The sequence below is a fragment of the Theobroma cacao genome, chromosome 1 (assembly GCF_053813885.1).
Source record: "Theobroma cacao isolate CCN51 chromosome 1, ASM5381388v1, whole genome shotgun sequence".
NCBI lineage: Eukaryota > Viridiplantae > Streptophyta > Magnoliopsida > Malvales > Malvaceae > Theobroma > Theobroma cacao.
Window position 1 is genome coordinate 1,403,521 of NC_142639.1, and position 66,260 is coordinate 1,469,780.

At 36.0% G+C, this 66,260-nt stretch overlaps 14 protein-coding genes and 1 pseudogene across 20 annotated transcripts in view; 3 read left to right on the plus strand and 12 right to left on the minus strand.

Moving 5' to 3' along the window:
- Positions 1-284: 284 nt before the first annotated feature.
- On the minus strand, positions 285-1,346 carry LOC18610889 (tRNA-methyltransferase non-catalytic subunit trm6MTase subunit). The gene has a single exon (XM_007046805.3). It carries the CDS (start codon positions 1,137-1,139, stop codon positions 429-431), a length of 711 nt encoding a protein of 236 aa, XP_007046867.3. The 5' UTR covers positions 1,140-1,346; the 3' UTR covers positions 285-428.
- Positions 1,347-6,122: 4,776 nt separating this feature from the next.
- On the plus strand, positions 6,123-7,577 carry LOC18610890 (lipid phosphate phosphatase epsilon 2, chloroplastic-like). Its single transcript, XM_007046806.3, has 4 exons — positions 6,123-6,534; positions 6,647-6,872; positions 6,980-7,053; positions 7,165-7,577. The coding sequence occupies exons 1-4, from the start codon at positions 6,232-6,234 to the stop codon at positions 7,390-7,392; spliced, it is 831 nt and encodes a 276-aa protein (XP_007046868.3). The 5' UTR covers positions 6,123-6,231; the 3' UTR covers positions 7,393-7,577.
- Positions 7,578-7,625: 48 nt separating this feature from the next.
- LOC18610891 (putative pentatricopeptide repeat-containing protein At3g47840) lies at positions 7,626-10,886 on the minus strand. The gene has a single exon (XM_007046807.3). The coding sequence runs from the start codon at positions 10,878-10,880 to the stop codon at positions 8,748-8,750; it is 2,133 nt and encodes a 710-aa protein (XP_007046869.3). The 5' UTR covers positions 10,881-10,886; the 3' UTR covers positions 7,626-8,747.
- Positions 10,887-11,489: 603 nt separating this feature from the next.
- Positions 11,490-14,236, minus strand: MAN7 (Glycosyl hydrolase superfamily protein). The gene is made up of 6 exons (XM_007046809.3): positions 14,218-14,236; positions 13,739-14,131; positions 13,432-13,626; positions 13,051-13,173; positions 12,407-12,609; positions 11,490-12,284 (listed from the first exon to the last, which is right to left on the minus strand). Exons 2-6 carry the CDS (start codon positions 14,060-14,062, stop codon positions 11,828-11,830), a joined length of 1,302 nt encoding a protein of 433 aa, XP_007046871.3. The 5' UTR covers positions 14,063-14,131; positions 14,218-14,236; the 3' UTR covers positions 11,490-11,827.
- Positions 14,237-15,780: 1,544 nt separating this feature from the next.
- On the minus strand, positions 15,781-19,938 carry LOC18610893 (GTP-binding protein Era-like protein). Of its 2 annotated transcripts, XM_007046812.3 has the most exons (9): positions 19,487-19,937; positions 18,980-19,125; positions 18,667-18,807; positions 18,480-18,593; positions 17,634-17,759; positions 16,767-16,865; positions 16,563-16,664; positions 16,300-16,380; positions 15,781-16,082 (listed from the first exon to the last, which is right to left on the minus strand). In XM_007046812.3, the coding sequence occupies exons 1-9, from the start codon at positions 19,851-19,853 to the stop codon at positions 15,996-15,998; spliced, it is 1,263 nt and encodes a 420-aa protein (XP_007046874.3). In that variant the 5' UTR covers positions 19,854-19,937; the 3' UTR covers positions 15,781-15,995. The 2 variants fall into 2 exon arrangements, with proteins under 2 accessions (XP_007046874.3, XP_088663026.1); XM_088806900.1 differs by lacking the exon at positions 16,300-16,380 and having other exon boundaries at positions 19,487-19,938.
- Positions 19,939-20,351: 413 nt separating this feature from the next.
- LOC18610894 (uncharacterized) lies at positions 20,352-24,198 on the minus strand. Its single transcript, XM_007046814.3, has 4 exons — positions 23,892-24,198; positions 21,944-22,767; positions 21,064-21,492; positions 20,352-20,889 (listed from the first exon to the last, which is right to left on the minus strand). The coding sequence occupies exons 2-4, from the start codon at positions 22,761-22,763 to the stop codon at positions 20,711-20,713; spliced, it is 1,428 nt and encodes a 475-aa protein (XP_007046876.3). The 5' UTR covers positions 22,764-22,767; positions 23,892-24,198; the 3' UTR covers positions 20,352-20,710.
- Positions 24,199-26,587: 2,389 nt separating this feature from the next.
- On the minus strand, positions 26,588-27,358 carry LOC18610895 (uncharacterized). The gene has a single exon (XM_007046815.3). The coding sequence runs from the start codon at positions 27,150-27,152 to the stop codon at positions 26,757-26,759; it is 396 nt and encodes a 131-aa protein (XP_007046877.3). The 5' UTR covers positions 27,153-27,358; the 3' UTR covers positions 26,588-26,756.
- A 4,662-nt stretch (positions 27,359-32,020) lies between these two features.
- On the plus strand, positions 32,021-33,657 carry LOC18610896 (dihydroflavonol 4-reductase-like). Its single transcript, XM_088808808.1, has 4 exons — positions 32,021-32,317; positions 32,884-33,043; positions 33,122-33,281; positions 33,396-33,657. The coding sequence occupies exons 1-4, from the start codon at positions 32,021-32,023 to the stop codon at positions 33,655-33,657; spliced, it is 879 nt and encodes a 292-aa protein (XP_088664934.1).
- Positions 33,658-33,674: 17 nt separating this feature from the next.
- LOC18610897 (Chaperone DnaJ-domain superfamily protein) lies at positions 33,675-39,906 on the minus strand. The gene is made up of 8 exons (XM_007046817.3): positions 39,327-39,906; positions 35,253-38,730; positions 35,101-35,176; positions 34,894-34,964; positions 34,742-34,807; positions 34,558-34,647; positions 34,173-34,349; positions 33,675-34,049 (listed from the first exon to the last, which is right to left on the minus strand). Exons 1-8 carry the CDS (start codon positions 39,749-39,751, stop codon positions 34,014-34,016), a joined length of 4,419 nt encoding a protein of 1,472 aa, XP_007046879.3. The 5' UTR covers positions 39,752-39,906; the 3' UTR covers positions 33,675-34,013.
- A 4,739-nt stretch (positions 39,907-44,645) lies between these two features.
- Positions 44,646-47,676, minus strand: LOC18610898 (gamma carbonic anhydrase 3). The gene is made up of 5 exons (XM_007046820.3): positions 47,393-47,676; positions 47,056-47,199; positions 46,002-46,127; positions 45,769-45,920; positions 44,646-45,235 (listed from the first exon to the last, which is right to left on the minus strand). The coding sequence occupies exons 1-5, from the start codon at positions 47,505-47,507 to the stop codon at positions 44,957-44,959; spliced, it is 816 nt and encodes a 271-aa protein (XP_007046882.2). The 5' UTR covers positions 47,508-47,676; the 3' UTR covers positions 44,646-44,956.
- A 600-nt stretch (positions 47,677-48,276) lies between these two features.
- Positions 48,277-50,849, minus strand: PPA2 (pyrophosphorylase 2). Of its 5 annotated transcripts, none has more exons than XM_007046821.3 (9): positions 50,712-50,849; positions 50,445-50,601; positions 50,319-50,347; positions 50,146-50,211; positions 49,563-49,670; positions 49,393-49,458; positions 48,906-49,026; positions 48,683-48,764; positions 48,277-48,537 (listed from the first exon to the last, which is right to left on the minus strand). In XM_007046821.3, the coding sequence occupies exons 2-9, from the start codon at positions 50,575-50,577 to the stop codon at positions 48,495-48,497; spliced, it is 648 nt and encodes a 215-aa protein (XP_007046883.3). In that variant the 5' UTR covers positions 50,578-50,601; positions 50,712-50,849; the 3' UTR covers positions 48,277-48,494. The 5 variants fall into 5 exon arrangements, with proteins under 5 accessions (XP_007046883.3, XP_088666508.1, XP_007046884.3 ...); XM_088810382.1 differs by having other exon boundaries at positions 48,906-49,059; XM_007046822.3 differs by having other exon boundaries at positions 50,445-50,598; positions 50,712-50,843.
- A 3,188-nt stretch (positions 50,850-54,037) lies between these two features.
- On the plus strand, positions 54,038-55,981 carry LOC18610900 (Rer1 family protein). The gene is made up of 3 exons (XM_007046825.3): positions 54,038-54,608; positions 55,272-55,452; positions 55,574-55,981. Exons 1-3 carry the CDS (start codon positions 54,265-54,267, stop codon positions 55,619-55,621), a joined length of 573 nt encoding a protein of 190 aa, XP_007046887.1. The 5' UTR covers positions 54,038-54,264; the 3' UTR covers positions 55,622-55,981.
- A 203-nt stretch (positions 55,982-56,184) lies between these two features.
- On the minus strand, positions 56,185-60,215 carry LOC18610901 (uncharacterized). The gene is made up of 11 exons (XM_018124005.2): positions 58,875-60,215; positions 58,602-58,712; positions 58,462-58,494; positions 58,139-58,316; positions 57,863-58,044; positions 57,262-57,398; positions 57,082-57,177; positions 56,908-56,977; positions 56,741-56,815; positions 56,625-56,670; positions 56,185-56,527 (listed from the first exon to the last, which is right to left on the minus strand). The coding sequence occupies exons 1-11, from the start codon at positions 60,213-60,215 to the stop codon at positions 56,466-56,468; spliced, it is 2,331 nt and encodes a 776-aa protein (XP_017979494.2). The 3' UTR covers positions 56,185-56,465.
- Positions 60,216-61,139: 924 nt separating this feature from the next.
- Positions 61,140-63,536, minus strand: LOC18610902 (eugenol synthase 1-like; annotated as a pseudogene). Its single transcript, XR_016027941.1, has 5 exons — positions 63,076-63,536; positions 62,829-62,963; positions 62,475-62,712; positions 62,105-62,308; positions 61,140-61,507 (listed from the first exon to the last, which is right to left on the minus strand). The product of XR_016027941.1 is annotated as a eugenol synthase 1-like (transcript).
- An 825-nt stretch (positions 63,537-64,361) lies between these two features.
- The window catches only part of LOC18610903 (alpha/beta-Hydrolases superfamily protein), a 3,382-nt gene continuing 1,483 nt past the window's right edge, over positions 64,362-66,260 (minus strand). The window contains exons 4-7 of the mRNA XM_007046829.3: positions 66,173-66,260; positions 65,536-65,776; positions 65,109-65,200; positions 64,362-64,775 (exon numbers count right to left, since the gene is read on the minus strand). The exon at positions 66,173-66,260 is cut by the window's right edge and continues 83 nt beyond it. Coding sequence (XP_007046891.1) covers positions 64,511-64,775; positions 65,109-65,200; positions 65,536-65,776; positions 66,173-66,260 — 686 coding nt within the window. The 3' untranslated portion in view covers positions 64,362-64,510. The remainder of the gene's footprint in view (positions 64,776-65,108; positions 65,201-65,535; positions 65,777-66,172) is intronic.

The window sequence follows — 66,260 nt, forward strand, 5'->3', positions numbered from 1 at the left end:
TTCAATTCAAATTAATTATTTTATTTATAATTTATCCTCAAAATATTATTTTATCTGATTTTTTATATCTCGTATTCAATACAAGTAAAAAGTAACATATTAAATGACTTAGGCAACAATGTTTTTTATTCGAATTTCGAATAAATTCAATTCATTTTTTTTTCACTTTTCACCATTGTATTTCTAAAAATATTAGGGAAAAAATTGAGGACTAAGCAAAAAAAAAAAAAAAGATTGAATGGAAAACATAATTATACTATTTGTTAACAAAAATCACGTGGTAATTACGAAAAGGGCATTATCTTTTTACCACTGTACAATAATACCATAAACAGGTAAAAAAAGAAAACAGTAACTAACACTTTTCATCTTCAATTTCTTTTTTTGATTATTATTTTTGGTGGTTAATTTTTTTCTTTTTTATTTTTTCAAGCTTGGTTTTGAGGAACAATGGACAGAGACTCTTCTCGGCGAAACCTCAACTGTTTGGCGATGAAATCTTCGATCGTTCGTTGGAACTCTTCATTGCTCAACTCGTCTTCGGGAAACAATTTCTCATCGATATTTTCAAATTTTCGGCACTTCTCCGTCTCCGATCGTCGTAGTTCCTTTTTCACTTTCTCCTCACTCTGCTTTATCGCCACCTTCTCCGACTTACTCCTCCGATAAACTCTCGGAGTATCTAACTCAGCATCCGAGTCTGATTCCGGCTCCATTTGTTCGAACGTGTGAGTACATGTGCTCACTCCAGAGATGATCTCCTTGTCTTCATACACGATCTCTTCTCGAGATTCCATTTTGGAGCGATTCTCGGCGTTTTTGACGATTTCCTCGTAGAGTTTAGAATCCGCATTGTGAACGGCAGAGAAGACGCCAGACTTAGCAACGAGAGTGACGATGATGGCGTTGCAGACGAGGAAAACGAAGAGCGGACTCGCGACGACTCCTCCGAGTCTCAAAACGAACTCGCCGGAGATTTTGACGGCGAAAGGCACGCGCTCGAAGGTCCACGCCAAGAACAGCAAAGCCACAAGCAATTCCACGAAACGAAACGCCTTCGTCAAGCTCCGAAGCCGATTGTACCTCCTCATCGCCTTAACTTTCTCCGCTTTCACGTTATCGAAATCAAAGGAATCCATATCCACAACGAGTTTCAAGGCATTCCGCAAAAGGTGACAAAGCGTAAGGTATTTGAAAAGTTAAAAAAAAAAAAAAGACTTCCGTTTGTTTCTCTGGAAACTGATTTTGATTTTCCGGAAAAGTAAATGAAGGAACCGGAAAAAAAAAAAAAAAAGAAGGTGAAAGGGTATGGTTATGGAGTCGTACAGTAAAGAGCATCAAGGTTTGTCTTCAGAGAACTGACCCTTTGTAGGGAAATGCTTATATAGACTCATAGTCATGGAACTTTTCTTTTTATTTAGTAAATTTCATTTTTAATAGTCATAAATAAAGATTAAAAGGGGTCTAATCAATATATAGTAATATCCATTTAGATTGGGTGGATTAGAGGGCCACAACGTACATGACATGCGCAAATATTTCTCTTCATCCTTTTGCTTCTCAAGTTTTTGTCTTAATATAAAATTATTATTATTATTAAAATGTTAATGAATATCTATAGACACGACTTAAATCCGTAATTATAAATAAATAGATTAATTTAAATTGAGATTATGCTAATAATCTATTAAAAAAATTTAACAATTTAATCTCTCATAATGAGGATAGAAATTTTTTATGTGAAAAAAAATTAAAACAATAAAAAATTGAATGGAAATTCATAAATATTAGTTAAGGAAGAGAAATGGGATCATGAGTTTTCACGTGAAGGGAAGGGGCTTAGGTAATCCTGGTCCATTGGTGCCAACATCGTTATCCTCACGAGTTGTTGTACAAATTCAAACGACAATTATATGGACTGGTCCGAACATTCCTTTTTTAATGCTTTTTTCTTCTTTTTTTTTTTTGTCCCTGCTTTGTTATCTTAATTTGCATTTAAGTTAAGAGAATGACTTTGCCCCTTTTCACCTTTTCTTATCTTTCTCTGTTTTGCCTTAAATATTTACATCTAAATGCTTGCCTCCTGATGTATAGACAATAAGTCTAAATTTGTTCACTTACAATTAATGGGATTAACATAAAATTTGAAGTGTATTGATAAAAATTCAGTATTGACTCAGAGTACAATGACAAATTTGACTTTAATTCTATAATTAATCGGTTTTCTATTCCTTCTTAATCGGAGCTTAAGCTTCGGCACTCTGTGAACTGCTTTTGCTTCATCTTAGACAAAAAATTGTTAGCATTAACACTGACTAATCGTGTGTGTGTTTTTTTTTAATTTAAAGATAAGGATTCGAACTATATTCTTTAAGTAAGAAGTTATACACAATTAATAAATTAAATGTTCCATTAGGACTAACCTTTCATGTTGATTGATTTCAATTTACATGTTCATCTCCCAAAGACAAGCATAGGAGGAAGACATGAAGGCAAAAGGCATGAAGAAACACTCTTCACAGTGACACTAAGTCCGTATTACCATCACAAGGCCACAGGCTGCAGCCTCTGCAGTATGCCATCACGTGGCCCCTGAAATTGATCGCTGCCAAAAAGGGCGAAAAAAAAACTGTAAAATTTTCTCATCCTTAACTTGCTGGTTAGATAATCGTAATTAATAGTTACAGCTCTTTTTCATTTTTTATTTTTAATTTTTGTCTTTGACAAATGTTCTGTCTTACAAACTGCAATAGAGAAGACGTGATTTGTCAGACACGCGATTGTGTGTGCGCCTTTATTTATTGAATTTTTTTATTCACCTTAATTTCCTATATTTTTCTAAAATTTATTGTATCTCAGTTGCCGATGATGATTTCTGTACATTTTGATGTAAGCAGCTTTCAGGAATCCTGTTGTTGTCATCGATTTTGACATGGGATAATAGCCTCTGCCACTGGCTCTCCATATGTTCATATTGTAGTACAATGCCACAAAAATTTAATAAAATTCCTGGGTTTTTTATGGAGATTTGAATCATATCTTTACTGTCATTTTAAACCCTAAATTTCAATCATAAGTGTAATTCATTTCATGCATGCATGGAATTAAAGTTACCATTAATGCTAATACTACTTGATATAAATTCGGAAACAGTTTCTGGGGGCAAAAAGGAGGCTGTTGCAGTGCATGGCCTGTGGAAAGAACTCTGCCTTCATAATTTGAAATGAAATGAAAGAGCCAAAGTTTTTTATATCTGACATTGATGGAATCCTGCTTGGTGTTTTCAAAACTATGGACTTTTAACTGTGCTGTAGGTGCTACCATGGCTTCTGCCTGTCACCTACCTTCTAATAAAGAAAAGGGAAAGAAGACTAAAATTTGCCAGGGACCTTTCTTTTCAAGCATTATTGTTTTGGTCTTTCCATTTAATTTGATTTAGATCTTTCGGATACAGAAAATACCGCATTAGCTTTATCAAGGGGGTAAAAAAGGAAAAGTCTAGTTTTCATTATCCATTGCCACTTTACCAGGTTCCTCATGCAAAGTTGACTGTCCGTGTGTGTTCCAGGCTACTGCTTACTGCGGTTGTGGAAACTTGTGGGCCAAACTTCTTTCACACAGGACCAAACTCGGTGGCCCTCTCTCCTTTCTCTGAAGTCTGACCACCGGCCCTCGCTTTCTCTTCTCTGAGTTTGAGATTGATAAAAGTCTGTAGTGTCTCTTCCTCCCAAGACACCAGGACATCCGCTCCCTACACGTTGCACGAGTCCCTCTCTGATTTGGACCCTACGCTCTCTCCCGCCCCATCCACATCCCCTGCCTGCTTTTCCAGCCGACCCAAAATCCGTTGACAATTACATCGCAGAAGGGACCTTGGGGTTCAACTGTTCATTTGTGAGTTAAGAGTAGAGTAATCAAGCAATTGTGTTGGGGAATTAGAATTCTGTAACCTGGTTTTGGATGAGTTCCGTGTTTTATCAGACAAAAATTGAATTGCAATCTTTTCCAAGACATATACCCTGATTCATCTGAATGCCATTGATATTGTGCATAAGATATCTGCCATTCAACTTAAAAGAGAGCTGTGGGAAAAGAAAAAAAAAATCATGGAGGCATTCAGGCAACTCAAAGCTGTACGTAGGCCCCTCCCTGGTTTACTTTTCTAGGCCTTCTCATCCTAGAGATCTAACTGCAAATTTGTCAAAGAAGCTAAGGGAAAAAGCTCCTAGCATGAAAAAGACTATTTAATTATGTGAGACATGGTAGATACTGCCTGACCACAGCAGATCGTAAAGAATGACCCACTAGAATAAGTTCCTCCATCACCATCGAAGAAAACATTGTATTGATCCCTAAAATCATTTACAAAAGAAAAAAAAAATCTCTGAATTATTCTAAATTTTAATAATAAATGCTCTTGAAGGGGCGGATTCTTGGAAAATTGGAGTGTCCTAGGATGCATCAGACAAGTTGAGGTAGCTGAATTCAAACAAAAATTATGGAAGTTTCTTAAGAATAATAAATCAAGTAAGATAATCTAACTAGAATCACATAATCCACAATAGATTTTTCATGCACTTGGCAGACAAAGTCATATAGTTCATAGTAATATATTCCCCAGCAGCAGGCCCTTGATTTCAAACAAGAAAATAATTTTTTTTATTCTTTTATGGACTCCATATATTCCACTTGCTCTGCAGCCTGAATTTGTTCCTTATTTCCTTCCAGGTATATTACCAGTTCCGGTTCTAAACAGGTGTGCTCCATAAAAATCTATGTTATCCCAAAAGCCTGAGGAGATAAGGGAAAGATAAACACATTAATAAGGGTAAAAGAAAGATGATTCAATGGTGGAAAATTGCCCTCCATGGAATCAGCTGTCAGTTTAAAAGTTCAGTGATTCTAGCATCATTTGATGGGAAATTGGTGATTTTCAACATGATGATCTCCAAAAAGTGATTTTGATTCAAAAGATGAAACCATTTTTATTTGAAACAACATAATGGAGACTATCTTGCCCGTAAAGACCTAAGGAATATTTGTGAAGGTTGATGGAGGCAGCCTAAACTCTTTAGCTTCTTTAATTATTGGGATGGATTATGTGGACTGAAATGCTTTCTACACAACGATGAAAATAACCCTCTTTCTTTATATCAGCAATCCTCGAAATTCCACACTGTTCCATGTAATCCAACATCTGTAATGCTCTCTTTTCAATTACCTAGGTGCACACGGTTTCAACACTCTTCTTTTCATTGATTCCTTCTCTTTATTCGTCTCCTCAATTCTTTGTTTTCTCGATTGTCATAACCCATGAGCATAACTTCTTTGGATTTGCATCTCGGATGAGCCGACAAGTCTTGCAATTGAAGCATCCCACAGTTTTGTTTTATCTAGGCCAAGGGCCCAAGTATGGACACACCAAAGGCAAGTTATGCCCCTTGATCTCCCATGAAAATGGGGTCCGTTCAATGAGCTCATCACCTTCTTGCAGGCCATCCTTGGTCTGGTCCAGAAATTTGCTCCAACATGTCACATGTGGCCCATTAATTTGGGAAAAAAATTTTATTTCAATAGTTAAAGAAAAAAAATTTTGCATTCAAACTAACGTGACTTGAGGTATATGTATACAAAACAAATTATATTACTGATAATATCGTAATCTAATAATTGTATTATTAATAAAATCGTAATTTAATAAAAAAATCATCTCGATTTAGTTTATAATTTTTACAATTATTATAATTAGTTAACATTAATAAGGAAAGAATATTCAATAGAATAGAAGGGGGTTTATAAAAATTCCTTTTCTCTAATCAAAGACGGCTCATTCCATGAATTATCTTATTTTGTAAGATTTTTAAATGAAAATAAATAACTTACGCAATATTTATGAATGTGAGGAAGGCAGGGAAAAACGTTGTACGCGTAACACGTGGCAAGATCTTGTCGGAGACATGCCTAAAATCGAGGAGAACAGACGCACATCTTACAAGAACCAACGTAAAAATGTCCAGATTCGGAGATTCAATCTTAGGGCTCTAAACTAGATCCTTACCTTCGAATTTTCGCATCTAGTAATTACACATTTAAGAAAAAAACTAGTCAAACCCTGCCCTCTGTCCACACATTTTCCACGTTAAAACTACAAGACTTGAAGCAAAGGAGAGGCAATGATTCTTTCAGCACTTTCCATTGATTTTCTTCCTTCCCCAAAGGGGTCGCCAAAAGATGTCGTCAATTTCAACTCTTTTCCATCCTTCACTCTTTAGATTCAAGCTTGGTACTTCTCCTAAGCTTTGTAAATCTTCGAACCCAGATTTTTTCTGTCAGTTCCGGACCCGGAAACCAAGCTCTCTCGGAGGATTTTTGGCCGAGAAAACCGGGGTGTGGGACCTTCCGAGAGCCATGATTAAAACTTCCACGGTCAGGGACTCTAGGAATGGAGATGACTGTCTTCAAGTGCTTGAGCAAGAAGCTTTCATCGAGGGGTCAGCGCGGCTTCGAGGGCTGGAGACAACCTTGAATCGTATGGTGAGTGTATTTGTATACGGGATACTGGGATACGTATTTGAGTAAAGTAAACGTATGTAATTTTTTTTTCTATGTTTGCTGAAATGGGGTTTTGGTTTGTTGGGGGTGATAGAGCAAGTGGTTGGTGGCGGCGACGTTTGGTGGGGTGCTTCTGTGGAGGCATGACGCGGAGGCTATATGGGTGGCGATGGGGTCGATTGTGAACGCGCTGCTGTCAGTTGGGCTGAAAAGGGTGCTGAATCAGGAGCGGCCTGTTGCTGGGCTTAAGTCTGACCCTGGGATGCCATCTTCTCATGCCCAATCCATCTTCTTCACTGTCGTTTTTACCATAGCTTCCAGTAAGCCCTTACATTCACTCCATGGAGAATATTTTGATCTGTTCTATTTACTTTGCATTTTTCAATAGGCAATTGAGTTTAAATTCTGGATTTTTTGGTGTTTACAGTTTTGGAATGGCTGGGAGTTAATGAACTTTCAGTGAGCATCAGTGCTCTGGCTCTGGCATTTGGTTCATATTTTGTGAGAATACATTTCGAAAATTACCTTTAAACTTAGTTCTTGGTTTCTCATCGGTGGAAATCTATGATTCTATCTCATTGACTGGTTTTTGTGTTGATTTGTGGTCTGCAGTCATGGCTTCGAGTGTCACAGCAGCTTCACACGATGAGTCAAATCCTTGTGGGTGCTATCATAGGGTCCATTTTCTCAGTTTTGTGGTACATGTCATGGAAAGCTGTTGTTTTGGAAGCATTTCATTCCTCATTGTTGGTACGGGTAATTGTTCTTCTGGGTTCTGCGGGATTTTGCCTTGGCTTTCTTCTGTATGTGATTCAGTATTGGCTTAGGGATGAAAGATGAACGATGTAAATAGATTTAGTTTTAGACGGATGAAGATTCCACAGATGATTTCATGAACAGACAAGGATAATTGTCTCACGTCTGAAGCTTAACAGAGCTAGTTATGTAAAAGTCCTTTGACTCGATCCTCTCAAGAGTTACGGAATATATTTGAGAGAGATTCTCTGCGTTTTAGGCTTTAACAAGGCGATTCAGTGCGCATTGGTAACTAAATCAAATTAAGTCAAATGATGGAAAAGAACACAAATTACAGTACATTAACTTCTATACACCAGAAAGAATCTTATTGACACTTCAGTGACCACGTTCAAGTGTCACACATCATTATTTTCTCTGCAAAAAACCAACTTGATGGGATACACAACAGCATCCCACGCTTATTAATCTCTCAAAATCAACCTGGACTTGAAATACTTTATCTACTTTTTCTAAAATATTTGACTTGAAATACTCTTATCTATTTTTTCTGAAACATTTGATGTGATTCAAGTACTTGATCTCATAGTGAATCTAACTGATCCACTCCTAGTCAAAAACTGAAAACTGTCAGAACAAACTTTCTTGCGCAATACTTTGGCAATAGGATGGCAGAGAGCTGCTCTTCACCTTGTTGATCAACTCCTTGAATCTGCAAAACCCCCTCCCCTCTCTTATCTTTCAAAAAAGGATGATCCAAGTAATGCATTCCAACCAAAAAATCAGTCATCAGAGACTCTGCCGTAAGAAACCAATGTACTTGAACTGTGATGTGATTGTAACTTTCAAAAACCTCGCTCAAAAGAATGTTAAATAATTTGCTAGATCCCGGGTAAATTCTGAAGGCCTCGAATGTCGAAGAGATGAATATTGTCACTGCTTGTCTTGGACTATAAAGTGCAAATCTTGCTCAAATGAGAGCCAAATTCTTCACTAGATGCCGGGCAAAATTCTGATGTTCTGAGGAATTGAAGAAATGCAGACTGCCACTGCTTGCCTTGAGGCAGCACATGAGTGCACACGAAAGCAACATACCAGTTATATCCACCTACCCCAATATCAGCGACCATCCAGTGCAACATGTTTGCTGCTTACTTCATAATTTAAGCTGCTTATAAAGATGCCATCTCATTTTAACTTTAAATTTCTTTTAAGCACCAGTAGCACCATCTTGCATGATCTCTCTGATCAGCTCCATGGAGACCTTGTCTTCATAACTTTGTTTGCACAAATACCAAGTACTAATTGCTGTATGTCGTTATTGTTAACTACTAATTAGCTCCTGGCTGCTGCTGAATGCAGCTTTCAACAAGTAACAACATCAAGGGAAAGGGGCCAAAACCTATAATGAAACAATGGAATTGAATCTTCACTTCATGCTAATCCTCTAGATCTAGAAGAGAACCTAACTCCTGGACAGACATATCCACCCTTGAAGCTAGTAAATCCAACATGCCATATATTAATTCACCCTCTGGATAAGATCTTTCACCAGCAACAAATGCAGAAACCCGATCCTTAACCTTAATCCAGGACCATCCTGGCTCCTTGATAACCCCCTTTGACCTCATCATCTTCCTAACATCTGCTGCTTCTCTCCACTTCCCTTTGGCAGCATATATGTTAGCCAGGGTGATATGAGTCCCTGCACAATTGGGATCCATTTCAAGAAGCTTTTCTGCAGCGCGTCTTCCACAGTCAACATCACCATGGACTCTACATGCTCTAAGAAGAGTTGACCAAACGACATCATCTCTATGAAATGGCATGCTTCGAATCATGCGCTCTGCTTCAGTTAATCGTCCAGCTCGGCAGAGCAGATCAATCATGCAGCCATAGTGTTCTTTTGAAGGACTTATTTGGTGCTCATTACTCATTAAATTGAAATAGTAGAAACCAAGATCTGCCAGTCCTGCGTGACTACAAGCAGTAAGTAGACCAATGAAGGTCACAGAGTCTGGTTTCAAACCAACCTTGGTAAGCATCTCAAACAAATTAATAGTTTCATGGCTATATCCATGTTCAGCATATCCATTAATCATGGCTGTCCATGATACAATGTCATAATTCTTAGCCTCATTAAAGACTCTTTCAGCTTCTTTAATACACCCACATTTTGAATACATATTGATTAAAGCACTCTGTATTGACGCATCTTGTTGTAAACCAACAGAAAGAACATGAGCATGAACCTGCCTCCCTTGCTCAAGAATAGACATATTTCCACACACACTCAGCACACTAGCAAAAGCAAATTCAGTTGGCTTTGGCCCTTCCCTTCTCATCCAGGACAGATACTCAAGAGCTTCTTCCCCACAGCCTCCTTGAGAATACACTGCAATTATAGTGCTCCAAGAAATGATATCCTTTCTTGTCATTTCATGAAATACCATTGAAGCGGAAGATATCTGCCCACATTTTGAATACATGGTCATGAGGGAATTAGCCACTGATAAAGAATCCGCAAGACCAGTATGTACAACATGGGCATGTAATTGCTCACCCCAACTAATTCTCACAAGACCAGAACAACCAGAGATGACAGCAGCAAAAGTAAACTCATTAGGACTCACGCCTGATTCTCGCATCCTTATAAATGCCTCAATGCCATTCTTCTCTTCTCCTGTCTGAACATAAGTAGTTATAATAGATGTCCAAGAAACCACATCCCGTGAGTGCATTTTTTCAAACAAATGCAAACCATAGTCTAATTTCCCACATTTGTTATACATAGTAGAAAGAGAATTGGCCACAAATGAAGTATCATGAAAACCTCTCTTTATAGTATGAGTATGAATCTCCCTCCCCATATTCAAAGCACCTAAACAAGCACAAGCCTTCAAAGCAATAGCTAAAGTATAAGAATCATATCCCACACCTGATTTCCTCATTTCAGACAAGTAAACCAAACCCTTCTTGAAATACCCACCATGAACAAGCCCTGTAATAATAGCAGTCCATGAAACCACATTTTTGAAAGGCATCTCATCAAACACTTTGATCCCTTGCTCAATTTTGCCAAACTTTGTGTACATATCTAAAAGGGCACTCCCCACGAAAACTGAGTTAATAAAACCAGATTTAACTAAATACCCATGAAGTGATTCTCCATAACTCAAATTAAAATCAAGTGCACAAACTTTGAGCGCAATGCTAAGACTGAAGGGGTCCATAGAAAGCCCAGGTGAGACCCACATTTTGGAGAACAAAAGCAATGCTTCATTTGATTTCATGGCATTGACGTAACCAGAAATCATGGTTGTCCATGAAATTTCGTCTCGGTGAGGCATTTCGTCGAACATTTGACGAGCTTCGTTAAGATGGCCCTTTTTGACCAATTGTTTGAGATGAGAGTTGAGTTGGGGCATGTTTATATAATTGGGAACATGAGCTTTGAGGGATGAGATGCTTGGCGTTGTTTGTGAAACGAGGATGTCTCTGTTTTCGACGAAAGCGATGCTTGAAACTGTACATAGTTTTCTGAGGTTGCAGCTTCTGATCGATAGTACCATGTTTCTGTCAGTAAGAAGTTGGCAAGCGCAGGAACGACGAGTCAGAAGTATTGTCCAAAGTCCATTGGACCAGAGACGGATCTGAGCCCAAAATTTGGTCCCTAAATGGGCTCATAGATGGAGGAGTCCGTGCTCAACCATTGCAGTTTAGCCCAAAGGTCATGTGGGCTTCATGACAGATGGAGTAGCATTTTATATGTATGAAATATGCATGTATGTATGTATGTATGTTAAAAAAATTTAAAATTTTAATATTTATTTTGGAAATAAAATTAATGTTTTTAGTAATTTTAGATTACTAAAATCACCACCTACAAGATTATTGAAAAATATATTTAAAACTATAATGAAAAATTATGTCAATTTTAATCAATAAAAAATTTTTATCAATATTTGTTATCATGTACAAAGTACATAAATGTTTATTTTTTTAAATTATGTGTAAATAATAAATATATATAAAACAAATATTTTTACTATATAACAAATGAAGTATAAATAATTAGAATTCTGGTAAATCATTCTCTTATGAAATGAAGCAATTCGACACAATTATAATTCTTTTACATTTAAAAGATAAATATTATTATCAATTGAGAAATCACTCAATTTCATAAACAAGAACTAACTTATACCTTTGAGATTGCTGATGAACAATTTCTTAGAGTCTACCCATTGAAATGAAAAAGAAAGAATGGCAATGAACATCTCTTTACTAGATTTTGATGCCATTCTCTTATAGCAAAACTTAAGTATATGGTGGAACAAAGTCTGAGGCTCTTCTGTATTCCTTTTCCTTTCAAGCTTTTAACAGGGGAATTACACTACCTAATGCCTAGCTATACTCTCCTGGACGAACAACATTCATCACTAAGAGAGAAACCCACTTCCAAAACCTCACAAACTTCACACTAACGATTTCACACAAGCAAACAGATGGTCTTTCTTCAGTTTCCAATGTGCCTGCCCCCGTTTCCACCATGCCACTGACCCCTCCTCATGGCTCTTGCCCTCTTCCACCGCTCCACATTTCTCATCCTGGTAAAGATCCTACGGATTTGGTCGAGCTTGTGTGATTGTTGGGAAATGGCATTAGCTGTTGAGGGGCTCTCACTCAACACTATGTCATATCCATCCCTGAAAGAGTCCATGCCTTCGGATAGGAGTTGCCAAAACAGGCCACCAGCAGCTGGACCTCCTCTTTTGGCTGACGAGTATATCTTGTAGTAGACAGTGTTGAACAGTTGATCCCTCTTATAGGTGCTGAAACCAGGATCTTTCCATGATTTTCCGAATTCTGTGAGGAGTACCGGCTTTCGGAGGATGAATTGTGCGTCTTGGATGTGAGCATCGAGCCACTTGTTCAAGAAAGAGAGTTGGTACCGATCATTTGAGCTGGATAACCTGCTCACGCAACAATGTTTATGTTAGAACTTCTAATGAGATCTGTCTCAACTGACAAAGTAATTGGATTTCAATTCACTAAGCTCAATGCTCAGATTCCTTCCAAGTTATATGATAGTTACCATTGGTCAGGATATGAGTGGACTGTTGCAAAATCAATGCCAGGAATCTGATTATTTGCAATGAAATCTGTTCCAATATTCAAGTTGGGGTTTAGTCTCATCTTCTGAGCAGTTGATTGTCCATAAAATCCTTCTAAACCAGCTTCCAGCAAGTGATTTCTGTCTATGGACTTGACATGAGAAGCCATTTCCATTATCCAAGCCTGTCAACAAAGCATCAATAGCTTAATGTCACAGCGAATTGCTGCTTACCTAAAAGTGAACATTGAATACAATGCAAGTGAAGAACATTTAAGAGCTAGTTGTTGAAACAAATTACTGCAGGCATCAAACTTTTTGGAAACACTGACATTCACGAACGTGGGGCTAAAAATGTTGGCAAGTGAGAAATCTAACGCTGTAAAGCAACTTAATTACCTAACTAGTGCTAATTAATGTAGAAATGGGGATAATTCCAAACATAAAAGGCATCTTTATGGTAGAGGTGGACTGCATCTGCTGGATGAAAATGATTGCAACCTTACATGCAAATTATTGACTTCAATGTTCAAGTTATAGAATCAATCAATCCCAGAAGATGATTTTTAGCTTAAGATACAACTTTTCACAGACAGTCAGATCTAGATAGGGAAGATTGTCCAAACCTGAATAGTCCTTCCGGAGGAATCTGATGTGCATCTAGGCTCATTCATAAGCTCCCAGGCCATTATTGTTGGGTCATCTTTGTAATGCATTCCAGTAAAGCTGTTGTATCTGTTGAGAACAGTCTGCAGAAAGTCATAGGTAAAATATATATTCATAATAATTCATAGAAAAAAAGACTTGAGAAAGTATCTAAACAAAAAATGAAATTACATAAGATTAGATTTTCTTTTTGCTTTAAATGACATATAACATTTAGCTATATGATTATATGCTAATAATCAGTACCAAAACACAGCTCTGTACAGCTTTGTCAGAGATGGCAATCCAATATCAAGTACCAGCAAGAGAAAATGCACAAATTTTTCTGTTTCTGAGCTTACCTTTACATGATTCTTGTAGTAGCCCTTAACAACAGGATTTCTGAAGAAATCATCATCAGATGTCAGGTACTGCCCCTGGCTTCTTGCCCAGTTTACATATTGTTTCTTTCCTCCAAAGCTCTCATAGTTATTAGCTAAGCTCAGGATAAGCTTGATTCGATACCTTCTAGCCTCAGCTATTACAAAATCCAACCCCTTTTAACAGATTCCAAAACAGGAAAAAAGATCCAAAATCATCTACATATTGAACTTTAAAGATTGTAAAGATAGATACTAAATTAATAGAAGGAATCAGCATAAAAGATACCTTAAACATTTGTTCATTGTAGGAACCTGGCGCATACTGTAAGGGTCTATAACCACCATCACTGAAAGCCCAAGTTCTAGCCACTGTGAGGCCATGAGCCGCAGCTTCACGAAATGCAGCTGAGACTTTAGGCCTCTGAGATGGATCAGAAGCCACATACATCAACCAGTAAGCATTGAAACCATTTGCATAGTAAGGGTTACCATTCAACAGGAAATGGACCCCTCTGGTCCTGATAAAATCATCCCTTGCTTCAACTTGGACAGAAAGAAGGTGCTGGTTGAACAAAACAGCAAGAAAAAGAGCCAGAACGAGATGCTTCATTTTCTCTATCTCAGTTTCTGCGGAGAAGGAATTTCTTAGCTGAATGGAGTGAAGGGTGTTGTTTAAAAGCTGCAGAAAAGAAGATGAGGCTGTTTAAACAGTTTGTCCTCATATAACTGCAACACTCGTTTAAATAATTAAAAAAAGACACCAACAGTAACCGTCAACAGAGAGAAACTGACAAGGTTCCCCCCTCTGAGGTTAATTTGTTTACTGCCTTCGAAAGGAAAAACATTGCATCCTTTTACTTTATTGTAGCTCTCAAGCTTATTTCAGTTGGCCCTTCATCACATGGATAATCAACCTTATGTCTTATGCCAAAACTATGCTCTAATATGTCGACCATTGTCATCATGCAACGCATGGGAGACAAGTGGGGTTGAAAGAAAAGGGAAAAAGAAAGAAAAAAGGTTCAATTCTGTTTAAGTTTGGCATATAAATAAGATTGGTTAAGGAGAAAGAAACAAAAAGCATGGACCCCAATGAGATTGTGAGATGCTCCTTTTTGCATTTTTTCACCTGCCTATCCCAACCAACCATAGCCGTACACATGGGGTACGAGCCAATTTCAGGACCTGTTTCAAACTTTGAAGGGTGGGTTCCAAGGGTAGGGTTCAATCTCTTCTATTCCTTCTGTACCGGGGGAACAGATAGTGAGATACGGTCAGAATTCAGTGGCTGTTATTTCCCTTCCATGGAAAACTTATCAATTCTCCCTCGTTCTTCTTTGCAGAGAGAACAGAAAACTTATCATCATCACGTACTCGTCAATCTTCCTTGAATTCTATGTCTTTACTTAACCACAACGCGGCATTGTGGCTGTGGCTTTCCACGGTTGAGCCCACGTGAGAGTCGGCATCTAGAGCGCCCTTTTTGCATGACCCACCACTCCAGTTTAGGCCAATGTCCCCCCACATTTTCTCATTTAATAGTTCGAGGACTGCATGTGCCATTGTTCCATCAATGCTCCACCCCTCGATGCTTAAGAACAATAAGTGCGAAGATGTCCACCATATCACTCTCTTCTGCACTTTTTAACTCTGCCTTGAGTACTTATCTTTTAAAAAGACAAACCGACAATCTTATATTACCCAACTCGACCATACTTGCATTGAAGAAAATACTACCCAACTCCACCGATTTACTTACATATAGAGGTAACAAATTGACAGCTCTAGATAGAATCATTTCGGATTTGAATCATATTTTATCATTTCAAATTTGAATTGAACTCGAATTAAGATTAAAACGAAATTAACTTTTTATTAATTCGAGTTTGAGCGAATTAACTGATTTTGATTTATTTTGTTACATCTAATTATGTATTTATAATGTCTCATGCTCGCATTTAAACTATGATGAAAAAATTCGCACGTATGTTTCACTTCGGAATCGTCAAAACATTATCCACTTTTCCCTGGTCATAAATTGCGTGAACCGACAGATTAAACGCCTCATCCTACGCCAATCAATGTAGTTTCAATACTTCGACCAAAAAACATGGCGCAACCTAGGGACCCATCACTTTTTTCCGACACGTGGCAGCAGATCTTCCGCTAAATAAACACTCCCCAGATCAACAATGACAGCTTTCACCATTCCTGCTCGTGTACAGGTTAGTGATATAATAATTCTTGTCTATAGCAAAACCCGGGGAACACTACCATCAGCCAGAAAACCGACCATTACCAGTTCATGGGGACAAAAGACAATGCGGATGACCAAATATTAATGATATATTTGTATTTTATGGATGGATTTTGAACATATTGCCTACGGGAAACAAATTTCTGGATGATGAAATCTGACACCATTGCCATACTTCTTGAACCTACTCAGTCCAAAACTGATTGAAAACATTTTTCATCATACAACCATACAGCTACTCTTTACTATTACAAGAAGATAACTTGTATCAAATGTGGGACAAATGTTATAGTGCTTGAATCTGCCCCCCGTAGCCATAGTACCTCAACAGCCCTTCATCTTGCCGCCAATTCTCTTTTACTTTCACTTGAACCTGTTTATAGAATTCGTTGCCTTAAGATCAATGTCTAGTATGTGGTGACCATGCTTGACCAAAACCACAGGGATAGATGAATTTCCTTAATGCAGAGCATTAGCGATAGTGATAATGAAAATGGTTTTAATGACATGCGCAAACATGAGGTCCAAAAGTAAACCAGGCACAGTGTACCATTGATAATTAAGAGAAGCATTAGAATTTAAGTTCGTACCTCAAGGAAGACCTTCTTCTGTAAGAAATCTTCTATGTCAAGTCGAGCAGCTGTTGCAAGTATTTTCAGAGCCTTCCCTCCCTTCGGTAGTGGAGGTCACAAGGAATCAAAGGAAGGTTAGGAGGTGTGCATGCACATGCAGACGTGCATTATTTAGATTCAAAATTAAATTAATTAATTTAGAACTATTCATCAAGCTCAAAGGACCACCTCTACTAATCAAGCACATTGCAAAAATTCAATAAACACAGGATAATACTTACTTTTCCAATTAGGATGATTTTCTGGGAGTCTTTCTCAACAACAATTTCTACTTCTATAAAGTCTTTTGCAGTTGGCCTGGTTTTATAGCTCACGACATTTACCTGGAAATTTTGGAAGAAACGGATATGTACCCATAAGAAATTTGGGGAGGTTGGGTTGATAATTACATCTTGCTGGCAATCTTGATAATTGTAGTCCCATACCTGACATGCATAAGGAACCTCATTGCGGTACTGCATAAATATCTTTTCTCTGATAAGTTCAGCTACAAAGAACCTCTCTGGGTGCTCACTGACAATGTCCTGATAATGCATAAAAAAGAAGTGTTCATATGCAGGAAGCAATTGATTTTTCAAGCCCCTTAAAAACTGGACAACATTCTTTTGGAGGGAAAGTTAGGCAACAATTATTGTGAAGCCTAATGTGACTGTTGATTTACAAGGTTGTTCATAGAATAAACTGTTCCCGGCAAGTTATCAAAAGAAGACCATATCTCAGCTACAGAATGAAATCCTCAGTTATCTGCATACTTGCAAGTTGCAAGTTCAAAAAATTATCATATCATGTCCCCAATACTGTATAATTTACAAGATCAGGAAACAAAGGTCCCTCTCAACTACGCTCAAGATATGTTTACGTACCAACCAACCCAGAATATAAAAAAAAAATTTATTGATTAATAGGGTATCAAGGATAAAATAAGAAAAGAACATTTTGTATTAAAAGTTTTTCAGAGATTTAAGAGTTTAAAAGGTAAAAACATCCCTCAAGGCTCTTTTGTTTCCATTAGAAAACTGTACTCTAGTAGCACCTAAGTCTGGGTACATCTGTAGTTTTCTGCTCATAGACTAAGCTCAAAATAAGCTAAACAAAGGAGATCTACGTCAACAGCTGCTTCTTGCTTTGAATTAGGTAAAGCTTCTTCTTGTTATAACATTGATTTTCATTTTAAAAGCAATTCATGTAACTGGCCCCAAATATTGGACAAGGTTGAGGTAATATTACCAACAACACAAGAACTAGCACCATTTTTCATGATTAAAGAAGAAATATGTTGACTTACTACATACCTTTGGATAGTAAGGTGGCCCAGTCGGAAGTTTTGACAATATCCAATCCTTAACATCATCTACCCCATGACCAAACTTTGCACTCACAGGTATGACCTCATCAACATCAGTAAATTTCTCATACCACTGCAAGGCATAGGATCTATATTTAGGAACCAACATAAAAAGTACCATCCTTGAAGGCTGAACACAATTACATGTGCTACTAATTTAAAAGTACAGGACATGGGGAATGAACCTAAAATTTGATGAGTGAAAGTTGAACTTCATGCAAACTACACAGTTGCAAATAGGTGAGAAAAACAATATGGAGCAGATACTACTCTTAAAAAACTTCTTAAGAGAGATGAGAACACTATTTGCAAACTTCGGTTAAGGGTCTAAGCAACAGTTAAGACTAATGTTGGTCTAATCATATCAGCTTTGCTTCTTTCTTTCATTTAATGTACAAAAAATTCTTATAATCTAGACTACAGAAACAGAAAAAAGAATTTGATAGATGTTCACTATTGTATGAATCAGAACCTCATATCAAACTGTAGTTCAATTGCAAGGGCCATAGGGAGACAAGGTAAAGCACACACCCTAAACATTGCAAGGAAAATTGGTCACCAAAGCCATAACCTTTAGTCTTATTGTAGGTCTGACAACAGGCAGTCATTCAAAAAGCTTGTTCAGCACCAAAGGTGAGGTGAGAAACATTTGCAATGCAATAAATCCATTGGTAACAGAGAGTATTTCTATATCTATTTCTCAACAATCCAATTAGTTACACCAAAAATTTTGAATATTAAATTTTAAGGAATCTCCACATGCAAACAAATATATAACTCAACAGATTCTTACCTCAAGCTTTTTTGCGATTTCTCCAGGTTTTATCATATCTTTCTTATTCAAAACCAGTAAAGTGGGCAGCTTACACTTGTTATCTCCTACACCTTCTTCTAACACTTCATCAATCTAGACACAACACACTGAACTCAGAAAAAGGGGGGAAAGTTCAGCAAAGAATTCTAAAAACCATGAAGCATACTTTTTCAGGCACTTTACATGCATCAACAAGAACAATAACACAGTCTGCATTTAAGGCAGCACTTCGGACATTCTTCATCATCATAGAGTCCAACTTGTGCATTTTCTTCTCAATGACACCCGGAGTGTCATATAGTATCATCTGAAAGCAAAGCCCAGGATCACATGAATGAGAAATGAAACACATATTGCCCTTAAGTCATCAAGGGACTAAACACAAAGCCATCACTTGTAGTCTCAGAAATTGTTACATAATCTATAAGTCTAACACGAGAAACAAAATCTATATAACAAAGGAATATAATTCTTCAAACCTGATATTCTGGGCCAGAACATATACCAAGGACTCGATGCCTCGTAGTCTGAGGTTTATCTGTAACTATCGACAACTTTTGACCGATCATTTGATTAGCAAGTGTACTCTTTCCAACATTTGGCTTCCCAAGTACAGCCACATACCCTGCAATTCAACTCACCAAGTTAAAAAAAAAAAAAAAACAACATCAGACGATGTAATCCTTGGCAATTTCTTAGATAACAATCAAAAGAAAGTGCCTTTTAACATAAATGTATACCATACTTCAGAAAAATTAAAAATTGAAACACATTTCTTACTAATAAAACGCAACATTTTACTTTCACATTGAGCAAGTATAATAGAATTGCTGTAGCGTTTTAATCAATTATGATTCCTTTTTGTTCTTATCAAAAGCAAGAATTCAACGGGATACCCTTCACTAAATTTCGAAAGATTTAATAACTTTAAACAGAGAATTAAACAGAAAAGAAAACAAAAAGAGCGATAAGCTGAGACTACAAACCGCTGCGGTGGTTAGCGTGAGAGGCAAAATCAAGCTCTTCTAACTCGTACTCGTCAAGCAAAGCCATGTACCTATCTGGCTTTTCACTCAAAGACAAAAAAGACTCCTCGTCACCACTTATACTCGCTTCTTCTTCCGAATCTTCTATGACGCTGTTTCTTCCAAGTTCCTGTTGGATAAAATCTAACCGGGAAATCTTGTTCGGATTCCAGCACCGGGAACCGGCTTTTCGAGCTTCAAATCGGAACCGCGATTTTTCGTACCGAATTCTAACGTAGTGAAGGAAAACAGAGGGCTTGTTATGTCTGGCGGTCAAGAAACTTTCCCTCACGAACGTCGGAGAAATGTGAAGAGCTACTAGCTCCATTATCGGAGCTCGAATGTGTACTCTGCTTCTTCGACAGCTTCACTGGAACTGTTCCTGCATTTCTGAATTTTAAACATCGGATAATTCAGAATTTTTAGTTTATCCTTACATCCAGCTTCGAATAAATAAAACGCACCGTTTTGAACACAACTTGGTAAAATAAGCTGACCTTAGGCGATTATGCTTTAAAAAACCTCCTCATCTTAAGAGTAACCTAAGAAATCAACTTGAAGCATCAGCACCATAATCACTAACCGTTATTAATAAAAACTTATTTACTTTAAAAATAATAAAAATTAAATTAAAAAGCAATAAAAATTTTAAATTTATTTAAACTTTTTTGTTCAAAATATTTTTAAAATATAAGTTGTTTTTTAATTTTTTTGATAGAATGATAGACAAATTCTTTTAACTATAATTCATAGCAATCATCTTTCTGATTTATTCCAATTTAACTCTTCATCTTTGAAACATCCGCAAGAAAATCTGACAACAAAATTTAGGCGATGCCTTTTCGGCACAGGAAAGATATCTGCCTGAATCAAAAGAGACCTTTCGTAAGAAAAATATCCCACGAGATTATATGTGCATAACGCACACAACAAGGCCACAATTGGGTAACAAAGGCCGACATAATTGACATTCATCACCTCCCACATCGCCAGGGAGGGGAATAAACTAGTAGGAGTACTCAAAAATTATTTTTGATGGTACTACTGTACATCCTCTGATGATGGCTCATGGCAGAGAGAGATATTTGCTACCAACAAAAGCAGGAGACTGCTATTCACAGGGAAGAGTGTACGCATCTTATTCTCTTGCTACGATGACAGCTATATTGAATTTTGAGTAAGTTATCACTTGGCTGCATCATCATGGTCAGGAGCCTGAGAACTGCTAGTAGAAGACGATCCTTTTCCCGTTGGGAGGTAAGACCATGCCAAGGCTGCAGTGCCAAGGGTAATTGCAGCGGCAATTGAACCCCAGACCCATCTCTGCCTTTTGTTCTTCCTTTGTCTATCACGCCGTGCCATCTCTGCATGAAACAATGATAAATTGCAAATATTAGAATATGTAGACATGCGGGTATGACAATTTCAACAATGAGGATCAGACTAAAGAAACCAGTTCAAAGAATGTTGGTGTTTTTTTTTTTTTCCCGAACAACTGATTGCGCCAGGGAAAGAAAATCAGGATACAAAGCTCTCACCTACAGCCTCTTGGTTCCTCTGAGACATTTCCCGATTCACAGCCTCATAATAGTGTAGCCGGTCCCACAACCGGGCAATTTCAAAGTTCTTCGATTCAATTTGAGCTTCCATCTCCATCTCCATCTCTGCCCTTGCGATGCCCCTTCCCAAAGATAACGATACGAATCTTGCAACACCCACTTGCTGCCTCAGTTCCTCAGCTGGTATCACCAGCTCATCCTCTGTCACATCAATAGGATCCACAGGCAGTGACAATCCCTCAACAGCCAACTCTTGGCTGATTCTTTGCCACTTACACCGCATCTTGTTCAGAGCTTCCTCTGCCTGCTTCCTCTTCTCTATCTCCATGAGTAAAGTCAATCTTATTTCACGCAGTTCAGCATCTATGTCACGAAGAAGAGACTGCGGTCCACTCTCAGAGGATAATTCTGGAGAAAACAACAAATTTAAGTAAGCATGCCAAAACAACTTTGAAGTCCAAAACCACAAAATCATCACATTTGTCGAACTATCCTATATTAAGCAAAAAGCTATGGATAAATTTTCCATATTTCTCAATAGTTCAAGAATAATGTCTAATGTTTCAGGCAAATCCAAATGTGTATAAATGTGCACACGTGAACATAGACACATCAAAATAAAAAATGTATGTCTTTTCATTGTTATCTATACCATCAAGACATTTAAACAAAGAAGAAGAGGCTAGTATAAAATAAGGATATTTATATACAAATCAAAATATTACACTCCTACTAGATACAAATCAGGTTTTAAAAACAAAATGGCAGTCATGCAAGAAAAATATTTTCCAGCTAAAAAGCAGCTATATTAACATATATGCATCTACATATGAACATGCTAAAATAAAACTCTACATACCGTCATATGCATCAAAAAACTCCACCCTTGGTGTAGCAAGCCTTGCAGCACTTTCTGCCCCAGTATCATCATCTCCCTCGGTATTACTTGTGACACTCATTGATTCATTTGGATCAAAGAAATCTTCACTGTCACCACATCTGTCCAAGTCCAATGGAACAAGCACAGCACTATCCCTGGCCAAACCATTACTCATTTGGCTGCTTCCAACTTCCCTATTACTGCTCCCAAATTCACCAGCATGGGCACCGTTCATGTGCTCATCTTGAATGGAGCCACCATGGAGACCATTTGCCTGCTCCAGTTTGATAGGACCATTAGTGACACCATTTGCCTGCTCCATTTTCATAGAACCATTAAGGCCATCATTCCCATGCTCCTCTTCATTAGGTTCAGGAATGCTAAAAGTAACAGCATCCTTCAATGAATCAACAGACTTGGTTTCTGCCAGCTTTGCAATCCCATTAACCTCATTTTCTTCAAGGGCTTTTTTCCGTGATGATACATTGTCCTCAGAAAAGCTCTTCAAAAGGCGAGGCCCACGGCGCTTGTGATTGATGATGTAAGGTGAAGGAGGGAAAGAAGATGGTGAATCAGGTAGTGGGGTTGCCTCAGGAGTAGCATAGAGAGCAGGTGATATTTGGGGGCGATTAACCTTCCTCTCTGTTACTGATGTACTGTTCCTCCTCTCCAGCTTTGAATTAGTAATAGGCTTTGGGGTGGGGATAGGTGGTTTTAAATTAGGACCAGACTTGTCAACAGATTTGGAAGTTCCAGGTTCTAAAAACCTATCCAAAGCTATAGCACTAAAAGTTGGCATGGCTCTGCATAATCAAACAACAAAAACTCAAGTCATTAAACCTTATGTATCATTTTCGTAGGAGAAAGACATGAAGGAAAGGGAAAGAAGAAAAACTCATTGCTGCTGCATTTGAGAACATTCTACTATCCATGAACATGAGAAGATTCCCTCAATTAAACTTATAGCTGTTAGTTTTTAGTTTCACCAACTCAGCTACAACTTTTATCTGCTAAAGATTAAAATGATGGAAACAACAAAATTCAAATTCTAATACTGTAACTACTTTACTCCTGCCTCTAATTGGGGCTGTGAGGCAAAAACCCACAGCCAAAAAAAAAAAGTTAGGTTAATCCCTTTCCTAATTGGCAACCAGAAAAATTGTAACAAAAATTAAAACAGCTCAAACAATCCTGAACTTCTACTTGTTAGCTGAGGAAAAGAAAAGGGTATGTGAATTCATATAAACACAATTATTCAGCTATACTGTGTCTGTTATACTAAAATTAAAATTTTTTTCTTAAACAAAAACCTATTGGCTGATTTTGAATCAGAAATCATATATTGCTATATAATACCTCAAATTGTATAAATAAATAAAAGCTCTATATAAGTATGAGTAAATGAAAAAACGTGAAGCCGAAACCAGTGCTATTAGACACAGCTAAAGTGAAACACATAAGAATTCTCCTGATTTCAACAGCAACCAAACAGAACGGCAAAATAAAGAAAAAATGATAATTTTTTATTAAATATATAATTTTAAAGCATGTATATTAACTATTTGATGAATTCAAAAATAAAAAGGAAGAAAAACCTCAAAAATTATAAACCAATAAATAACACGAGCATCAATACGGAAACAAAAAGTCCAAAAAAAAATTGAATCGTTTCCTCTTCTAGTTTACAACGGAAACGAAACAAACAAAAAAAAACCTTGAACGATTCAAAACTTCATTTCTTTGCGAAGGCTTCGTTTGGAAGCTGAGAAAAGTTCAACATTAAAAAGAAAAACAGCAACGCATCCGTTATATAATGGAGCTATTAAGAGCAGCTAATACAAAAACTGGAAAAAAATTTTAAAAACAACGAAAAACCTAAAAAAAATAAAAGAATTCCATATATAAAAAGTGAAAGGAGATTTATCACCTTATATGCTGAAAAGGAGAGAACCTTCTAGAAGAAACCCTAGGCGTGAGACGCGACGGCTGTGGTGATGGTGGCGCGTCGAGAAAAAATCGGAGAGATCAGATAAGAGCGCGTGAAAAGAAGAGACATGCTACGGGGAATTTAAATATTCAGATTCCTAAAAGAAACTAAAAAATTAAAACCCTTCTCTGATCTTCCCAAATGAAGAAAAGAAGATGGAAACCTCTTCCCCAAGTTTTTGTCGCGAGGACCGCCTCCACTTCTCTCCGCAAATATTTCAAACGCTAAAAATTTTTGCTATTCCTAGCTGCCGAAATGTCGGATTTGACCTTGACTAGGGGAGGAAAGCAGCGATTCGTTGGGAAGGGACATTTTCGGGTTTTTGATAATATATGTAGGATGTCTCCAAAGTGTTCGGAACCGGAAGATTGGGGGAAACAACGAAACATCCGCTACTTTGCCGTTTTGTGAGGTCATACGACATCGTTTGGACTGATTTATGTATATTTTTCGTTGTGATAAGTTTGAAACTGGAACCTTCCTTGCCTTGGCAAAACGGCGAAATAATTAACAGACCGGGGGGTAGGTCAGCTTATGAATGAAGTGGCAGCGGCAAAATTAAGCAAGGACTCTTTACATTTTATTCAATTTTTTTGGACTCAATGAAAATGAATTTTTTCACTCATTATAATTTTAAATTTCTATTATAAATATTTAATAAATTTATTAAATGTGTAAATAAAAATTTTAATTCATCACCTGACGATAACTAAAATAATTTTTTTATCATAATTATTAGTAAAATTTATTTAATTTATAAATAAAAAATTTTAATTGCATTAAACTTTTTCATTAAAAATATTTTTTTATTTTAAAAGCATTGACTAATTTAAATATTAATATTTTAATGTAAAAAATTTAATAATTTGAATAATTCTATTTAGCTTAAAACTATATATTTTCATTAAAAAGAGCATAATGATTTAATGAAGCATGATTTTTTTTTTCTTTTGAACAAATGACAATTGTGATAGATAGATCTCCTTCTTCTTTGCTTAACAAATTAAATTAAAAATCTCCCTTTTCATTTAGTTCTTAAAATAAGGCATAAGACTTAAAAAATTATTAAATTATTTATAAAAAATTAAATAACTTTTTATTATTTTATTACATTCAATTAATTTTTTTATTTTTATTTTAAATTAAATAAAATTTTATAATTAATAATTATATGTTACGTGTTGACAAAGCATTGTACTTTGAAACGGTATGAATTCAAAAATTTGAATAAAAGAAAATATCTTTGGGTGGTGTGGTGAAAAGAACGTGACATTAAAGCTAGGTGAATGGTCCATGAGCTTTATTTATTTTGGGGAACAACTTCCTCACCATCACCCTATCAAATTTTATAATCATTAAATCTCCACGTGCCAAAAATCAACGGCTCCATTTTTTTGCGGAAAATAATTAATTAATTACTTATGTTGGAAATTCTTTTCATTGGTAAACCAAATTAGTTTTAGCTCTAAACAATTTAATTAGAAAAAATAAAATTAAAAAACATAACAAGATTAATTTCTTCGTTTATTGTGGTTTCGATGTCAAAGGGGTGTGCGTGTGCCTTTGCCTTGACCAAAGCTTTTTTTCTAGTTGTTTCGAGCAACAAGAATCTTGTGATGATTTTGTCAAATAAAATAAACATCTGGAATCTGGAAATTGACGGTCCAGGGAGAAACTCAACACGTGTTAATTTTTTATTTATTTTGAGGGCAGTGCTTAAGTAATGGCTGACCTAGGCTACAAAAGAAATGGAATCGGTCATTATCATATCAAAGAGAGAAAAGCCTTGGCCTTTTAAAAATAGGGCCGTTTAGGCCCATATTCTCTTGGTGATTGGGCCCAGAAATATCCAAGCTAGGTCCTGTCAATATCTCCAGGCATGGAAGTGAACGAAACTATTTGGGAAAATCCCAATTGTTGGGATTCTGAATCTAAGGTGCGGAAATGGGTTGGAATTGGGAGGCCACTTATGTTTATATACCTTTCCATTATCTAGTGGTTCTAGTGATGATGATAATGGGAAAATGGACTATTTTGTGTTACTAGCTACTAGGCTACTAGCAATTATACATATTTTTTTAAAACTAAAACTAGTGGTGATTTGAACCATGACTTCACTCATTGAACATGAACAGTTTGAAATATATAGCATTAGAACTTCCAATATTCAATTGCACTTTTTTCAAATTGTTCACACAATGTTGGGTTTTAGGAAGAGATTGTCAGTGAGGTCTTGTCTGCATGGTAAGAAACGAATTTCGAAATCTTTATATTTCAAATTTAAGTTTAACCGTGCATAAGTTTAATTTAATTTTATATATAGTGATTCGTAAATGTGACATATATGAAAATTATTGATTATAATTAAAATTTTTAATTATAATTATAATCTATTAAAAAAGCACTTTAAGGTTGCATTTCTTTACCTAATTTTTTGATTGATGGATGCATTGAACATTACTTTGATTGGACTAAGTAACTCTATCAACTAAAATGAAAACAATTAACATAAAAGCAAAATTTTTCATTGTAAGTGAATTTGCTGATGCAATTTAGAGTAGAATTTCACTGTTGGAATTAATTACTCCAACTGCAAAATCAATACACCAGTTGATGAAAGTGAAGCCTTCTGGAAATTTAAAGAACTATTTAAATCAACTAATGAAAAATCATAAAAATTACATTTGATCGTTTAATTCATTAAACCATCAATATATGTACTTTGAAAAAAAAAAGATTCGAATCTTCTTTCTTTCTTTCAAATAATCGAACAATTGGCTCAATAATAAGTAGGAAAACACCTGTTCATTTGTAGTATATCACAGGCATGTTTGCCTTCATGTCCCACATCCCTCCTTCCTTCAGATACTCTATATACCTCGCGAATTCTGGTTTTGCTGTTGTTTTCTTCTTACGACGAGCATCGAAGAGGCTGAAAAGTGGGTGACTCTTGGTAACCTTCTTGGTGGACGACGACGACGACGACTTCGACTTCACTTGAGAATTTTCAGGCAAGGCCAAGGCCGGGGTAAACCTTCTTGACAAACCAAAAACTCGAGCTGGCACACTCCTAGCCCTCTTCAGCTGTGCTTCCAAGTGACCAGTGCTCGTAACAGGCTCGTCAACTTCAACATCAACTTCAAGTAACCGTTCGTAGCCGCCACGGCTTCTCCTCGTGCTGAAAGCTCTAAGCATGGCCATGGCGTGACAAGAAGAGGAATATAGGTAGGTAGCTAGCAAAGATGGTTATGTGAATAGCACAGAGTTGGAAATATAGAAAACGAAGGTGGGTGACAATGGTTGACTGGAGAAAAATAAAACAGTCATACTGGCAGAGGATATGCACCGCCTTCTTTGATTAAAACTGGTCGTAGTTAGGTGTGTTGCGGGCTGCTCCATTTTTTAACATAAAATTTATTATCAGGTGTGGTACATGTTGGCAAAGCTTGCTACGAACTCTTTTGGCTTCGTAAATTTCTTCTTTTGATTTGGACTTTTGACTTTTCGTCGCCATTCTCAACAAACACGACGAAATTTTCGTCTGGTGGGACTTCAAAGCTATCCTCCATGGACAAAAAAGGAAGCAGCTAGGAAAAACAGATATGTTAGAAGATAGAATTAAAACATCGACAATATTAAGAAAAAATTTTAAAAAAAATATATCTAATCAATCACGTTTTTCTTTTCATTTCTCTTGATAATGAAGAATAAGCTAGAAAGAGGGTCGGTGGAGAAAACAGGAAAATTTCCTTGCAAAATACTCCAATTTAAAAATGGCATTACATCAAGTGGCATTAAATAATGAAAAGTTAGGGCAAGTTATCACAATTCATCATATATAAGAGGTAATTGGCTCACTGGAACTCTTTCTGATAAATAAGTAGGCATATGCTGTGTGAGCATGGACATAGACAAAAGGCACATGATTTACCATGCAGCCTGATTGGAACCTTCCAAAAACCATCAACCCAAGTACTCCACCAGTTAGCTAATTCAAGAAATCCAAATGTATCCCACGATTCAATAAAAGAAAAGCCAACAACCGAAAATAAAAATAAATGATGGAAGGAAAGGGCAGCAGGAAGGCTCGTGCAGAAATTTAATGGACTTGGAAAGGACTAAACCCAAAAAGGATAAGAAACCCTCTATTCCTATGTTGCATTCCTGTAGATATAAGCCTGTCATTTGATTTGGAAAGGACTTTAAAGCATTAAAGAATCTGACATGGATGAATAAAGAGGATGGAATAATACCCTTGAGAAGCCAAGTTTTTTTTATTTTTTCCATATTTTCACTCTTCTCAGCGCTGGCCTCTAGGCCTCCTGGGTAGCATTCCCTTCACTTTCCAATGTTACGGCACCGGCTCAAGGGTAAACCCACCAAAGGTAGTTTTAGGTTTTAAATTTTTATAAACCTTTAATTTTATAAAATAAAAATATATAAAAATTAAAATAATTAATCAAATATTTATTTATTCTCTTAGACTTAATAAATATCTATCTTATCCCTCTTTTACATTTTTATTGATTCTCAACTATTTGATTCATTTTTCATATAAAAATCAAGATAATTAATTAAATAATATATTTTTTCACTTCTCTAATTATATACTTAATAAATCTCAATTTTTTATCGTTTCTCAATTCTTGCAATACTATTAATTCTCAATTATTTTTATTATTTTCAATAAACTAATATTAATATATATTTAATGATCTCTAATAGTTCTTTTTCAACTATTTTTTTAATCAATTAACATATTTAATTATATCCGGTAGTTATTTTTTATATATATAATTAATTATTTTTATTTAATTTATAATATCAATTTTTGTATTATTCTTTCTCATTTGCTCTTTCTTCTTTTAACTTCAATTTTTTTAAAAAAAATATGTAAAAAATTTATTATACTATTATTTTCATAAAGTTATGAGCTTCATTTGCTGTTTGCAATAAACATTCAACAATTAGTTAATATTATTTTAATCTTTGTAATTTTTTTTATTTTAATTAAGAGTTTATATTTTATTATTATATTATTTTTATTTTATATAATAATTAATTTATTGAATTAAAAATTTTAATAAAAGTTTTTTCTTAATTTCAATAAAAAAATTATATTTAAATATTTAACTTTATAGGTTTTTGAAATTATTAACCGTCCCTCTCAATGTACGTTTTCTCCGTGATTTCACCTAGGATTGTGTCGTGTGTCAAGCTCAGCATTCGGTGTAATAATGCAGTAGTGGTGTTGGAAGGTACACGTTAACGTTGGTCAGGTTATGTTGCCAAAATATACCTTGTTGTTGGGAGAGATGCAGAGCCACTGAATTTACCGACACAGGGACAATTGGGCAATTCCTGGGGATTTTCCATATTAACAAGCCATGTACGGTATCTCAAAACCTTAGACTCCTTTCGACAACAGTAGACCTTAACGTGGCTCTTTTAATATTTTGAGTGATGACCACTCCAAACCCATTAATGAGAAAATTAACAATTCATGCAATTTTTGCCTTTCTTTTCTCTCTACTTTTTTTTGGTTTGCAATTAATGTTTTTTCCTTCTACGTAAATTTGGAATTTTCGACTTTGTATAGCATTTTTGAAATTCACTTTTGACTTTTTTAAGATAAAATACAGACTCTTTTAATTTTTAATCATAATTTCATACGAATTTATTAATTTTTAAAATGAAAACTTAATCTCAAACGTGTAAATAACGTTAATATTTCAACATAAAATATCTAAGATGCCTTTCTTCATTTTTTACTCTTTTCTTTCTTTTAGGTCGATCGGTGACATTTCTTATTGGCCGACCACTAGATCGGTGCTCCCTTAAAGCACCACGATGGGTGCTCTCTAGGAAGCATCGAGATCTAGTGCTCCCTAGGGGCACCCATCTAGTAGGGAGTGGTCGGCCGACGGAGGTAGGTAGCTTTTTTTTAAAGAAAAAATTATAATTTTGTAATTTTTTAAAATTAATAAAAGATAAAATTATCTTTTTATTATTGACACATCTTCAAGTTAATTGAGTTAACTAATAATTGGACTTATGTGGCCAACAGAGATATTCTTTCGAGACAGAGTTTTTATTTTAAAAACTAATAGACATTACGAGAAATTATGATTAAAAATTAAAAAAGCCTATATATTTTTTCATTTTTTTTAAAGTTATTTTGTTTGCAAAAAGTAACAATACAAATGAACAAGTAGTTTCTTTTAATTACCATATTTCCCCTTAAATGGCACGTTTGGTTCGTGGAATAGATAAGAATCAAATAGAATAGTTATTACGTGGGAATAGAATGAGGTTGGAATAGAATAGAATAAGTATTACGTAGTTTGGTACGATAAATGGAATAGAGTAGAAATAATTATTATGACTTATTTCAGTATTTGGTTGATAACAATAACTTTGGAATAAGAAAGGAATAAAAAATAAAAAGATAAAAATATCATTTATTATATATAATTATTTATTTTATTTTATTTTTAAATATTAATAATTAATTAAAATATTAATAATTAATAATTTAAATATCAATATTTTAGTATAATTTAATTAATAATTTTTATTTATAATTTAATATTATTATGATTAAAATAGGGTTAATTTTTATTTTTTATTTATACTCATTAAAAGTTTAATATATTAATAATTTAATAAATAAAATATTAATAGTTTAAAATATTAATATTAATAATGTTTAAATTATATATAAAATATTAATATTTTAAATTTTACAAATAATTTATTTTTTTTATTCTATTTTTTTATCTTTTTTTCTTCTTCATGAGTCGGTCGCTGGAAAGATGATCGGTGTAATAAAACGTCGATCTGGCGTACCATGTGGCCGAATCTGGCCACTACGGCGCCAAATCGACGTTTTTCCACAGCTGGATCTAATCGTGGAGTGCTAGATCCAACCGTGAAATCTGGTCGAGAAGCACCAAATCCGGTGCTTCCCACGATCAGATCTGGCTGTTGAGTGCCAGATCTGGCTAGATCTCCCGTTTGAATATTTTTCGACCATATTCAGTCGTGAAACCTCCGTCGCCGTCGCTTCCACCGTCGTCACCGCTGCCACGAACGTTATTTTCGACGTTGGTGCCACTTAGAGAGAATGAAAAAGGAAAGAACATGAGAAGAGAGAGAAAGAAGAAGGAAAAATAAGAAAAAAATATATATATATATATAAGTCTAGAGTTGTAATATTTTTAAATTACAAAGGGTATTTTAGTCTTATCATAATTCAGAGCTATTCTCTCAATCATTGAATAGCAAAAACTATGGAGAAACTCGGGTATAACTATGCCTAAGTTTTACCTCATTTTAAAGAAATAGCTATTATGGGTAATAGCTATTCTTTGTGGCGGCGCGGTACCAAACGGAGGTAAGCAGATAACGTGGGAATAGACAGGGAATAGCTTTTAGCTGTTCTCTGTATCAAACGTGCTAAAAATCTTTATTTTCCAATCAAAAATAAAAAAAAATTAAAAAAATCATGGTCCCCACTTTACCTCTTTCATTTTTCAAAATTATCCGACAAAGAAGTTGGCACGAATTTTTGTGTGAAATTCAAGTTCAAGTTTGTTTCTAAAATTTCAGCTTTTATCAAGAATCTATGGGGTCTACTGAAAAAAGGGTTTACATATGTCTCTTCTTTTATGTTGCAATGAGTATTACCAATGCTTTCACTCGGGTCCACCACCACAATGGAATCACCACTTATGCACCCTTACATCGGACTTCGGCTCAAAATCATCTGTGAGTTCATCTCATAAAAGCTTTCTTTTCTACGCTTAAAGTTTCATCTTCTGTCATCTACCATCTACCATCCACACCATCTACCATTCTTCTTTCTTTTTTTTTTTTTTATTTCATTTTGACCTTTTCAAAACGAGACAGAAGATGAATATATATATATATATATATCCACTTTAATAATTAAATAAAATTAGCTTAATCGAGTCACAAGACCCTGAGGTTGTACACAAACAATGTTTTTATATATCAACGTTTTTCCTTACCGTTTCATCAAAACTATGCTTGCATATGACCCAACCATGTCGAACAGCACTGTTCCATTACTGCAACCATGTGGAATAGTGAACTTTGTGGCTCCAACCTCATCTCTAATGTTGTCTTCTGTTTTGTTTTTTGGACAGAATGAAGTGATTAAGCCGACAGTAGATGGGGCGTTGAGCATCTTAAAGTCATGCGCTAATGCAAAAACTGTGGAAAGGTTGGTGTTTGTGTCATCCGGTGGAACTGTTGCCATGCAGGAGCGGAAACTTGTCCAGTATGATGAGACTTGTTGGAGCGATGTTGATTTCATCAGAGCTAAGAAGATGACCGGATGGGTTGGTATTGTTATATCGGATTTAGATGACGAAGACTGCTTTTCATTTAATAACAAAAATTAGGGTTCGTTAGGTTTATATGTATACATTGGAGGAAAAAGATATAAATACCCTAACGCTATATACACATTTACACAGAGGTGAGCAATTTTCAGTTAAGATTGAATTATTGAAAAAATTTGATTAAAATGGTTTTGGTTAATTTGATTAATAAATTAATTCAAAAATAAACACAATTAATTCAGTCAATTTCCATTTTGATTTTTTTTGTTAAATTAATCGATTTATATTATAAACAATTTATAAATTACAATTATATAATATATGTTTATATAATAATATAAAAATTAGGTTAATTCAATAACTAACCGTTTTAATTTAGTTAATTGATTAAAATTTTATTTTGGATCGGTTCAATTAATTTATTTAAAAAAATTACTTAATCGAATTAATTAAATTAAACTCGTTTGTACACTTCTACATTTGCGTACATACTATTACATATATTACTATTAAGATGGAATACTCATCCAAAACAGTGAGCATTTCTTTATTTCTTGTTTCAGATGTATTTCGCATCCAAAACTTTGGCAGAGAAAGCAGCATGGGGAGCTGCTCAAGAGAACGACATTGATTTCATCAGCGTTATACCAACTCTCGTTGTTGGCCCATTCATCATCCCATCGATGCCACCAAGCCTGATCACTGCACTTTCCTTGATAACGAGTACATCATACCATATCATTTATCAGAGCTTTATTCTAATCTGATATCCCTAAATTAGTCATCACATATTGCTTGCAGGAAATGAAGGGCATTACTCTATCATAAAGCAATGCCAGTATGTGCATTTGGATGATCTTTGTAATGCTCTTGTTTTCCTGTACGAGAACCCTGAAGCCCATGGTCGATACATTTGCCCTTCTCATGATGCAACCATATTCGATCTGGCGGAAATGCTTCGGCAGAAATACCCAGGATACGACATCCCCATCCAATACACTATAAACTTTGTCTTCAACCTTTAGGATAATGTAAGACTTTGTTCTAAATAGTAAGTAACATGCACATGTTTCAGGTTCAGGGGTGTCGAAGAACACTTGGAAGTGATCTCTTTCTCCTCTAAGACATTGACGGACCTGGGGTTCCAGTTCAAGTATGGCTTCGAGAACATGTACACAGGAGCCATTGAAACCTGTATTGAGAAGGGACTGATTCCTCGTTGTTTAAACGACAATGACCATGCCGCTGTTGGCAAAATCCATAACATCATGGTTTTAGATGTTGGTTTTACTTCTGTGGCAATAAATTTACTACCTGTTTGTTTGAAGGAAGCATAGACTTGTAAGCTGTCAGGTTGAGAGAAGAATGACCTTCATATCTTTTTGCAGTTCTGGATGCATTGTCTCTACCTTGGTAAAAGTCTCTTAAATCCAGTAATAAAACATAAATTATCTGCATGAGTTATGATAATTGATGACCCCTTTTTTCGGTTACTAAGAAAAGAGAGATCCTTGTAACCAAAAATCGTTTCACCTATTTCTTTGGGCTTAAATTACACTCAAATTACATGGAGCACTAGAAGTATAAAATAGACATGAGGATATTTACTAGCTAAGGGTGTAAATTTACAAAAACATAGTAATAATTTGTAATATGATGCAATTGGCATCCATACCAAGACTCGGCTATCAGGCTATCGCTCTTCTGAATTGAATTTGTTCCAAGCTTCCTGAGATCAACAGGCAACAAAAATGTTAGTGTAGAACATAGTTTGGTGGCCTTTATTTCTAAAGCAGCGAGCATTAACGGTACAAGCCAAGTTCAGGAAAGAAGTGGCACGCCAGTAACTGACCTTTAGAAGATCAAAGACCTTTTCACAAATGTACTTCTGCTGAATACTTGCACCCCTTTGCTGTAATTTGTCAGGATGAACACAAAGAGTGGCTTTCCGGTAAGCTTTCTTTACAGCAGCTGAAGTTATGACTTCTGTTAGTGGAATTGGATGCCAGCCACTATCAGGCCCAAGGATCTGCCAATGAGAAAAAGCTCAGTTTTAGTTAACTCCCTCAAGAGCTTTAAATTATAAAAACTGAAGAGAAAAAAGAACATTTGGTAGACCAACAATTTGTTGCCTCCTAATGATGGTAACCAAATCATCAAGCCAATTAAAGAACCTAGTAAACAAGGGAAATGATAATAAAAGCTTGGCGAAACAGATTTTGGATGATAAAACATACATATTGCAAAGTTGAAAGCAATGCACGTAGGTTCCCTTCTTTCCCACTTGACCACCTCTTGACATCAGCATCCAGAGTTTCTGCTAATCTCTGCAAAGAGGAAAGATCCAAGACGGTCAGGGAAAAATGCAAAGACTGTTTGCAATCAAGAAATATCTTCACAGGTAAGAAGACGACAGATTACATTTCTTTCCGCTTGCTCTCTTTGAGCAATAAGATCACGCATATTCTTTTCTTCAAGAGCTTTTGCCTGCAAAAATCCAAAAGCTAAATGTTATTTTTGTATGGATGAATAAGCATTCCAGATTTTGTGAAAGAGGAAGAAAAATATCATACCGCACGTTCAGCTGTTCGTCGATATCTCTCCAGTCTAGCTTTACACCTCTGAGCTGATTCACCTTCAACTCCTTCAAGCACAGAAAGAAACTTGTTCAGTAGCAGAAAAGCAAATTAGATTTTTTTTTTTTCTTCTTCTCGGGTGATCTTATGAAGCAGTGTATGTGTATTAAGAAAATACAGCTAGTACTTCACAAAATAACCTACCATTATAAGCAGAGGAATATGGATATCTTAGACCACCAAAAGAGCCAGTGCTCTGGAAATGCTGATCCTGTAGATCCTGCCAATTAAGATCCATTAAAATGCTGTCTGGAACCATGAAAGTCATAAAAAACAGAAATTAATGACACACTCACAGAGGATGAAGTGCTTGTTCTCATTCCACTGTTTCTAGAAGAAGTTGAAAATTTATCTGACATAGACCGTTCTACTCTCTCTTTTGCCTCAAAAGCAGCCCTTTCAGCCATTGCTTTTTCCACAGCACGCTCTCGAGCCTCTGCAGTTGCTCTCTCCACAGCAGCACGCTCTGCTCTGAGCCTGGCCTCCATAGAAGACTTCTCCCTAGCTTCTGCACATGCCTTCTCTAATCTGTCACGTGCCTCTGCCATTGCTCTTTGACGAGCTTCAGCAGTTGCTCTTTCTACAGCAGCCCTTGCTGCCCTCTCACGGGTTTCAGCATATCCCCTTTCACGAGCTTCAAGAGCTGCTCTGTCAACAGCCATCCTATCTTTTTCCCTTTCCCTCTCCCTCTCTCTCTCTTCTTCCATCTTTCTAAGACGTTCCATTTCCAGTTCTCTTTCTCTTTTCAGCCTTTCAGCCTCCTTCTCTTCAGGTGTAAGGCTGTCATTCATATTCTTGTCTCTCCTTTCTGTGCTCTGACTTATCTTAACCTGCTGAACGGTTCTCTGAGTGCTTCCTTTCCCTTCCAACACAGATGACTTAGCCACTTCTGGTTTCCTTCCAGTTTCAACAGACTCTTTCACTGATTGAGCTGACACAAACTTATCCTTGTTTTCTTCAAGATGTGAGGGAACCTGGGCCTCCTTGTTATTCCTTGCTCTTTCCCTCCATTCATAAGCAAATTTTAACCCTTGATTGTTATTATCAGAGTCCATTCCAGGCACACTGTTAATCTTCTCAGCATTTCTTTGTCCAATGCCAATTCCAGCTTCACCAGCTTTCTTAACACCGTCATCTTGATGACACAAGTCTGAGACCTCATCCTTTCTAAACTGGTTAACTTTAACTTCTAAGTCACCAGGTGCCATTTCAGATGCATTGAACTTACCATCAACATTCCCTTTCCCCATTGCTTCTGATTTCTTTTCACCATCTCTGAACTCAGCCTCCTTCTTCCCATTTTCTTCAAGCCTGGACTCTTCAGTTTGTTCCAGCTCATCACAATTTTGATCATTATTTCCAACCAATTGATTTTCTTGATGTTTCTTGCCACAGTTCAGTTTATTTACCTCATCAGATACCACAGGATCCTCTCCCTCCACATGCTGGTGAGTTCCTTCAGCAATTTTGAGTTTCTTCCCGTTTTCAACCCTTTCAGTATGCTGGTGCACACAATTAACTCCCTGCACTTCTTCAGTTTCTACCTGCTCAACCACTTTTTGTTTGACTTCATCTTCTGTATCTTGGGCCTCTTTCACTGGTTTGCTGTAATCCTTTTGCTCAACTGCCTCTTTTAGCATTTTCTCAATATTTTCTTTTTCATGAGCCTCTTTGAGTCTCTTTGCAGTCTCTTCTTTTTCACAAGCTTCTTTGAGCCCTTTGTCAATTGCTACTTTTTCACAAGCCTCTTTAATTTTATTCTCGGTTTCCTCTCTTTGAATAACCTCCTTTTGTTGCCTCTCTTCTTTTCCTTGCTCAGTAACCTGCTCTAATCGTCTCTTACTTTCTTCTTTCTCATGAACCTCTCTTTGTTTCTTCTCCATCTCTTCCTGTTCAAGAGCCTTTCTCTGTCTCCTCTCATTTACTTCCTGCATATGTGCTTGTTTTAGTCTTTTCTCATTCTCTATCTGTTCAAGAGCCATTCTCCATATCTTCTCACTTTCTTCTAGTTCACAAGCCTCCTTCTCTTTCTTCTTGATTTCTTCTCGTTCTCTAGCTTCCTTCAATCTCTTCTCTTTTTCTTCCTGCTCAAGAGCCTCACTCAGCCTCTTCTCATTCTCTGCTTGTTTACGTTTTGTCTCATTTTTTTCCTGCTCAAAAACCTCCCTCCACCTTTTCTGACCTTCCCTTTCTTGACTCTCCTCGACTCTCTTCGCATTTTCAATACTTTTGCTAGTCTCTTTCTCCTGCTGCCCATTCTCTTTCAGTTCCATAGCCAGCCCAACTTCAACTTTAATTTCTTTTTGTTGAGCATTTACCCGCTTCTCACGTTGTTCTAATTCATCAGCTCCAGTTGGTTTCTTCCCATTTCGCAAGGGTTTCCATGCTGTTATAGATTGCCCATTCTCCTCCAGTACACTGACCTCTTGAGCTTCTTTTACCTTTTTCTCATGCCCTTTATGCCTACGAGCCTCTTTAGCTGCTTTTGATATCCCGGTTGGTTCCCCCCTTTCACAACTTTCTTTTGCTGTTTTCATGTCTCTCTCCACTTTCTCAAGTTCATGGTCTTCCCTAACAGCTTCTACTTTGTTGTCACTGTCTAGTTGCAGCTCCAGTGCTCCAATGCTTTCCTTTTTAGCTTTATGCTGAAGCTCATTAGATTGCATGCTCTGCATCAAAACTTTGTCATTGTTTGTCTGCTCAAAACCCATTCTTGACTTATCTGTTCTAACCAATTCAAAAAATTGAGTTGCTTCCTGCCATTCATCAGCTGCATCAATGTCATCGACCTCTAGAATCGATTGGGATTCCTTCCCATGCTTCTCAACTACAAATCTTTTGGGCACATTAAAAATTTTCTCACCTTCCAGTGAAATAGGTGCCTGGGTTTTCACACCTTTTTGCCTCTCCTCTCTAACAGATCTTTCGATTCCACCATCTTCTTTTTCATAGATGCCCTGCAGTCTCTCATCTTTTATATCACTGGATCCATGAACAGCCTTACTGGCCCTTTCCTTCTTACCTTTTCCGTTAGACTTTGAACCTGGTTTTGTAGAGTTTTTGATGCCCTCCCTCTTCCTCTCCAGCAGTTCTTTTGCACTCTTCAGCTTAGCTTGAGCTTTGTCCATAGCTTCTTTCATAGCAGCAGCAGAGGCTGCAGCAGCTGAGCTAGAATCTATCTCAACATCAAAGAAAGGAGGTGAACCATCACCCATTCTCCCTCCAGAAGCAGCAGTTTGACCATTTTCATAGTCTCCATTTTTGACATCAACAAGTGGCGGAGGCCTAGAGGGAGGTGGCACATCAGATGGCAGAGTTCTTAGGTTGATTTCTGAAATGGTTACAAACATCTCATTGGAAGAGGAGCCATTTCTTCGATATTCTCTTTGAATCGAGTCATTTGTAAATGTTTGTCCACCACCAGCAGTCCAATTAGAAGGATGAGACAGAGTCTTCCTAAGATGTTTTTTCTTTGTAACTCTGCTAGTGAACTCAAGATCAATATCATCAGTCACATGCAATGGTGGATTCAGGTTGTCTGTCTTTTGCAAGGGAGTTTCAATTACATAAGCATACTCAGGATCAGCATGCAGCTGAGCAACGTGCGTAACCCCATTTGACATATCCCTGTTTCTTCTAAGATTAGCTTTATGGTATGATATATTGAACTCCATACTGCTATCAATCTGCTCATAATAATCTCCATTTGAGAAATACTGATATTTTCCAGAGTGATCTGACCCTTCTGACAGAGACTCAGTTTCTGCCTGCATCCTATGAGAGGAAACAAATGCATTTACTATCATCAAAATTATGCCCTCACTACCTTAGAAAAAATTAAGCAGGGAACCGCAAAACATAACATATCTAGAACTCTTGCATAGAACCCATAGCATTAATACAAATCCATTGTTCGAAACAATGTATATCCAAACACCAAAAGAACATTTGCATGAATACCCTTCAGCACATTGAGATTCTTTTATGCATTTTACCCTTCAATGAAGAAGCAAAAATCTAGAATCTAAGAAGCACACAATTTTGCTCCCTATAATACGTAGAGCAAACTGCCAAAGTCAATCAAAGAAACAAGCTTTTGCCAAACCCCCTTAGATTCCTCAAGGAAGAGGTAAATTTCCAGTCGAAATTTTATATCTTTTCTACAGCAAACTCAAACACTTGATCATACCATTACGATAATGGAAGCTAAAAATTCCCAAAAAAAAATTCCCTTCTTTGCTTAAATCCACATACAAAAACATCAAAAAAGAAGAATAATTATTCAAAACTTTGCAGTACAGTAACTATTATATTAAACTACCTCAATAGTAAACTAACAAAGAAAAAGAAAGAAGAAAAAATGAGCAAACCAAGCTTCTTCAGATGAATCACCATCACGATCATGATCGCCACCACCGTTGGCTTGTCTCATCAGCTCCTCGTACGAAGCAGCGAAGTCCAAGCCGTCGAATCCACCGAAAACCTCGGCGTAGTTAAACCTCGGGTTCCGCACATCAAACATCACCTCGTCGCTGTCGTCCACCAAGGGAAGATCCAGCACCGGAATCGACGCTCCTCGAGACGCGTGAAATCCGCCGAAAATCTCGGTGTAGTCCTCGGGCCTAGGCGACAGAGTCGGGCCACCAGTACCGAACCTCGGCGGGCCGCCGAATACGTCGTCGTACATGGTTTTTCCGGAGAAGTTGGTGGCGCCATTGCAAGTCGCTGTTCGCTTGGTGAGTGCAGCTTGAGAAGAACCCCTGCTTGGCTTTCGAGAATGCGAGAGATTTTCCATGACAACAACGAAAGCTTCTAGGGTTCCACAATGAGAAGAAGCTTTCTTCTTTTTCTATTTTTTTCAAAAATATATAAATATATTTATTTTTCGCCTGTGTGTTTTCTGTGTTTGCAAGAGTACCTGGCAGACTGAAGAGAGAGAGTCGGAAGGAGGACGACGAAAAAGGAAACATTAAAAAATAAATTAATAATAAAGGACACTCCCGAAATGACGAAAAAGGACTTCATGCATTACTTTATTTACTACTAATTTAAAATTGCTGTTAGAATTAAGAAAAAAATCCGCGACGCGTTGTTGTACCACTCCGTGACTTTTTAAACGACGGACGCAGCCGGTAACCGGTGACAACGCGGGAAAATGGAGATAGTTGCGGCAAGGATCACATTAAAAAATTACTAATTATTTTTACCTTTTAAACATCTTTATTTTTAAAAAAATTACCACAACATCGATTAATTTGAGATAGATAAATTATTTAATTAATTTTACATTTTTAAATAATTATCTTTTTGTTTATTTTACATTTATTTATGTAAGAAAGAATGAATTGTGGTTGAGAAGTTGCAAGCAAGGGTGTCCTATATTAGGTAACAAGAAGGTGGTACTAAAATTAGGAACCAAGTAAGAGTGAAGATGACATGATATAGCGTAAGGGACAAACCCCAAACTGTTGTACTGTACAGAACTTGTTTGGAGGCATTGGGGCCTTTTTATTTTTCTTTTGTTCTTTTGGCCTTATTATTGATTCCTTGGAGACTAGGGTGTGTGCATGAAATTTGAAAAAATCCTTGTTGTAACTTGAAACCCTTTTTTCTTTGTCTTTTTCTTTGAAAATTTTCCTAGTTTTGTACCCTTGGGTTTCTTTTAATATTTTAAATATATATTTTTTTCTTTTTCGGGTGGTTGAGAGTTGAACCATTTGGGGAATTCAACAGAAGATATCATGATTTAGACATAGCTAAAGGAGGAGGAGAAGGGTTGATGTGATGGGGGAATGAAGAGAGGGGGATGGGGGGGGGGGGGGGGGGGGGGGGGCGGGCAAGGAAAGTGTGAGGTGTGAAACAAGAATTAAGGTGAGATCAGCCGAATCACTTGGATTGAAAAGCCAGCAAATCATTTGGTGGTAACCCAAGATTTTCAACTCTCTTTTAAGTCTTAATTGTTAATATTCGGACATCTTATCAAGACAGAATTATCTTTGGTCCCCCCTCCACAGTATAAGGTTTTTATATTATGTTTGATAATTTTCAAAGCTTCCAGCTGTCTTAGTTAAACCCCCTAATCATTCAATCCTTGCTCACGTTCTCTTCAGTTAGTTCCATCTCCTCTCATTTTGACAGATATCAGAATTTGATTTAATGAGAATTTGGGGATCAAAAGGGAAGAAATGAGTAAAGAAGAAGGATGGTTGGGAACATAACTGTGAATCCAAGTGAGAGGTGAGAGGCTGAGCTAACCATTGGCCCCAAGTAGAAAGAATTATGGTTATGGTGCATGAAAACTAGCAGCTGGCAAACAAAGGAAGAGTTAAAGATGGGGGAAAGTGTCCATAAAAGCCAGTAGATAAACATGCACATCTTCCTCTGGGGAAGGAGATGATAGCGACTGTAAGATTATTGCAGGCATCCAGGAGGGCAGAGGTAACTGTACCGCAAGTGGACGGGGTGGCCAACATTAAACAGTTGGTTTGGCTTTGGCTGCAACCCTGGTTCCAAAGCGGTCCAATTTATTTTTTAATTGGCTGAACTTGATTTTGACCTTGGCCAACGTTTTCATAGCCCCATTTTTATTTGCATTAGTGCCTCTGGCTGTGGGTTTGGACCACCATGATCAGCTTTTTTGTTGCATCTGGTTCATGCACAGACAGGGTTCTCTTTCTTCCTTTTTTCAATAAAATCAATAGGGTTTATTATACTTAAAACCTTCTTGGGACAGAAAACTTTAAACTAAACTTATGACAGCAATGAAGACATGATTGCCAAGAGCCTATGAACAATGATTTATCCCCAGCCATGGCTACCTTGTTAAAAAACCTAATACTTTTGCATCATTTGTCCAAAATAAAAAGATGTAATCTAGGTTCTATTCGTCTGGGGCATCCAAAATGCAAACTAGTTAAACAATTGACAGTATCTTCTTTTCATTTCATTGCTTTGGCTTTTGTCCCCAATATAGCCTGCCACTAGCCAAATATGTAAAGTAGCAGTGTTCTCACTTTGTCATAAACAAACCCACATTTCTCTTTATTTTTCCCTGGTTCAAAGATCCAAAGAAACCTGTGTTTATAAAAAATAAAGGCAAAGATTCAAAATGTTTGCAATCTTTTCAAGAATCCCCAGCTCCTGCCCTTGGGGGTTTCTAGTTATATAAAGACCAAGCCAAGCACCATGCCTCACTGTCCTTGCGTTGGGTGGGTGGCTTTTTTTTTTTTTTTTGTCAACTGGTGAATTTGAAGAGAAAAAACAGTTAGAATTATTGAAATCCCGAGTTGGGTCCCCCCCTGCCCTTTTTTTTACCTCACACCAATTACCAATACCACAAAAGATGGCTAAATTTGGGCCCTTGATGTTGGCCACTTTTTGTCAGTCACACTTTACAAAAAAAAAAGAAAGCCTCTCAAAATAAAGTCATCATTCTTGCACTTAAATCTGTTTTTGTTTAATCATGTGTTTCTCATCATCAATACCCATTGCCTCATTATTAAGTTTAAAAGAGTAAGGAACACCAAAAAAAAAAAAAACCAATTCCATGACTGTAAGGAGCATGGGTATGATCTTATGGCTATGATGCAACAAGAATAATTGGATCGAACAACTCGATTATGAGTCCTATTTATAAAAAGATTGAAGTTGAAGGTTCGAACGTGATTAATTAAAAACAAAATAACGTGTAGATTGAAATTATTATGGAAATCCCATGTTGTATTGAGCATAATAAAGTTGAGGATTGCTTGTTAAAGAAACAAAATATAGAAGCACAGTGGACAGGGATGTTGGTCCCACAAATCGAAGTTGCTGAGTGGTAGAGCATATTCTGATGGAGCAGGTTTTGAAACAAAATATCAAAAGGAAATGGTCACTGGTCAAGGACAAGAGCTACAGGTTTCGCCACAAGTTGCGGATTTGTTTTAGGAGTAAAAATGAAAAAGAAAAAGAACCGCGACCAAAGACAGACATAGATTGTGAGATTATGCTTCCTGTTTTGTTTAATTCTACGTTAGCATTCAGGATCAACAATCGGTTTTGTTGGTTTGATTCTGGCACTGAAAAACATGGGTTCTTGGACCAGGCTAAAGCTAGCTAGAGTTGGCCAAATTCATATTCGTTGTAACAAACATTCTTTGATGGACCACGTCTATGGCTTTTCAATTCATTTCTTTCTTCAGCTTAGCAATTGTTCCCTGTTACCGGCTGGCTTAGTTTCATAAATTAAGAAAAGAAGGACTAGTGCTACAAAGTAGACAAAATAGCCTATGTTTATTTTTCTTTAGCTAGAAGCAAGCTGATGTTAATGCCGTAATCTGCTACGAAATTGAGAAAATCTGGAGGGCCAATTGGTCAATGCCCTTCCAATAATTTGCCTTTCGGGTACAAGCTTGTATGTTTTCAAACCATGCAGACTTATTAATGAGATTCGGACTGTTGTTAGAAATCGGAAAGGAATGAATGAATGAAGGCTTCCATTTCTTACCCATGGATTCAAGATATTGACTTTCTGAGGACATCATGAAGTTAAAGAACGAAGGCGAAGCATCGTCCTTATTTTCATTTTGATCAATTTAATGATGGCCTTTTGAGACGAAGGGCAGGCCTGGCCGTGGTTGAGGGTGAAGCAATTATACATGCACCTCTTTGAAGAGCAAAGCCAGCCAGCCAGCCCCTCCCCTCAAGATGCTACCCGAGGAGGCCTCTACCTCGGTACTGGGGTTTAGAAACTTTGGACTAATGAGAGTGGGCTGGAATCATGGCTCAGACTATCAAGTTTGTTGGAGCGCAAATGGGCATTGGAATTTCCTCTGCCAAGGTAGCCTCGGTCCTCGGGCCTCGGGCATTGGAATTTCCCAGGTGCGGAAGGCCTTGTCGGACAATTGTTTTTTTTAACCAAAGGATTTGTCTTTTAAATATATATATATATAACATATATAATTTGAAGACCTAAATCTGGTTTTACATTGAGCTATGTTTTTATTTTCTTAGGTTGACATCTGAAAAGTTATAAAAATATAAAAAAAATATTAACATTCGAATTTTCTAATTTTGAAAATTTCAACACCTTATGCAGTGTCACTATATGTACCTTCATTACTATGTCGTTGAAAAGTTATAAGCTTAAAAAAAAGAAGCTGACGTTTGGCTTTTACAATCTTCGGTATTACAATTAATTGTATGAGTGTGCAACACATTTAATTTGGATAAACTTCTCTTCTTCCATTCAAAACTGCATTTGATCTTATTGCTTTCACTTAAACTTTTTTTTTTATTTTTAGAGATTTTTTTAGTTGTTTATAAGTTTTTTTACTTTTCTTTTCAAAAAAAATAAATTTTTTTATTTTTATTTATAACTTATATAATTTGAAGGCCCAAAACTGATTCTATATTTAACCATATTTTTATTCTCATAAATTGTCATGTAAAAAATTATAATTTTTATAACATACTTAAAAGAAAGCCTGAGGCTTCTAGAGTTAACCGCGTGAAAAGCAAGAGAGTGAAAGAGAAAAAATGTTGAAGCAAAGTGAGAGAAAAAGAGGGTGCAAAAGGGTAAGAGTGAACCACGTGAAGGGCAAATAGAGAGAGAAAAGATGTTGAAGCAAAAGAGAGGGGTGCAAAGAGGTCCGTGTTAATATTCTAGTTTATATAAAATTAAGCTGCCTTAGGAACTTCCAGCATACTTTGAAATAACTGTTAGGACATTCTTTACTGCTGGTAAACATAAGCAAAGCAATTGAGGTCACGTACAAATACACAAAACCAACTTGGATGACTTTGCACATCCAAGATGTGGTTGCAAAATGAAGTTCAACTTCTAAAGCCAGCCAGAAGGATAAGCCGGAACTATGATTCAATTTTTAACACTTCAGCCAGAGCACCCCCAAAAATTATTGGAACTGAAAAGCAGCCATTCTCTATAAATCCACAGATAACAAAATATCCGGTGACATGCAATCTCAAGAAAAGTAACCTAGAGAGGAATTATCATCTCCTAAGCCGTTTTTGACACTTTATCAGCAAGAATGTTATCAGGAAGGATAAGCTCAGGAGGCATCTCACGAACAACCCCGAGCATTGAATCGTACTCCTCATCACGTCGAGCAAATTTCTTGCGAAGCACCTTCTCAAACTCAATTTCATCAAAGCTCTTTGCATTTTCTGCTGCATGAACTTGTGCTAAGTTGGAATAATTTAGGGCTGACTGGGAAATGAAGGCCATCTCTTCTTCTGTTAGCTTCCTTAGGAACTTGGCTGGATTACCTCCCCAAACCTGTAATTACACACAAATTTAGAACTTCAATGACTCTGGTTAAAACTTTTAGCACCCAAGAAAAAGCCATTCTTATAAAAGTGCTTTTGGCTAAAAGCCAGATCAACTCATTCCCCAGGATTAATCTAAAATTCTTAACTGCACAAGGACTATGACTAAAGCAGGTGGTTAATAGCTGTCACCAAAATTTCTTTTCAGAGTTTGGTAATGGCCGGTTTGTTTCCTCCAAAACACCAAAGAATATGTGCCACTCTTATTATCTGATATGAGAAAGGCAGGTTTGATCCAGCTTCGCTTTGAAGTGGTCTCTAGCTTTTAGCATATGAGTCTAATCTATTGCTTCATTTGTGTTCGCATTGACTGCTAACTATTGTATCTATTCCACAAAGACCAGGTACACCTATTTCATATATCTGTGAACTTCAAACTTTGCATCTCACAAGAACAAACAACAAAGTTATGAAGTTCAATAGAACCTAAAAAGTTTTAAGGCAAGACTAACACCCAAAGTCAGTGAAGAAGTGTCCACAAACCTCTGCGCATGGGATCCTAGTGTTCTGCCTCACAAGAGCTCCAGCAGCAACCATGGCATGCTTCTCAACATAAACTCCATCTAATAGCGTAGCCCCCATACCAACAAATGCTTCATCCTCAACAGTACATCCATGTAAAACAGCACTATGACCTGTCCAGTTATTATCAGTTTTCACTTTTTCAAGATACTAAAACCTCAGACAAGGACCACTTTCAAGGATTGCTCACTCACCCACAGTAACATTACTTCCAATAATAGTTGGTAAAACCTTCCCACTTAAGTTAGACTTTGCAACATGAACAAGGGAATTATCTTGTATATTTGTTCCAGACCCAATACTGATGCTATTGACATCACCTGCACACATCAACAGTCAGATTCAGAAAAGAACAGCCAGCATGGACATAGCATGCATTAACACACACAGATGAGAGAGAAAGAACAATGACTCATAAAGTTCAATAAGATACAAACTGACTTTTACACCAATCTCCTTTTTCAATAGGAGCACCATCAAATGGACGGAGCAAAGAGGGTCATGAATTTTTAAGCTTCTTATTACTTTAAGAACTAGATAATTATTACCCTATGAGATTCATATTTTAATTTGTCATTAAATCAACAAAATCCGACATGTAGTGAGTTATAGGTTATGTTACTTTTAGTATAAAAAATAATGATAATGAACTTAGCTATTTTGGTCATTAATCATGCAGAATATAGTTTCATTATAAGTTTCTAACTGACTCCAGCCTCCTCATTCAAAAATTCTTAAATTCTATCCTTATACCACAAGATACTATAATTTTAACAAAAGCACTAAGATCACCATGTCATGCTAGCACATTCCTCACAGTCAGTGATCTCATGGTGACTATGTCATGTGGTAAAACGCATTCTTTCCTCTAACCAAATAATTGCTTTCACATATAAAACATCAAAGGTTTTCTCAAACGCCCTCATGGATCCTGATAGTAAAATGTTTTGTCTTTGAGAAGCCATATGTAAATATGATATCCCTTAAAAAAGAATATATGATTAAATGCTAAACACAGTGTTGCATGCCTACCACCAAGTAACAAACATTCAGCTTCATTTTCCTATGACTAATACTGAGTTACCCACTATAAGCCTGCATTTCCAGCCTAGGTTTCAGAACATGACTTGTTCAACAATAAAATCCTCTAAACCCTAAACTTGCGTAAAACAGACCAACACTAAATCTACAATATAAGTGGAAGGTCTACCACTCATATGAACTAATCAAAAAAAGTAGACTGCTTACCTCTCAAAACACAACCATACCAGATAGACGAACCTCGTCCGACCTGAACATCGCCGATTATAGAAGCACTAGGTGCCACAAAGGCATCCCTATCAACAACAGGAGCTTTGTTGAATACGTTCATCAGTGTCCGATGCCTCGACACTGAAACAAACCAAATCCAACAATTAATACAGCTCGGGATTCAAAATCTACGCAAATGTAGTTTAGGAAATAGTTATTATATTATGAATTATCGAATTGCAGCTGAAAATGAAGTACAAATTCGTTGTGAAATCGATCCGATTATGAAATGATATGAAATTGAAAGAGAGGGAGTTGGAGTTAGGGAACGCACGTTGTTCTTGGAAGTAGTAGTTGCCTTGGAGGCGGCAACCAAGGCGATCGAGGGCTTGGCCGGTTTCTCGGATCCAGAATCCAACGGAGTAGATTGCTTTCCCCAATGTTCCCATATTCTTCCTCTTCTTCTCCTTAATCTGCTTCAGATTGACGGAGATAACTGATTTTACTGATAATTTATGAGAAGATTTGAGGGATTTAATTTTTAAGCTGAGAAAGCGAAGCTTTGACACTGGAAGACAAATGGAGAGAGAGAGAGAGAGAAGACTATCCCCAGCGTCCAGCGACCATATTCTCTTTCCCTACGGCTAATCGTCCTACAGTTTCTCTATGTAACTCAATCACCTTCTGCCACGTGTTTCCTATAGTCGGGTCGGATGCAACATACGAAAAAACGTCGTCGTATCAATGAATGCTTATTACTTGCCCATTTACCGTGTTTTTTTTTATCTTCCCTTGCAAGAGAAAGAATTGATTTTTGTATTAACGAAAACAGAAAATTAATTTATGGTAAAAAAAATTATTTTCCTTCAATATGAGAGTAATTTTTATTGTAAAGGCAGTGACATCCTTTTCTTCTTTTTTTTTTTTGTTTTCTAATGAAAAAAGAGAATTCGAATATGATTATGAAACATGAAGTATGATTATCATTGACTTTCTTTTTTCTGGTTCTAAACGGATCATACCGTGAACAATCTAAACAGATCAATTATGTACCAATAAGAAAAACCAATTGTCTAACATGTAAATATGTAAATTCAGCTTTCATACTCCTGCAAAGTGCAAACCCCTATCGATCTTCGGTGAACCCAACCTGCCTTAGTATCATAAACAATTCACCAATATATTGATTACATAAAGGAAATCATTTGGAAACACAACTTAAAACTTGGAATCTTTCCCTTCCATGAGCCGTAGACAATGCATTACATGTTATTAAAAGGTACAATATATAAGTGCAAATATAAGGCACTATCAAAGCAGAAGCATTTGATAAGTCTCACAAAGTGAGGCATGCAACTAGAAGAAGTCTGTCCACCCTAATATTGTATCCAATCAGTAAAATGTTACAGCAATTCACCGAATAGTCGCAAAGACAATTACTTCCTTAAGCTTTCAACGATGTAAGATGCATATAGATCCCTGCAACATGGAAGTTACTAGTAAGACAACGATAATGATGGATAGATTACCAAAAAACCTGCTCTTAAAGGTCATAGAACATCCAAAACAAGGTTGCAAAATCAAAATCAGAATGCACAATAATACTGATCTCAAACAAACTCACATGGAATACTTGATGGCTTGAATGGCAGTCTCAGCAGGCAGGAAGTCTTCTACATCAACGTGCTTGTTCTCATTCTTTTTATCTGTTATTCATGATCAGGGAAGGATATACTAGCACACAGATTTGACAGTATAACTATTATTAAGCATTGCCAAGAGAAAGTCAATAGTGACAGCAATTTGAATAACTGACAAGCAAATATAAAATGCATGTGAGTGGATACACTCCTCAAAGAAGCGACGGATTTCAGCCAGTCGATGAGGGGGAAGGTGTTTGATGTCAGTGTAATGACGGAACTCAGGATCATCAGCACAAACAGCAATAATCTTGTCATCCTTCTCACCCTGCAAAAAGGTATCAATACTAAATATGTCTGACTGAAAAGGAACAAGGGGAGAAGGAGGTCCAAATTTTGAAACTTGTGGAAAGATCATGCGGAAGTAATAAAACTTAAAAAATCAACAATCTTCATTCAATATTTATGACTTATCATGAACACTGGTTTGGGACTCAACTCAAGTAATGAGAGAGCACAACCAATAGACAGAAGAAAAATGGTTTCAGACAAATAGTAGTCCAACACAAAAGAAATGGACAACATCCTTGGATGGTGGATTATGGTTTTTGTTCATTTCTCAACAGCCACAAGAGCATGTAAATATCCTATTCAAGTAAAGCGATGGCATGACGGGGAAGACAAAGCTTCTTACCTGATCAATCATGGGCATTAACCCAATTGCACGAGCACGAAGGAAAGAACCAGGTAACACCGGCTCCTATAAAATACATATGAAAGAACCAGTTAATAAAGTTCAGCCGAAAGGCTGAATAACCTAACATCATATTCATTGAGAAAGTCCATGAATCAAACAGACACTACCTGCATCAGTATCAGCACATCCATAGGATCACTATCTTCACAAATAGTCCTTGGGATAAAACCATAGTTGTGTGGGTAAACAACCGATGAGTACAGAACACGATCAACCTAATTTTAAGAGAATAATTTGTTACTTTCTTAAGCAACAAGTACCTAATATTTTCATTAAAGGAAAAGGCCACTGTCTTAGCAACAATTTAAAATGTCTAAACAAAACAATAATCACAACTCAACAGGTATGATGCGGCATTTCAAATATATTTCATCATAAGTTTGATTGGAAGCATAAAAATCAGGATATTTCAACTTAGTTAAGAGGGGATATAAGTACATAAAAAGAATCCATATATCAGTTAATTCGTTCCAAAGATGCTAGCTACTGATTTAAGAGAAACATTGAATAAAATGACCCAGCTCTTTCTCAATTGTTATGAAAAACTAACTAATTAGAAAAATGAGAGCCTAAAAATTAGATGTATGGTATTATTCACTTATACTCATCAATAATAACGCAAAAAATTCAACGATAAAATGCTCAATTAATTTTGAATTTTAAAGGAAAAATGGAGGAAGAAACTCTTACTTTTATAAGACCACTGGCTTTGTCGAGCTCGTACTTGACCTTGCTACCTTTGCCGATTTCAACCACCTTGAGAAAAAAATAAAATCAGAATTAAAGTACAATTCAACAACGAATCTCAGAACCAGGAACTTAAATTTTAATAACAGCTAATAAACTTGAAAATAAAAACTTACACAGTTAAAAACTGCTGGAGCACCAGGTCCTGCATCAATATATGAAGCATATTTTCACGTCAGAATGTACTATGGAATCTATTACGAACAAGTGATTTTATTAATTAATAGAAAGGAAACGTATACCGATCTCCAAGTCATGCCAAGGATGAGCAGCAACAGATCTTCGAGTCATTGAAGAAAGGATTCTTTCGTTGAGGGCAACGCGAGGGAATCCAGCGTTCTTCCCGCTTGTTGCTTCTCCGCCATTGTTTGTCATATTTTTTTCAATGCTCAAAAACTTCTTTATCAACCCAAAAACAAAACCAAAAAAGCTCAAAATCATCCCAAAAAGATAACGATGAAGAAAATATAGAAATCAACAGATTCAAAGTTCAAAAAGTGAAAACTTACAGAAAACCAGAGACTCGAAGAGGAAAAAAAAAATTGAAAATGATTTTGATTTCTTTGAGTGAAGGCCTTTTATACGGAAGGTGATGGGAGAAGAGCGAAATGAGAGTGATGGTACTTCTTCTCTTTCTGTCCCCTCGGGCAGCGTTCAGCTGTCTGTCCACGCTAAACACGGAGCGTTGGATGGAAATTAAGGTGGAGATCAGACGGCTGTAAATACGTAGGTGTCGGAGCTTTACTATCTCTTGAAAATAAGGAGCTGATTCAGGTGAAGGACGAATAGTGGCGTTACACCTGTGCGGGTTGGCGACAGGTATTATTTACTGTGCCCGCGTGTTATCCACTAAACTGGAGTTTAAAAATGTTTAACGACGGTATTAACTTGTACAAGTGGATATGCTGCTCGCTTTGTGATCGGTTCCTTCGTCAGTTTCCCGATTGCACCATTTTTGCTGAAATTTTGTTTTGGAAATTTCGATAATGCAGGGAGAAGAAATTAACCGTGGTTATCAAAGAATAAATAGGTAAACTAGAGGTATATATAATTGTATAAATTCTATTTAAAATAATATTGTTCTATTACTATTCTCGTTTTTAAACATTTGATTATAAAATGAAACATGAGTTATCTCGAATGATAAAAATAAAAAAAATAAAATTTTTAAATTCGAAACATAAATATAATGTTTTTGTTAGAACACATAATTGAAAAAAAATGAAATAGTTTCAATATGTATTCATATATGTAACACTAACACTGTTTTAAAATCTTTACATATTTACCAAAGATTACAAATAATAAATTTTAAAAATATAATAAAATTTAATGATTAATTACATTTTACATTAATGAAACTAATTCATTAAGTATTTAGTGATATATGACAAGATTATTAAATTTTCATATAATTTTTCTACAGTAAAAAATCTAAAAACTATTGTGAATAGAAGAAAAACTTGTGAGTTGTTTTTGTATTTCTTTAAAATAATAAAAAAATTACCCAACAACACACAAATGTTTATTTCAATAGTAATTATGTCTTATTTCTTAAATTTATCATTTTAAATTTCAATCCGACGCTTTCAATTAACTATATAAAACAAATGTAAGAATTATCATGAGCATATAGTGATTGTTTACTTCCAATTATCAGTGAAAAACATACGTATATTTATGAATATGGCAAGCAACCCACAAATATTGGCATTGTATGGTGTGATTGCTAAAATTTTCACATGTGACGACTAGCTACGGGCCTTATCCTTCCTCACCCACCAGTACTCCATGTGGTTATCTTTCTTTTTCCTCAACCTTTTGGTGTGAGTGGCTACCAGAATTCCAAGATTGGGAATATTCTCTGCAACTGGGGAGATAAAATGGCGGGATATCCTGTGGGCTGCATCTGTTTAACCTTCGAAGATTTCCTTCATTTTGGCCTTTATTGCTGCAAATTGACCTAGTGCCATCCCTTGGGAGGAATATCAGAATCACTCGTTCATTCATACTTCCAAAACCAAATCGCAGCAGCACTAGACACATCACAATCCAAGTTCTTTCACAAACTATTATTATGTGAAGATCATGTTCATAATTTGGATTAAAGTTTTTTGAGACATAATTGATGGTTATTTTTTATTGACATAATACTCAAAAAAATCTTTAAATTAGTAAAAAAAATTTAAATAAGTTATTATTAATTTATTATTTTTAAATAAATTTTATATTTTTATTTTGAGTTAGATAAATTTTTATGACTAATGATTAATTAATTTTTATTAATCAAAATATCATATATCATTTTATATTCACATAACATTGATGTGATGTTAATGTAAAAGATAAATAATATCATGTGATCATGTTATTATATTATATTAATATGTCATATCATTATTAATTATGATATATTAACATGTCATATAATAATCAATTATGATATTTTAATCAGAGTTACATAATATACAATGATAAATGACATTTTGATTAAATAAATTATTAATTATAAGAGATAATTTTGTTCAAAATAAAAATATAAAGATTTTTTTATCTTAAAATAAAATTATAAATACTTGATTGAATATAATAAAATAATAAAAAATTATTTTAATTTTTTAAAATAATTTAAGAAAATTTTCTACATGTTATGTCTTTTTTATTTAGTATTTTTTATCAAATCATATGTCCACGTGTCTATATCTTAAACAGTTAATATATAACTTTTAAAATACAACAAATTTATATAAGATATAGTTACATTACAAATTAAATCTATCGAGCTTTCAGATTTCAATCATTATTTATTATTTATTTATTTTTATTTATATACAATGTATTTATCTACTTATTATAAAATTTAATTACTTATTTATTTAATACGTGATTGCCAAGATTTTTGTCTAAAATGCATTGATGGCTTTGTAATTAGAAAAAGCAATGGCATGACATCACATTCTTATTAAAAATGTGAAATTGGATTTAAATTTCATTACTACATATTCACTTTAAATCGAGTTTAAAGAAATGTCAAACTAAATATCTAACGGTCGTTATTAAAAAAATTTTGTTTGAAAAATAAAATTTTGAGTTGCTTATTGTGAATAAATTTATTAAGATTTATCAAATTAACAGTGTTGATTGTTAATATTTGTTATTAATCAAGAACATCACCTATAATTGAACAAACCCTTTTCCTTGATAGAAGCTTCTAGTTAAAGATATGCAAACAATTAATTCAATGAAATTGATTTTAGATATTTAAGTTTTTAAAATACCGAACTTTTTTTCTTAAAAAATCAAAACCGAATCGAAATAGTTGTAATAATAAATAAATTGAATACCTAACTATTTCAGTTAGTTCAATTCGATTATTGAAAATAAAACTCATAAAGGGTAAAAAATGTGAGGATATGACATTTTTTTACAAGATCTCATGTTAAGATTATTTTTTTAATTAAATAATAAAAAGGAAGAATTTTGTTTTGTTTTTTAACTCAAAACTCATTTATCTTTTTTTAAGTATTATTCAATTTGGTTAATTAAGTAAAAAAATTTAAAATAAAAAATCAAATCGATTAAATCATTCTAACTAAACTTAATTGACTGAAATAATTAAATATCAAATTGAAAAAACGGTACTCACTCCAATTCGATTTGAATTTACACACTCTTACTGTTAATATTGAAAAAACAAAAAGATGCTTCTAAAGTTCGAAAGGCGAAAAGAAACGGGCCACTAGGGCCCACAAGGCCTACTAGGCCCACAAGCGTAACAAATTTCCCACACATCTCTGCTTGGCGGCCGCTTTGACTCAATACTCGCTCTTACACCACGCTGCCACGTAGCTCCTCGGTCCTTTTACGCAGTCAATTCCATTCCCACAGACCGCCGTAACCTCTTGCCTCTCTGCAAAAGAAAAAGAACGAGAAGAAAATCGAAAATGAGAGGATCACGGAAACCTTGCTGAAAAGTTAAAACCGTAAAATTTTCACCTTTTTCCTTGCTTGATTTCAACTCGAAACCCTAACGACCGCAACTCACAAACTGTACCGGTAGTTATGGAGGGATTGGAAAATGACGGAGGTGCCGCTCCGATTGTGCAATGGAAGAGCGAATTCTCGAGGAGATTTCAGTATTTTCTCGATAGGTCAACGCCGCATACAATGCGAAGGTGGTTAGGGACGTTGTCGGTGGCGATGATCTATGTTTTGCGGGTTTATTACGTTCAAGGGTTTTATGTAATTTCGTATGGTTTGGGAATTTATATTTTGAATCTCTTGATTGGGTTTTTGTCTCCCCAAGTTGACCCTGAGCTTGAAGCTTTGGATGGGGCTTCTTTGCCAACTAAAGGTTCTGATGAATTCAAGCCTTTCATTCGTCGATTGCCCGAATTCAAGTTCTGGTAATTTCTGATTTTGCTGTTTGGTTCATGTTATTACATTTATTAATGTTAATAATTTCCTTTCCTTTCTCCCCTATTAAAATTATATCGGAAAATTCCTGTTCTCGTCTCCTTTGTAGGAAAAAAAGATTAGTGGTATTAGATATTAAGTCAGCTGAAGGCTTAACGAATCAAGATGCCATATATGGTTGTTAATTGGCAACTTTCGCATATTAATTAGAACAATCTTTTATGGAGAAATTAGCTTTTTTGTATAGACATAAACAAATTCTAAACTGATACTATTCCTTTTTGGTAGTTATAAGTAACTTAATGCTCTTCTTTGAAGTGAGATTATAGGTAGTTTTGGTGGTTGATTGTCGGAACTTGCTATGTTGGATCCACTATCTAAGAGCTTTCTGTTATAATTGTGTGTAGAAGTTCAGCTTAAGTCGTAAGATGAGGGTTTCATATTTTTTCAGCTGGTTATGCAGCATTAGCTCAAAGGGTTTTTGATTTTATTTCTCTGGCTTGGATTGATTAGATGCAGCATGTTCTTATGAAGTTGTTGCTTAATGTTAATTTATCCCATTTATGTTAGTTTTTGAGTTGTTGAGTTCTGTACTTTTTGCTTGTACAGTATTTTGAAGCATATCTTCACTGAATTTTCATTAACGGTCGCAGGTATGCGATCACAAAGGCTTTTGTGGTTGCTTTTGTATTGACTTTCTTCTCTGTGTTGGATGTACCTGTTTTCTGGCCAATATTGTTATGCTACTGGATTTTTCTATTTTTCCTCACAATGAAACGCCAAATTCTTCACATGATCAAATACAAATATATCCCCTTCGATATTGGAAAACAGGTATTGGTTCAGTAATCTAAATAAGTTTTTTTACTTTCAGTTTTCAGTTATTTTTGTAGATCCTGCAATTAGGGAGATTTCTTCCATTCTTCTTGGAACTTATATCTGTTCATTTTGACAGAGATATACTAAGAAGTCTGCGAGTAGTAGTGGTACACGAAGAGACTGAAAGGTGATTGCGAACACCAAGGTGAAATTTGGATGACAAACTTGTTTTAGCTTTTCGTTATTCCGCATGAAAATAGAACATGCAGGTATTGAAGTTTGGAAACCTTTTGGGTAGGATTTATAGGTTTTAATTTTGGGTTCTCATATATGTAGTTAACCAGTGTTACCTATCCTCTCAGATGTTTTTTTCTTTTATGTGCTTGTACTATCCAACACATATATAGCCAACATGAAGGTTGTTACTTTGGGTTCTCATGTATTTAGTTAACCATTTGTACTGAAGATGCTATTTTCTCATTGTGTGGTCATCCTAAGTGGAAAATATAGCTGAAAAATATATCTTGAGATGGATATTGTTCTATCCGTTCTTCTATCCAGACCTTTCTCTCTCACATCTAGGGGATTGGGGGTCGGACAGTGTTATTACCATTGCGTTTTGTTTGTGGCACTATCTTGAAGGAACCAGCATTTGATCGAAATCTGGCTTATATATGCAAAAAGTTTTTGAGTCTTGGGGACTTGGTTGCAGTCTAATTGAGGCTTGGTGGTCAAATATGCTTCAGTCTAATACTCCTATGAAGTAGATGCAAAATCGGAACTGTATTTCATTCATTGATACAAGTCAAATATGCTTCTGCCTGACATTACCTGAGGAAGTAGCTTGAGCTCCATTGTTCTTATCCAAGCCCTTTTGATTAACATATTTTCTACAACAATACCAGCAGGGTTATGATCAATCTCGACCATATCAGCCCTTGAAGCAATAGAAAAACTCCTATTCGGAAAAAGTCAGTATCTAGGTGCAACAAAATGATTTGCACAAAAAGCATAGTTCGGCCCCAATATTACACAAACTGACGGTCACCGCAACTCTTCCTATATATGCTCATAAACTTGGCCACAAACTCTGCAAAAAATTAATAATAAAAATGGCAGAAACTGAGGATTCTTCTCAAACTCTAAGACAGATATAAAAGTTTTGAACCTCGGTGTGTCCATCTTACCTTCTAATTTCAATAACGCACTCGTTCCTGTCGGTAGCCTCTTCTCCTGTAACAATAAACTCGAGTTACTTTTGCCTGTCTGCAAAACAATGTAATGATAGGAGGGCGGAACTTACATAGTAAGCATGCCAATAATATAATTCCCTTTTTAAACCAGCTTCAACTTGCTTAAGAAACTGTTCTACCAGCTTCTGCATGTTGGGACAAACAACCATATAAGAAGAAATAAAGAGATTTTCAGTAAGTTTTATATTGATTTATTCCGAGGTTTCAAATTCATCACCTGGAGGATCAGTTTAGGATGAACAAAATCCACAAGAAGTTTCTGAAACTTTCCTCGAATGAAGAATAATCTGACAAAATTGTATATGCAGAATGTCACTACTGTTTTCCTTCGTCTTTGTTCTTCTGGTGGGAAGAAGGAACAGATTAAAGAAAGAACGCTAAAAAAGCTTACCTTTTTTGTGATGGATCAGACAGGATTTCTATTGCAACTTCTGTCAAGACCTCTTCCCATCCAAGAGGAATTGGTTGATCATCAGAAAATGGATAGCTGCATTGACAGAGTTAACACATCTAAGAACAAATATGGTTTGAATTTATGGGAAATCTAGGACGATTTGCTTCAATTTCTTACTTGTGTGCTTTGCAGGCTTCAAGAGCCATGATTGCTTTCCTGAGGTTTTGCTTTGATTTGGCAGCAATCTTAGCAGCAAAGTTCATGGATAGGTCAAAGTCCTCTTTCTTTGCAATCTGAATAAGCACCTCCATGATCTGGGAATTTGACAGTCAGAGTGGTAAGAAGATTAGATGTAAGCACTTGGGAAAGCATGTTCTGCTCTGATCAATGCTACACAAAACATTTTATATGCTAGAACTTACTCAATAGATTCATCATTACATATTTTATTTAGGAGATCTCTCAATGACCAGTATTGGTCCCATTTTTTGCATGAAAAGCAAGAAAGGAGAAGTTACTTTGTATTCATCCCTTGCCATCAAGAACTGATTTATGATGGTACTGCAATACAAGCAGTAAACCTCAGATGCCATTCATCATCAAAATGGCGAAAATAGAGTGGGGGGTGTTCCATTTTGAGGAGCTTAGAAAGGCTAACCATAGGCATGTCATTTTACAAAATGAAAGCAGTAAAGGTATATCGATATAACATGATTGCCATATACATTAAACTATACAAGGAATTGAGTTACACTGCAAAACTGATAGAGATACTTACTTCATGAGTTACTGGGGCATCTACTTTTATAACTTTGCAGCGATTCTTTACTGATTCTAGGATATTTATGTCATCTTCACAGCAGAGCATAAATTTACAATAATCCGAATGACAGTCCATGATCCATTTTATCAAGTGATGGATATTCTCTGGTGCCTTGTCAACTTCATAAAGAACTATAACTGAAATAAACATGAAACCTTATTAGCTTTTAGTTGATTGCTTAAACTGTTTCAGGAGGAAACTTGCTTGTCCTGAAGAAAAAAAAAGTTAAACCTTTGTAATCTGCCTTGAAATTAGCAGTGCTGACTTCAGGGGTGATTGCATAATTGCTGCTTATTTCCTTGACTAAACCCATCAATGCATATTTAGCATTTGTTTCCAAGTTTACATTAAGCTCCACATGGTGAGCACTTGAAGCAAGTGGAACAGTTACTTCTGATGGCCTTTTGTCCTGTCAAGATTCAAATCATAAGATGTTGAACTCTAAATCTGTGAAATGTGAGATTTTCTTCACATGTTAAACTACAATTACATAGTACTATAAATGCTGGTTTATTCATGAACTTTGAGGCTATGAATAAATTAATATATAATACCTGAATCGGGAATTGTCTTAATTCATGAGATACCTGTCAAGAAAGGGAAGAAGAAAAAAGGGTAGAGTCAGCTTAGGCATCTGCTAAGTTTAAAATGGTGGAAAATAATCTGGTATGTTTTTGTATGGACAGAGACGTACATTCCAACAAGGGTCACCATATATTTCACGCAGGAAAGCCATTGTTAGTGCTCTTTTCCCAGAACCAGATGGTCCTTTGAACATAACATGAGGACAGCTCTCATGGGATGCCTATAAAGTGCAACAAACAAGATAAGAAAAACTTTGAAAGGAATGCTGGTAAAAAGTATAGCAACAGGAATACTTGCATTGCACAACTAAAACATTATAGCAGCGTATGCAGTGGATGAGAAATCAGATGAAGAACAAAAGACTTTTTGATAAGCGACTTACAAATTGCTTCAGAAGCTGAGCTTCTTGTTTGTGACAAGTGAATCCATTCAGAGAAGCTGGTTGATATTTATCAGCCCAAAATTGCCTCAGCTTTTCAACAACAAATGCTTTCCCAATGAAAGAGGCCTCATCAAATGCTTGCCTTTCTGGTGATTTCTTTGAGGTCCTGCAGGGTCCTCTCATCACACAAGCAAACCAGGCCTCACTCTGGCCCTTTCGTCTATTGTATGTGAACTTCCCTGAGTTTACACTACTATCGCTCATCTTACTACTTTCAGTGCTAAGCTTACCACTACTCTGTCTGCTAGCAGCAGAACTCGAAGTCATAGTTGTTCGTGATAAACCAGTGCTTGCTGAGGACCCTCGAGCTTTGGAATCAACATTTCCATTAGCTTTTGTTCGTTGATGGGAAGCAGAATCTTTTTGCGCAAACATTGGTGGCTTTGGGAGCAAATGATTTTCAATGCCACGATTATTTGGCAAGACATTCTTCTGCATTGTCAAGGCCACACCATCACGAGAAAAGAAGATATCACCAGGCGAAATGGACTCTGAGCTTTCAAAAATAGCAGCATTTAACATAGGAGCTCTAGAAATCTTTGCATTGGCGACCATTTCATTGATTTCACCGACTGATTGTTGTTTCACCTGGGAAGCTTCTCTTTGCTTGCGTATCATGTTCATTGAGATTGGTGATGGTGTCCTTTCCCTTCTTTGCTCTAGTTGACCATGACCAAGATTGTTCAGTTGATCCTTCTCTCTACCTCTCTGTCTTGCTGGAGCAGTCACTGATCGACGACTATAGTTCGGTTTTCCACTCACTCTACCAGTCTCAAGAAGCTCTCCGATTGTTCCTCTTTCTTCTTTTGTTGGAGTTCTACGATTTTGCTTCCTGTTTAAGCCAGCAATCTCACCATTCCCCATTTCATTACTCAATTTATGCTCCTCTCTCCCAGGTTTATAAGGAGAGAGATGCCTTCGGTGCTCAGATTTTGACAAGGGGCTGATATTTCTATCATCATCTCTCCTTGTCTTGTAAGGAGACTTGCTGCTATGTCTCCTTGGAAGCGGACTAGTTCTAGGTGGAGAGCCTTTGTCATATTCAACCTTTGAAGGATGTCTTCGGCGGAGTTTGAAAGGGCTAATGTTTCTTGGCAAATTGGACTTAAATTTATCTGCCTCTGCAAGATTGGATGTTCCATTCTTTCGGTTGAGATCATGCCAGGGACTTTCATGCCATTCAGTCTCCGTATCTGACGGCTCATAACCACTCCGCCTTTGCTTCAATGGAGCCGAGGAATGAGGCTGAGAAGCTTTGCTGCTGCGTGACAAGTTCTCCATTTCTCTGAAACTGAACCAAAACTCGCTCTTTCCCAACTTTTTGTTCGTCGTAAACAATGTTAAAAAATTCTAGGAGGAGATGAAGATGCTTATTAAATTTAAGGAATCCGATAGTTACAAAGCATATGCATCGGTGAAGACTATGCCTTGGTGTGGACAGTTGAGGTTTTATCTAGCAGTTTAACAACTTCCATACTCTTTGTTTCCTGTTATTTCTAAGCTTCCTCCGAGGATGCCTTTGTCTCATCCTTTTCTGTCTCTCCGTCGCATTACCTACCAGACAAAGAAATGTTGAATCCTTGGCATGGAATGTGTGCCCTCACTCTCTCCCTGGAAGCTAGAGCTGCTAAATTCCCCTTCTTTTCGATGCCATTTAACTTTGATTAATTTATTCTGAGGGTGATTCTAGTTGCTCTTCAGTAGTTCATATCTCAAAACTGTCAGCCAGGGTGGTCTTCTTAGAGAGATATTTTAGTATCTGCCGATGATGTTTGGACTTTCCGAACTCAGAAAACAAGGTCGGCTACTTTTGGTTGCATTTGTCTACTGTTTTTTAGCTGTAAAACAAGCTTATGCTAGAACCATCAAAAGGAAAAGTTTTCTTGAAATATTGTCACCTGGATTGCAAACAAGTCTCAACCCAATCAAAGTTCGAAAAAAAATATTATGCGACACCTAATGGCTTTGTTTGATCTTGGATTTCATATAAAAGCTGATGCTGTTTTATGGTGTAGCTTGTCAAATGAAGAATCTGAACAATATTAATGCTCTTGGAAGGCATATTCTGTAATCTAAGCTTAAATTTTAATCAAACTGATCTTTACTAAAAATTCTAGATGTCAGGAATTAGAAAGCATCATCCCAATTTATTGTTAATATAATCTCTACTGAATGTTATTTCAGTTGGAGCTACCTGTTACAGACTGCTGAATTGATTTGTTATCATTGGAAACAATATCACATGTGGCTTAATATAAAGAAATTCCATGAATGAAACTTAAGGCCGATTAGATTGTATCAGCCTGATTGTCAGAGTTATTCTTTGCAGCCTGTTCAAGTACATTATCTTAGGCATGTACTGCATTTCTTCTCAAGCATACATTCGCCATATTTTTTACTAAGATTTTAGACAAACTGATGCAGGTATGCGTCAACAGTAGTATACTTCACTTCAGGATAAAGCTCAGATGCCTCTACAGCAAAACAAGCTTCTATCTTGAAATTTGAAGCCTCTCCCTTCACCAACATAGGGTGGTAGAATGACAAAATGAAATTCCAGGGAATAGGCGCCTCTGCAGAAAACCAAAGCAGAACCATGGATTAAGGACTGCTAGCTTCTTCATATTTACTGATATCCATGATGTTTAAGAGTCAGTCAAGTTCATCAAACTTTAAGCTAGTTTCCTCATGCATAAGCCTATTTGATTGAGCTTAGACTAAAGTTTCAATTACTGCAATACGGGCACCCAAAACTCAAATTCTCGATCATCAGGCCAAAGAAGCATTGATAAAGGACAATATATTAAAGAATTTCTAGTTTGTACCACATGAAACGGCTCAATAGCTTTGGCTTTGGGTGCAAGAAAAAAATTATTTTACAAAACAGCTTGTCATCCAATATTAAAAGATAAAATGCAGCTAATTCATGATAACTGATAGGTTGGTGGCATTGTACCTTATCTTTTTGGCCATTGGCATTGTACTTATTTAAGATTGTTAACTTTGACTTAAAGCTTTCAATTTTAAACTAATTTCGCCAGTCACCACCAACTCCTTTTTTCATTTTACTTTCAATTATGTAGTCTGATAATTGGAAATGAACTATAAGGGTACTAACAGACTTAGAATTGACAGCTAACTACTATACAGCAGCTGGTATGAATTCTTACCTTGAATGATCTGAAGAAGTTGGTCCTCGGGAACATAACTCTTTACAAGGGTCTTACCAATTTTCCTCTCCCATAGGGAGACTATTTCATTGAAAGACAAAACATTGGAAGGCGGTCTTATGTAAAGGATCTTGTTCAAGGTTCTTGGATCTTCAGCTGCTTTAATAGTGTACATTGCTATGTCATCTTCCTGGACAAAAACAGCTGAAACATGGAAAACATCATAGCCCTATCAGCACAAGTCTGTAATTCATCTAAATAAGTTGCATCTACATGTTGAAGACTTGAAGCCATTCCCTCATAATCAGGGTACAATCTAAAGCACAAGAAAGACAACTTATTGAAGAAAGATCAAAGTTTGTGCACATACCTTTGGAGTTGCCATCTCCCAGTATGACTACCTTGTCCCTCGGTGGAACAGTGGCATTTTCCTGCATTAAATTTGGCAAGAAATGCCCTGCAAAGGCATTGGATGAGATATACGTGTATGGAATCCCTTCAGCCTCGATTGCTCTTCGAATTTTAGCCTTAATCCTAAATATGCTTGCAGCTGGCTCTACTGCACGGACACGGTCTGCATCCATGCCAAACTCTGACGGAAGGAATCTCTGGAAACCCACCATTTTATTGTCACAATCAAGCTCTCTTGCTTCTTCAGTCTGAGAAAGAGAAAAACAGAAAATGCAGAGAAACTGATGAAAGTGAAAAAACTGAAACAGCTTGCCTTGACATTTCCAGCTTCTTTGATGGCTTCAATTATCCTGACTTGATCCGCTAGCTGTTGTGTACCTACTGTGGAGATCACAATATCAACTTGCTTGATCGCCCTCAACAAGCTCTCATGATCATAGATATCACCCTGTGATAATTGTAAAAGCACCAAAATTGGCACAGAAAAACTCAATAAAACAAAAAATCCAGAGTTCAACTCCATTAAACTGATGAAAATTATTCCAAGTTTACGAACATACATAAAGTAGTGTTACTCCAGAGCCCTCGAAACTCTCTATCAGCTTTGCCTTTCCGGGATCTGAAACTTCTCTCCCTGACCAATAGAAAGGTGGGGTGCCCCACTTTGGTGCTTGCCTCCACTATGAATTTGCCAATATACCCGGTTCCCCCAATTATCAAAATTTTGCTTTTCTCAGCCATGTCAACTAAACAGGAGGAAAACCTGCGGTTTAGCTTGAATAAAGGGAGGCCAGTGAGTCTCAGATAAGAGATAGTAGTGGGAATTATTAACAAAAGGAGTTTGATTCCTTTGCTTTAATTAAAAAAGTTTGAAGGGAGGTATGGTTATTCTATCTTTATCATGACAGTCCTCTCATCTTGGCTTTTTGATATGTAGCAAACTTTGAATTTGTGTTTCTTATGAAAGCTTGCTTTCAGGGACATAAGGAACAATAACAGTAGTATTTTTTTTTTCAAGGTTTTATCCAATTTTGAACTCTAGCAAACATTTGACATTTTTAGAGAAATAAGCATTCCAGCTTTTTTAGATTTAGAGCTTGTTTGGTCTAATTTTTTTTTTAATTTAAAAGTTATTATGAAGCTTTTATGAAAAAATTATTTTTAAAATTAAACTAAATTTATTTGATAAATTTACTTTTATAAGTTTTTTTTTATAAATAAGTTATTTGACAAAATAATTTATATAAATTTTAATTTTAATTAAAATTATTATAAAGAGTATTTAATAAATAATTTTTTATTAATCACAAATTTTTTTGTTTATAATGAAAAAAAGTTTTTTTTATTTTTTTATTTAAAAAAAGTATAAAAAGTATTTTTATATAGCATAAAATTTATAATTAATAATAAATCATATAAAAATAAAAATAGATAATGTTAAAATTATTTTTAATAGATGAAGACATTTTTGAAATAAAAAGAAAAATTCTCCTAAAAAAAATACGTGTTTTTAAAAAAAGAGGAGAGTTTCTAAAACATTCTTTTTAAAATTTTATTTTTTAAAAAAAATTTGCTTATTTTTGTAAGAGCTTTTCCAAATGCTTATTGCTTGACTTTTACTTTTAAGAGGTGGATAAACTGAAAAAAAGCCAAATCAAACAAGCACCTATTTGATTCCAGGGTTCTCTTTCCTGCTTGAGAAAGTCAAAACTTATGAAGATCTGTGATAATCTGTTTCTGCAACAGAGCATAACTGAAAACGATAATTGTACTATAATTACAGATACTGCAGAATGTGAAAAACTTATCATACTGCTGAATTGCTTTGTTTCCAAGAAACCTCTGATAACGGATGATCAATCTATCTTGCATATATATGAAAAATATGTAGTGCTTCAAGAATTAACTTCAATCAATGGATTTCGTGTTATCTTACATGTAAATCTACAGTCAGGGTGAGTGATGATGCCATAGAACTGGACATCTTCACACTGTTTAGAGAGAAGATTTTGCTGCTAGAGTTGACAACCAGTCCTCCAAAGCCTTATTAACAAGTTCTGGAACTTCATCGTGTGGACAGTGCCCTGCCTGTAGGTTTACAAGAGTTGTGTTTGGGTAGAATTCTTTGATTCGGGTAGCCTTGGCAGGACCCACCCAAGGGTCTAAGTCACCCCAAAGCAACAGCAGCGGGCAAGTTAGCTTGCTCAAGAAACTGTCTAGAGTGTACTCAGTTTGATTCAACATGAACCGTGTCATTAACCTGTGAATAATCAACAGAGTCAACATTGCATATAAAAATGAATGTAGGGGACGACTCAGAAGATGAGGATAGTAGAGAACAAGAGATGCATAACTGTACATAAAATAGTGTTAACTACTAATTTTACAGACACCATTTTCTAAATGCTTCAAGCGATCAACAAGCTATTGCAGATCTATGTTACTCATTTTCAGGCAAAGCAAACGATTCAGGCTATGAGGAACATTTTGAAAGGTCTTGATAAGTATTCAAATAATGACATATACGCATCCTGAAGCATACCCGAGAGTTTTCTTATTAGGACAAAATCAGGGAGCCCATTTACATGCGTACCTATAATACACTTCTCCAGCATTGGGATCATTGGCTGGAAATTTTATGGTTTCCACAAGATAATCGTCTACATTAGAGGTATTGATATACACCTGCATTAAGAAAAAGATAGTGACTATCATCATAGTACATGATGAATACAGTTTGACTTCAAGAACCTCAATTGAGTACAATATTGCAAAAGTATGGGAGATAGAAAAAAGCCATTATCCTTCTCATGACAAGTCAGTTAGAAACATTGCTAAATGAGCAGTATCACTGGTGGCTTGATGGCTTCTAAGGAACTGCAGAATATTGCTGATGCTATGTCTTAGGATGCATGTAAAGTTTATGATAGATATTAAGCTCATAAAATAATCTAAACCTTCAAAATTCCAGATAAACTTTATAAGGAAGCCTTAAGTAAATAAGGCTGTAAGTAACATACAGTTTTTAGGACAGATTCAATACGAGCAGATTGCTTTGCTTGCCAGAACAAAACCCCAAGAATTAGACGTTGGAAAATTTGCTTCAATGGCTTTAGAATAAATTTCTGTAAGACTGTTTCCTCTGGTTTGGTGGTTTTAGCCTTTGTGTCTCCAAACTGTCCAGCAGAGTTCAGTAATGCCAGTCCAACAACTTGTTCAGGCAACCCCACTGCTGAAACCAAAGCAGTAAACCCTCCAAGACTGAAATTTACCATGAATTACAGAACTGTTACTAGGTATGTTGCGTCAAAAGAGAAATTGCAATAAGAATGCTAAAAATGGTTAGATTTAGCACATAGAAAAAAATTATAGGTCTATTAATTCAACACCAATTTCTAGGATGCAGGGATAGCATATGTGTCTATGTAACAGACCTTATGCCGCATTTGTGTATCATGCATAAATGCAATTTTAACTAGCAAAACTCTAACAAATTTGCAGCTTATTCCTTGAATATGGGACAACAGCATGTTAAGAGTCATTTGTTGTGATTAGTGAAAGTCATGAGTAATGAAAATTTCATTTTATCATGTCATTTGATCATACACAGGAATGTGGAGAGAGAAGAGATAACTGTTGCTTATTTGTGGTTGCTACCTGTTTCCAACTAAAACTGCTGGCTCTTTTACTATCTCCTTCAAAAAATCGACCACTTGATCTCTCCATATCATTGCATCATACTCGA

Excerpts from the sequence above, each read along its gene's own strand:
- LOC18610897 (XM_007046817.3), bottom strand. The coding sequence starts at position 39,751 with ATGGAAAATCTCTCGCATTCTCGAAAGCCAAGCAGGGGTTCTTCTCAA. Across the intron at positions 34,808-34,893 it reads GACGAACAGCTGAACGTGCG|GCAAAAGCTCTTGAAGAAAA; the intron begins GTATGATATTTT and ends GGATTTTTGCAG. Across the intron at positions 34,648-34,741 it reads GAGAGCAAGCGGAAAGAAAT|AGATTAGCAGAAACTCTGGA; the intron begins GTAATCTGTCGT and ends TCCTCTTTGCAG.
- MAN7 (XM_007046809.3), bottom strand. The coding sequence starts at position 14,062 with ATGAAGCATCTCGTTCTGGCTCTTTTTCTTGCTGTTTTGTTCAACCAG. Across the intron at positions 13,174-13,431 it reads ACTACAAGAATCATGTAAAG|ACTGTTCTCAACAGATACAA; the intron begins GTAAGCTCAGAA and ends GACTTTCTGCAG. Across the intron at positions 12,610-13,050 it reads CCTCCGGAAGGACTATTCAG|GCTTGGATAATGGAAATGGC; the intron begins GTTTGGACAATC and ends CTTTGTTGACAG.
- LOC18610896 (XM_088808808.1), top strand. The coding sequence starts at position 32,021 with ATGTCGAACAGCACTGTTCCATTACTGCAACCATGTGGAATAGTGAAC. Across the intron at positions 33,044-33,121 it reads TGCACTTTCCTTGATAACGA|GAAATGAAGGGCATTACTCT; the intron begins GTACATCATACC and ends TATTGCTTGCAG. Across the intron at positions 33,282-33,395 it reads GATCTGGCGGAAATGCTTCG|GTTCAGGGGTGTCGAAGAAC; the intron begins GCAGAAATACCC and ends CACATGTTTCAG.
- LOC18610900 (XM_007046825.3), top strand. The coding sequence starts at position 54,265 with ATGGAGGGATTGGAAAATGACGGAGGTGCCGCTCCGATTGTGCAATGG. Across the intron at positions 54,609-55,271 it reads TTGCCCGAATTCAAGTTCTG|GTATGCGATCACAAAGGCTT; the intron begins GTAATTTCTGAT and ends TAACGGTCGCAG. Across the intron at positions 55,453-55,573 it reads CCTTCGATATTGGAAAACAG|AGATATACTAAGAAGTCTGC; the intron begins GTATTGGTTCAG and ends TCATTTTGACAG.
- PPA2 (XM_088810381.1), bottom strand. The coding sequence starts at position 50,643 with ATGATTTTGAGCTTTTTTGGTTTTGTTTTTGGGTTGATAAAGAAGTTT. Across the intron at positions 50,348-50,444 it reads TTGGCATGACTTGGAGATCG|GACCTGGTGCTCCAGCAGTT; the intron begins GTATACGTTTCC and ends ATATTGATGCAG. Across the intron at positions 48,538-48,682 it reads CAAGCCATCAAGTATTCCAT|GGATCTATATGCATCTTACA; the intron begins GTGAGTTTGTTT and ends TCCATGTTGCAG.
- LOC18610890 (XM_007046806.3), top strand. The coding sequence starts at position 6,232 with ATGTCGTCAATTTCAACTCTTTTCCATCCTTCACTCTTTAGATTCAAG. Across the intron at positions 6,535-6,646 it reads AGACAACCTTGAATCGTATG|AGCAAGTGGTTGGTGGCGGC; the intron begins GTGAGTGTATTT and ends TGGGGGTGATAG. Across the intron at positions 7,054-7,164 it reads TGGCATTTGGTTCATATTTT|TCATGGCTTCGAGTGTCACA; the intron begins GTGAGAATACAT and ends TGTGGTCTGCAG.
- LOC18610901 (XM_018124005.2), bottom strand. The coding sequence starts at position 60,215 with ATGGAGAACTTGTCACGCAGCAGCAAAGCTTCTCAGCCTCATTCCTCG. Across the intron at positions 58,713-58,874 it reads CTCAGCTTCTGAAGCAATTT|GCATCCCATGAGAGCTGTCC; the intron begins GTAAGTCGCTTA and ends TGCACTTTATAG. Across the intron at positions 58,495-58,601 it reads ATGGTGACCCTTGTTGGAAT|GTATCTCATGAATTAAGACA; the intron begins GTACGTCTCTGT and ends CTTTCTTGACAG.
- LOC18610895 (XM_007046815.3), bottom strand. The coding sequence starts at position 27,152 with ATGGCCATGCTTAGAGCTTTCAGCACGAGGAGAAGCCGTGGCGGCTAC.
- LOC18610894 (XM_007046814.3), bottom strand. The coding sequence starts at position 22,763 with ATGCCAACTTTTAGTGCTATAGCTTTGGATAGGTTTTTAGAACCTGGA. Across the intron at positions 21,493-21,943 it reads GTTTTTTGATGCATATGACG|AATTATCCTCTGAGAGTGGA; the intron begins GTATGTAGAGTT and ends TGTTTTCTCCAG. Across the intron at positions 20,890-21,063 it reads GAGGAACCAAGAGGCTGTAG|AGATGGCACGGCGTGATAGA; the intron begins GTGAGAGCTTTG and ends TGTTTCATGCAG.
- LOC18610898 (XM_007046820.3), bottom strand. The coding sequence starts at position 47,507 with ATGGGAACATTGGGGAAAGCAATCTACTCCGTTGGATTCTGGATCCGA. Across the intron at positions 46,128-47,055 it reads GTATGGTTGTGTTTTGAGAG|GTGATGTCAATAGCATCAGT; the intron begins GTAAGCAGTCTA and ends TGATGTGTGCAG. Across the intron at positions 45,236-45,768 it reads CTAGGATCCCATGCGCAGAG|GTTTGGGGAGGTAATCCAGC; the intron begins GTTTGTGGACAC and ends GTGTAATTACAG.
- LOC18610891 (XM_007046807.3), bottom strand. The coding sequence starts at position 10,880 with ATGGTACTATCGATCAGAAGCTGCAACCTCAGAAAACTATGTACAGTT.
- LOC18610893 (XM_007046812.3), bottom strand. The coding sequence starts at position 19,853 with ATGGAGCTAGTAGCTCTTCACATTTCTCCGACGTTCGTGAGGGAAAGT. Across the intron at positions 19,126-19,486 it reads TCACGCTAACCACCGCAGCG|GGTATGTGGCTGTACTTGGG; the intron begins GTTTGTAGTCTC and ends GTTGAATTGCAG. Across the intron at positions 17,760-18,479 it reads AAATCGCAAAAAAGCTTGAG|TGGTATGAGAAATTTACTGA; the intron begins GTAAGAATCTGT and ends TATGCCTTGCAG.
- LOC18610889 (XM_007046805.3), bottom strand. The coding sequence starts at position 1,139 with ATGGATTCCTTTGATTTCGATAACGTGAAAGCGGAGAAAGTTAAGGCG.